Raw genomic sequence first — 72,089 nt, forward strand, 5'->3', positions numbered from 1 at the left:
AGGTGCAATATTTTAACATAAGGATATTTACCCAATATTTCTTGTCGTATTCAACTCATCTATGTCAAAAGCAGTCACTAAATTAGGGAAAAACTATGAAGCTCACAGTTCTTACCTCTAGGTCTAGACCATTTCACTCTAAACACTTTAATTATGTTTCATTGCTTACATGCCTGTTTGGAATGGTTTTTACTGATATAAATGATCCTGGAGAGTGCGGAAAGCATTTGTGTGGATGTATTTAAAGGCATACCACATTAAACTATAGAGTGCCTAATGGAAAATATGCTTTAAAAGACTTGCAATCCATTAATCACTGATCCTGCTAAGGAGTACAGATTCAGGGAAGTGCTAACAAATTTTACCTTGAACATTTCTCATATTATGACTGGAATCAGTTATAGCACATTCAAATAGTGTTACCATGTCTGCTCATTCACCAGGTAGTGCTCTGATTTTTAAGAATTACACAAATAGATTATAATTTTAAAAATCCTCTAAGCTTTCCATGCTCCTCCATTCCTCCAACATCCCACTACCAAGTCTAAATTCAACAGAGGGTGATTGATTGCACTTTACCTAAGAGGGAAAAAAGATTCCCTTTTTCATGCAAAGCAAAGCACTCCAGCTTCCATCTGTTTTAGATGAAACATTTTCTAGCAGCAACCTGGCAGAATCTGAGAGGGCTTAAAAGACATGTGAGGGCATGCTTGTGTGCATTTATGTGAGTGTGGTTTGTATGTGAGAGATCAGCACATGGCTTGACTATAAAGTATGTCCTTTAGCCTCACAGAAGCATTAGCGAGCATATTTAACGAGGCAATCACAGGCAGAGAATTACAAGCATGATTTCAGCATTCAACTGAGTGTTTCCTACGATTTTATTTTTTTTAAAAAAAAGATAAATAGCAGTTGCTTCTGAAATCAAGGTGCACCCAGAATCCAAAGATGAATTCAGTCATCAAAGCATATGAACCTACCCCATCACAGCCTCCAAACATGCTCTCCCTGTTGTAGACACCAGCTGAAAATTGTCAGTGCACAGTTCAGTTGTGGGAACTCAAATAAGAAAGGTCAAATTTTTCAGATGATAACAAGAAGAGAGTAATGCAAACTACATTGTAAATATAAAACCTAGAGGAAAAACAACTCACAGTTTTTATGTTAAGCAATATTGTCACCTGAGAGAATTTCAACTTGTATTCTTTTACAGGAGAAATTTAGACACTGATATTTCTGAATGGAGAAATGCAAGTGAAAGTGGAGAATGGATGGTCCAGGTTTCCATTGCTTCCAGTGAGGTGTCATAGCCCAGTGAGGTCATTTCCTGACTTCAAAGCATTTATCTGAACTGCCTCAGTCAGCCCTAGTGGTTATAACCTGATGTTTCTTGCAAGAGACATTGATCTCTACTTGTTCTACTTTTCAGCTGCACAAGCCCGCAATGAAGAAAAGTCCGGGTCTCTCTGACTACATTTGGGGCTGGACCCTCCTTCTGAGCACATTGACTGGAAGAAGGTGGGGACCCTTTATTTTAAATCTGCATGAGAATTTCTGTAACTTTTCATTTATTCTTTCAGGGGGAAGAAAATTGTCCTTGGATGAATTCATGACTAAGGGAATTCAAAAAACTTAACTGCAATAAAATTCCAGCTAATAAAGAAGAACAATATGAAAAAATAATCAACTTATTTGCATGTTGGTTAGAATACGCTTAACACGCTTCTGTTAAGGAACGTATTAATTCAACATTTAATTCTTAAATTGAACTTTTCACTGCTCAGTTGTAACTGAACAAAACATGTGGTTTCCTAATTCACAGAAAAAGTTACCCCAATTAATGTCAGCATACTATGTGAGTTGATTTTCCAACAAGAAAATTTCTAACCAGTTGCAAAGATCATAGAGTAACTTCTAACTATGTGGAAGTGGAAAGGGTTAGAATAACATTTGTAATTTGAAAGTCATAAGTTTTTATAAATGCATGTGCATTATGTTTTGAAACTGTTATTTATGTAACCAATAGAAGTAGAATATACTACACACATATTTAAGAACGTTAGATAAAACTGAACTTCTCTATTTAACTACTGTGGAGACAAGTTATGAGAAAAAAAATGTAATCATATGATTAACCATATTCAAAATATTTGCTAATGATCCCATCAAATGCATAGACATATTATACTAACAAAGATACAAATGACCAAATATTTCAGATTCTCCTTTATCTGCTTTTATATTTTTTTGTGTAGTCCACTCCTGTGGCCCCAAAGAAAGTCTTAGACATATTACAAAAATCTAAGATTCTCCATAATGTAATGAAAAGTGAACCCTTATGAGTTAAGGCAGAGAGATGGAATAGACTGGAAAGATAAGGACTAAGGAGGATTTTTTAAATTGAGAAGTTGTCTATTTTTATTGTTTGTTATTGTGTATGATAAATAATGACCGCCAGATGAACAGAAAGTGCATTATTGCCAGATACTCTTAATCTGAGGAGTTAAATGTTCTTCACCGCTCTCGAAAAATTGTATGAAGTGTTGCTATTGTAATGACCTGTAGATGGAGTTAGTGCACAATGTTTTATTATATAGTGGTTCATATGGAATCAAAATCACGTACTGTAACTGACATTTCTCTACAAATTATATATTCAGTTTAGGAAACATTACATTGGCATGAGTATTTAATAGCAAATAAATAATCTTGGTCTTTATCCTAGGGTCATTGTCTGACAATTACATAGTAAATTAGAATTAAAAATGAAGCATAACCTGATTAAGAAAAGCACATAAAAGAAAGATTATCATTCCAATTGGCAGAGCAGAACTGGTTCTCTGGGAGGGAGGGAAAAGTCTCTTTTGGCATTTGTACTCCAATGCAAACAATTGGTGAGTACAACATTTATAAAATAAAACCAGGGGGAAAAAAAGCATTTCCTGAATTTGACATAAGCTATGAAAACAAAGAGAATGCAGGTATAGGTAGTAGATCACCCCATATTTTGGGAATCATATTAACAATTTAATTTGCTCTGTCATATCACACCATCTCATCTTTTTCTCCCTTCTTATTTTAGTGATTCTTCCTTAGACTACTTGGTCAGGCTCTCGTCACAACTCAAAGTGTGTTAGCATTTCTTTTCCACCTTTATCAAGATGACCTTCCAGTATCCTTGAAAGATGCATGCATGGCAGTAGGTTTTGTGACAATGAGTTTTTATAAATAATTGTATTCAGAAAACTATTTTTGCTTTACTGCTGTCATCTGCTAGCAAGACATCCTGGAAGACACAGCGCTCGTTGAAAATTTGATTTCAAAAACTAGTAAGATCTTTAATTCTGCCAAAGGAGAGTAAACCCTCAATCTGCACAGTATTAATGTTGAATTTAGGAGAATGGAGAACTGTTTCATAGAGGTACATTTCATATATTTCATATCATGAATAACTTTTAGTTATAATAGCTTATTAAATTAAAATTTTATCAGAAAAGTTTTGCATTTTGCCAGTATAACATTATTACCCAAATAATAGTGTTTGTTTTTGAATTGACACTTTGATTATATTTCTTGCTTCTGTCAAATCAGTGAACCCTGGTTTCAAATGTTATTATTTTTCTTAGATTGATCAGTAATATAAACACACAAGAGAGATGCCAAAAGAATATTAAATTGAAAGTGATACGTTTGTCCGTTTTTTAGTTCACACTCTATATTCTTTTTTTGTTTTTCTTTTTGCTCAAGGTCAGAGCTATCATTGAAATATATCAGTAAGTGTGATCCCTCCTAACATAGAATACTCTTCTCTCAAAGGATTTTGGAGGTGTCATTCTAATCATTACATAAAATATGATTCAAGGAGCATAGATAGTAATGTGATTGATGTAATAAATAAATAATATGTGAACTGCAGTCATTATGTGGTCAAAATTCAAAGACTAGTAACGACTGGTAAGGGATAAAAACTAGACCTTCACATAGAAAGACTTAAATAGGAACAATTACTCTGATATAGAAGAATGAAAATAAAGTTTTAGACTAAAAGTTAAAGAAAGCTGGATTCTAGTTCAAACTCTACAAATGGCTGTGTTTTCCTAAAACGCTAATCCTGCATTAGTTTAGTAAAACCATAAATTAAGAATACTGGACCATATCTTTTCCAAGCTATCTTTTCCTTCTAAGACCAGAAATGACAAAATTCAATTAATTAGAGGTTTGAATAGACAAATTATAAAAATTGGTTCATAAACCTTAAGAAGAATGGAAATTACACACTGATGTGAACATGTAATTATCCTAAGAAACAAGTTTTATCTATTTTTCTCATCTAAATACCAGAAAGAACAACAAAAACACAAAACATAGATATATATGAAGTGGATAAAGGGACGGTTGTTGGTAGGTGAAATCTTAGGATTATGCTACATGTTAAATTAAATGAAAACAAAGCTATTACGTATTTTGGTAGCTCAGAAATACATTTTTTTTAAAATTTGGGAAGAAGTTTCCCAGATCTAGGTTTTTTACTAAAGTGCATTAGTGTTCTTGCTTGCCCAGAGAAAACATTCATTACAACATTGTATACATGCTGAGAATTATAAATGTAAAGACACAACTCATTTCCTGTAATTTTCCTTCCATAGTTAGAAATATTAGAATAAAGAGCATATCATCTATGAGAACAAATATGAGAAAATGGTAAGAATTAAACTATGACATCTTTTTACTTTACCAGAAGAAATTTTCAAATTAAGATTCAATAGAAAGGAAGTTGGAAAATTGCGGAAGGTTTTATTTGGAAAAAGGTTTTAGTAGAAATGTATAATTTAGATATTGCCTCCCTTTACATTTTTTTCAGCTATGGACAACCCTCATTACAAGATGAACTTAAAGACAACACCACTGTCTTCACTAGGATTTTGGACCGACTCCTAGATGGTTATGACAATCGCCTGAGACCAGGATTGGGAGGTGGGTAGCATTATCGTGTTTTTATTTTACAGAACAATATTAAACATTTACTATTAAATTATTGCTTCCCTCTACATGTTAAAGTAATAAGAATGGAAGCACGTAGTGCAATGACATCCTATTTTTAGTATATTGCTCAATATTAATTCAATTTTCCACGGTCATCCCATGCACATACCCGTACGTAGTAGAAGGCAGATTCAAACTTCTCATAATGTCATGAAATAAATGTTACATTTACTTGACAATCAATCTTTTCCATGTATGATTTGATTTTACAAGGGAAAAAGGGGGGTAATATCATCTCTTCCAGCTCAAATACTGCATCTCTGTTTCATTAGGCATAGCTATGTTTGCATTGAATTCAAGTAGAGTATCTCTGAATCTATTGCTCTAAACATTTATTTGGGAATATTACATATTGATCCACTATTTTGTGTTAGAGTACCCCCACCTCTAGGATAAAAGGTGAATGAGATAGATGATAGTGTGTGTTTTGTTTTGACTGTGAATTTAAACTTAAACCCTAATTTTCTATAGTTAAAATGTTTTGGTTTTTTTTTTTTTTTTGTATACCAGTTCATTGGTTTTACTAATGAATTTCTACTCAGGAAGAAGTTAGCACTTAATAATACAGTATTTATAACAATAAGAGTAAATAGTGCAAGGCATTACATACTTATTTAAATAGTCCTTGAGTAAGATAATCAACCTATCTTATTTAGTTAAACAAAGACTAATGAAGCCAAAACAAAATATTGATCTCAGAGTAAAACAAGTGAAGCGAGGAAATAAATTATTGTTCAAAGTCACATAGGAAACCAAGGATAGAATCTATGACTCCCAACTATAACTTATGCTGCACTCTCTCCAGAGCATTTGTTGAAACTATTTAATAGCAATATTTAAATTACAATGAAATGACAATATTAAGAAATTCATCTCCTCTTCATCTAGACAGCAAAGTTATGCAAAGAATAAGAAGGTTAAGAATTCAATTTTTGATTTTAAAACAGAATGGTAACATGGATTTAGTCCTCCTGTTAATACTCTGGGCAGTGTAATGACACAGATATGGATCACAGGTCTGTTTTGAGGCTGCCAAATGTCATTAGTGTCTCAGAGGTTTAAGGAAAACTCCTTTATCGAAGACATGACTCGGATATATGTCAAAGGTCTTACCAGGTGTCCTTTCCTATCAATCTCAAGCATTCATTCTAGGACACACTATACAAATTCCTCCAGGTTTGTACTCCACTTGGTTTCCTTTTACTAAGTTCTTTGAAAAAATATTAAGGAACAAAATGCATTGGTCACAAAATGGAGTGCATAAATGTGTATGTAATGTATTAATATAAGGTCCGTGTATATCTAAACCTCTGGAGTGGTTTCAGGAAAATTGTTCTTGGTTCATAAAATTTGAAATAAATTACAAAGACTGCAGGTGGGGGAGGAATGTACAAAAAGAAGAAATTCAGGACAGTGATAATAACTTTTAAAAAGAAGACTTTTAAAGTACTAATGGGCATGCATCTGATTTCTTTACTTCTTATTCTTCCTTCTCCATGATATCTCCTTAGAAAATCAGCAGAATTTTATAACACATCTAGAAAATCTTATCTTCATTCTAGTTTAGGAAATCCCATTTAATACTTTACCTTGTGAATGTGAGTATCCTCTATAAGTTCTGTGCATAGTTTTCAGTTTGTTAAACAATTTTACACATACACACACACACCCCCCTTCTTTAATAATCAGCTGTTTGGTCGTATTGTTATTTGGAGTACAAATAACAAGCCCATGACTGCTCATTTACATTTAATTATGTGTAATAACTCTTTAATCAAGTATAGTATAAGCAGGAAGCATTTCACCTACTCCTCATATGTATACCTGAGTCTTGGAGAGCCACAGACCTTGAGGATGTATAATATAGACTAAGAATGGGTCAAAAAGCTAATTTTCAAGACTCAAGATAATGGTGGATTTATTAACAGAAACAACTACATTAATTCAGGCTGCAGTTTTGGTGGAATCTACTTTATTACCTACTTAATCCCCTCAAAATAACAAAAATAGATATTTAAAGAAAAGAAATAGTAGTTGGCTAAATAGAGACAAGATATATTCTTTTTAATTGAAATGGATATAATATGTTACAGTAATAGAGAATTCAAGGGCTCAGGAAAATCAAAAAGAATGGATATGCTTTAATTTTTGCTAAAGATGATTTTTCTGATATTTATGATTTCTGGAAACAGTGATTTTGAGATTATGATAGACATGAAAACAAATTAAAAAGTAGCCCAAATAGTTTCCTCTATTTCTATTTTATCTATCATCCTGGAGCATACTGCAATTAAATCTGATGGATTTGAGATTTATGAAAAAACTTTAATACTAACTAAATTTTTGTCATTTTTTTGTCATGCTTTTTCAGTCTTAAGGGATATAATGGCATGTGTTTATTACATATATAGCATGTGTTTACTACATATATCTGCAGAATCATTAACACGTTTAAATACATTTTGAGAATGTTTATCTGTCTTTAGAAAACATCTTAACATGTTTAAGTACATTTTGAGAATCTTTATCTGTCTTCAGAAAACATCTTAAATATTAAACACAGATTTTAGATATTTTATAAAACATAATCAGCTACAGAATAGAGAAAAATGTTAACACCATGATTTTTGGATGCTATAAATTGAAATTATCTAATATATATACTTCTGCAAAATTATCTAATTTTATTTCTTTATCATAGATTTCTGGTAAGCTAAGTATGACATGCATTCCAGTAGCTCTCTTGCCATTATAAAAATGGATTTTTTTACATGATCCATTTGCTTTCAGATGTAAAAACTATGTAGAGGCAATACTTGAAAGATTATCATTAGCTTATAAGGCAGTAAAAATTTCCTCTTAGTAGGTTCATGATCACAGCTGGGATAATCTTCTCTCGCAAGAGATAGGAGCCCACCCTCTTCTTTATTATGATAAAAGTCTGGTTTTATAAAAATAACAACATTGTGCAGAAGGCAGGGATATTTTGTTCTGAATGTCTTGAGAAAATATAGAAATGTGATAAGCTAAGACTTGAGACTAATGTAAGAAACTCTTGTACATGCAGATTCATCATGACCTGTTTTTCAGAAACACACACAGAATCCAAAAGTGTAACATTATTCTTTGGAGATGTACACCCTGGATCCAATAACTAAGAAAACAGATATATAACACGGTTCATCCAGATGATAGGAATCAGTTGCAGATTTTGTAACACTATTTCAAAAGGCTATCTTTTCAGGGTCAAGAGCAATCCTGAGAAAGTAGAAAGAAAAGGGCAACCTAGAGATATCCTGGAAGACACGTATCTTTTTAAATAAAATAAAAGAACTAAAAAGGATAGACTGTGTGGAATTCTAATAATATACTCTATTCAAGGATGTAAAGAGAAAAATATGTTGGCAAGTTCATATTTTAAGTATAAAATTAATGAAGAAAGCTTTAAATAGACTTGAATTGAAATAGTCAGTAGTCAGAAAATACAAATCGAAACTGTCAGTGATTGTTGGATTCATTCTCATTTAATATCTCTTTCTTTGAGGACAAGACGCGGAGGGCTGGTTCTTCCTTGCAATCAGGGCCTGAAGAATGTTTTTGAAAAGCTCTTGCCTAAAGCATCGTCACTAGAGAAGAATAAAATGGTTGAGGGAGGGGAGGAGGTAAAATCCAGGAAAAAAAAAAATGGCAAGAGAAGAAAGAAAAGGTTACAGAAGAAAGGAGAGCAAAGGAGGGCACTGAAAACAAGGAGAAAGAACAGAGAAAAGTGAGAGGGTGGGAGAAGGCGAAGGAGAGCAACTTAGAGAAAATGGAAAAGGCATGTGTGGTAGGAGGATGGGTAGGCTCAGGTGTTCCTTGGTTAATCAAGATTCCTCTTTTTGCCTTAAATCAAGACCAAACCAATCACCTTCTGAGAAAATTCATTTCCTCAAGGTTTCTCCTTATTGACTCTGAATCTAATAAACGAAAGAAGCCTGAATTTTCTCCAACGTCCGAAAAAATTAAATGATGCTCCCCCTGAATTACACCTATCTGGGTAAAATTTCAGCCACCATCATTTTGGCTTTCCCTGCACTCTGGGAGAGGGAGTAAGAACAATCCAGAAACATAGATCCAAAACTACATTCTGAAGAAAGTTTTCAGATTTTTAAGAAGGAATGCCCTTCCAGTGATAGCTTTCCCTTCCTTTCTGCCACACCATATATACAGGCTACATCTCTCTTTCTTTTGAAAGAGTACACGTGTGTACTCATCATGTGACAAACCCAGATGGATGGGGGGAGAAGTAAATAAGTAAATAGGTAGGTAGGAATGGAGGTAGAGAATGGGCTTTATTCCTACTATATGCTTAACACATTTAGTTAAGATTTTCTTCTTTTTCCTATAAGTGTTATAGAATTGGGGGGAATTTTTTTGTTTGTTTTAGATTTTACTTAATTGAAGCTATCAGTTAGGTGAGTATTTGTGACTGGAATGTAGCTGGGATTTTTCCCTCAAGGTATTTTAGCACGACATACTATTTAACAAACAATCTATGCTTCAAAGCAGACTTACTCCTTATCTTCTTAATTTTCCCAATTTTTGATTTTTTACGCCTGTATGAGACCTTTTAGACTTCATTTAGCCCTATTATTGCCAGAGATCTTAGCTTTAAGATATAAGCATCTCCAACAAGGCAAGGAGACTGGGTTGGATATGAGTGCTACTGGCAAGGTGGTACGGGCTCCTTGGGGAATTAGCTTGGGATATTGGGTTATGTTTCTTTAGGTCAAAATAAGTAAAGGTGGGAAACTAAGAGTGTTCTGGAGAAAAAAATCAGATTAACTTGTGAAATTTTGTGCAACTCTAAACTTTAGGTGACTAGACTTTGTTCTATCTCAAGATGATATCTGATATTCATGTGATCTTTTATTATGTTTTTGTATCCTGTGTGATGTTGAGATCAGAGGCAACCATTTTATTCATGTTCACCTAACTTAAAACACACATTTTGTATTTATATTAAAAAGCCAGAATTTCTAAAATTTAGAGGGCAAGATATCCATGTCACAATGTGTTCACCTTCAATAAAATAAAAAGATTCTAAATTACTGACAATACCCCCCCCCAAATTTAAAAAGGTTAGATTTATCCAATATTTTTTTATTGCTGTTGTTACATTTTCTTTACCAGATAATGGCTTTTCGTATCAGCTTTTGAAATTCTACTCTGGAATTCTTTTTGAATTTTCTATAGGTGTATCTGGTGCTTTTAATGCAAGGTGTGGAACAGATGCTCAGACTTTGGCATAATGCAATCTATTTACACTGAAATACTATATCTAGACATTCTATAATTCAGTTGAATTTTAGAGAAAAAGCAGTTACCAAAAACCCAAGAGGAATTGTTAAAATGAACAGAGAACACCTTTTAACTTTTACTGGCTGAGAAATCCAGTCAGCTCATGAAGCCAGCTCATCTAATGAATCCAACTGAGATGCCCAGAGGAATGTTCTAGCATATTTAGAAACTTTCTGCTTCCATCTTTTCCTATTGTATATAAATCATCTTGCCAAGCATTTCCTAAGATAAAATGTAGCCACTTGGATTTTGCTAAAGTTATAACGGCCAGATTATTAGTAAACAGCTGCAGTTTATATTTTGTGCAGTTACTTTTGGACTTTTTATATAGTTTTCATTTCCTATCTTGATTCTAGAACCAATGTGAAATATTAAAAAATATACATTTTTTTTTTCTGTATATGACTTTTTTTTTGCAGCCTGAACTTGAGTTCTTTATTTGAAAAATAGTGTTTGTAGTGTTTCTGAGGTAAGAATCCCATATTTGAAAAATAGTGTTTGTAGTGTTTTTGAAGTAAGAATCTTATTGTTAATAGTTATGGACTCTGCCATTTTGAAGAACTTAAAACCAAGTCCTAAGTGGACGCCATATCCCTCCATAATATATATAATATATAATGATATTATATTATTATTCTCATATAATTAAAATTCAATAATAGGAACAGAAAGTAGGATACCTCAAAGCTACTGCAGGTTAGGCAATTTTGATCAAGACTTCTACAGACCAAAAGAAACCTATTCCTCCAACACAGCAATCACATTCTTCTCTACAGCTTTTCTCTCTCCCAATAGAAAATGCCATGATGTAAGGAGGGAAGGAGGCAAATTCTCAGTCGAGAAGAAATAAATGTCTCCTGTAATAAACTTTACCTTTTTTTCCCTGGGAGATTCTTGTATCATCTGAGTTCTTGGAATCTGAAAACACAAAGGACCAGGTATTGGTTAGACACCTCGAAATGTGATTTTGTACCCCATATCCAGGTTTAGTAGCTGAATATCACCAACATTAAGTTGCTCTACATTATCAGGGAGGGGAAAATTGCCAACTATTCTAAAGAATTAAGGGAATGGAAGTGAAGGACAAGGAGCAAAAATGTTGCCCCAGGCAGATTGGCAGGGAGCTGAAACATTGTCCAATCCAGGAGTATAAATTGATGGTTATGTAGGGAGCTCAGGATACTTTCAATTTCCAAACAGGACCATTTCAAAGTGGGGTTTTAAGACATACTTTATTATGATGACTAATGTTAGCCAATTCATTCTCCATATAGTGACTGCCTCTGTGAATTAATAGAAGCAAAGTAGCTTGAAGGAGGCAATAAACGTCCTTCATTAAGTTATGAGTACACAGAACTGGGCCCAGTGAATATTATTCTGAGTTCCTCAATAGACAGCATTTCCAGTGAAAATAGGGCCAATGCCATATTAAATAAATTGTTGTAATAGGGATTCCTAAGGAAACACCACCTACAATTCTTCACTATTGATTCCCTCTTCCATTATTTTTAAAATTACAGTCACTCTTAAAATCCACTCTTCACACATCAGCTGTCTTCTTAAACTGCAAGTAACATTCCTTCACTTCATTACCCAAAGACATTGCATTAGAACAAAGGTCAGCTGCTTCTATAAGAAGCTCTTTAGGTGTGGCCCTCTTTCCTCTAGAGTGTCATCTTGTACCGTGATCATCAGCTTCACCAAGCTCCAGATGTACTGGACTTTCTGTTTCTTAAGTCAAGCGCATCTATTCTCACCTCAGTTCTTCACCTTATTCTTTCCTCTCCCTGAAATGTCTTTCCCTGTCTCTGTTCATCCTTGAATTTTTCTCACCTTTTAGGTTGCAGTTCAAATGTCATCTCTTCAAAGACACTCTTTCAGAACATTTATAATGATGACATTAACTAGTATAATTTGTGCATATGTGTTCATACACAACTACGTATGTAATTCTTCCTATCTATCTATCTACCTACCTATCTATGTTTCTAACCTATTTACCTAAAATATGTTTTACCTACGATTGTGAGATATGCTACAGAAGAAAAGGAGCAATTGCACTTTTGCTCATCAATGTATCGATATTACTATTACCTAGAACGGTGCCTTCCTGGCACATAGAAAATGCTCAGTAAACATTCGTTGTCTAAATTAATGTACCCAGTAAATACATCTCAAAGTGTTTTCGGCATTAAAATCTTATTTGATCCTCACTCTAATGCAATGGAGTTGACTGTGCAGGTATTATTTCTTCATTAAAGAAGTGATAAAACAGTCTCAGGGACATTAAAGGATTGTACCTAAAGTCACACAGCTTGTTCTCTAGGAAAATCAGAGTTAAAATCCAAGTGTTTTGACTCTTAATCCAATGTGCTTATTACTCACTATACTGCACTGCTTTTCTCATTTCTGCCTCAAGCACTAATCATCTTTTTGAATTATCACTTCAAAACATCTGTTACTTCAAAACTTATCAGCAGGATATCAACATTGTAGGAAATCCCCAGTAAAAAACAGATTTACTGCTGTTTAGCTGTTATAGAGGGATATAATATAGTGTGTATATATATGTGTATACATATATGTGTGTGTTTGTGTACATATATGTGTGTGTTCATATATGTTTATAAATTATATATATATGTTGTATGTAAAACATATCTTTGAAGAGTGTGCTTGTTTAAAGACTGATTTTAATTAATTTATCATCATAAACTTCATTTACATTGATGTACTATATTAAGATATTCTTAGTCACTGCAATAACAACCATCATCATCATAATCTCATTTTATATAATTCCATTCTATCTTTATCCTTTGAAAACTTGAACATGTGTATTCAGTTATACTAATTTGAAAGAATCTGTTGATTTTTTTACATTGGACAGAGAAGGATTATTGTGATGAAAATATTTGATTGAAAAAAATTATTTGCTGAATTATCTACTCTCTGAACATTTCTTCCAACTGAGTTATTTTAATTGATTTCCACTTGCATACAATTTCCTCATTACCTAAGAGGTTCATTCATGTTTAACTTTGGCTAGGTGTATAATCTTCCTAGCTGAACTTCATCAGAAGTTCCTGACTCATGCTGTATGCTCTTAAATAGAATATATCAAAGCAAAAAAATATTTTGACTTTTCCTCATGTGACCCGTAGAAAGGCCTTGAGTACTTTATAGGTATTTCTAATAACACTTTAGAGTCTAACGCTAAGTCAATAAAGTCTAGTATTAGAGCACGTGATTTAAATTCTGTTTCAATGTTCCTTAAATAATAAATTTTATATATATATATATATATATATATATATATATATCCCTACAACAGGGATTTCATGTTGGGGGGGAGATGACAAAGTTTTTCTCGAATTGGGAAAAAATAAGCTTCCTCAGCAGTTGCCCTAGCTCTCAGCCAAAGCACATAGGTATGAGCTCATCTTCCATTTAAGCCTGGTACACCTGAAGAGCACTTGATTACAAACCACCATTTCTTTGTCAAAAAAGCAAGTTAACGATGCCTCTATTTACAGTTTGGCTGAAGTTGATTCACAACAACCTTCTGTCTTGAACCTTTGCACTCCAGATTATAAACTTTCTATCTTAAAGCAGAATGACTTCACATGCCACTCACGGACTCCCTGGTGAGCTGGAGTGAAAGACACACTTTGGTCAAAGGATCCTATTCCTTGTCTCTGAGATGGTACTCAACTGATTGAGAATGTGGTTTGAGGATAATCATTAAGTGTATATTTGAATAGAAAAAAATATGTAAGGGAATACATCAAGATATTAACAGTGGATTTATGTGGAAGGTGGTATTCCAGGGAATTTAAATTTTTTAAAATATTTTTCTGAAGTTTTTAAACTTATACTATGAACTTTAAAAAATTTTTATAAACAACATAATATGTTATATGGGCCTCATGCTTACCCTAAAGCTTTTGTAATGTTTTAGAGTAGCATTCCCAAGTAAGTTTGGGAAACACAGAGGTAGATGATGTTGACCACGTTTTTATTTAAAACATGGTTTCTTAGAGACATTAGCATGCTAATGTGCAAGACAAATCTTTCGGAGGCATACATAATAAGCAGAGTTTTACAGCAATGGAAACTTCTTGCTCCACTGCATACTTACTAACAGCTGATGACAAATCAAAGAAAACTGTTTGGATGTGTGACAAGGGAAATATATTAGAAGGGAAAATATAGAAAGTGAGTGTTCTCTTCTGATTATCTTACACCCCCCAAGTTGAAGATGGAATCATCTGCTAACAATCTAAAATCAGCAGAGGGAAATAGTCCATATATTTGGCAAGTGGATAGCTCACTTCTTCAGACCATTTTATCATGCTAGATAAAACAGATTTGTGGTGTGTATGTGTCAATCACAATCTCCCAATTTATCCCTCCCCCACCTTACCCCCTGGTAACCATAAGTTTGTTTTCTACATCTGTAACTCTATTTCTGTTTTGTAAATAAGTTTGTTTGAATCCTATTTTTTAGATTCTACATATAAGTGATATATGGTATTTGTCTTTTTCTGTCTGACTTACTTCACTCAGTATGACAATCTGTAGGTCCATCCATGTTGCTGCAAATGGCATTATTTCATTCTTTTCATGGCTGAGTAATATTCCATTGTATATATGTACCACATCTTCTTTATCCATTCCTCTACTAATGGACATTTATGTTGCTTCCATGTCCTGGCTATTGTAAATAGTGCTGCTATGAACATTGGGGTGCATGTATATTTTTGAATTATGGATTTCTTTGCTGGATCATATGCTAGCTCTATTTTTAGTTTTTTTAAGGAATCTCCATACTGTTCTCATTGTGGCTGTACCAATTTACATTCCCACCGACAGTGTAGGAGGGTTCCCTTTTCTTCACACCCTCTCCAGCATTTAAAAAAAAAAAAAAGAAAAGATTGGTTGCCCCTAAAATATCTGGTAAGCCAAGTTGTGTAAAGCTAGCTACCTTGGGGAGTTACCTTAAAGTGTAGAAATTATACCCTCCTCACACCCCCGAAATGGATAATAGTGATAAAGGAGTCCAAGAGAACCATCCCACACCACCAAGCACTTGCAAGTGTGCAAACTGAGATTCGTATATATTTCCCAAATGATTATGCATTTAATGACAGATCTCTGCTGTAAAAATAAAAATGAAAGAAAGGACATAATTTTAATTCCATAAGTGTCACTCAAATCTGTAAGATTTTCACCATAAATCTTATAGTTTATAATCTGGAGAGAACCAAAACTCAAACTTGGGAACAAAATGAGGTTTTTTGCTTGATCTAGAAGGGGAAATCTTGAAAGAGAAAGATGAAAGTGAGCTCAATTAATAAGACAGATTCTAGCTTTTGTGACTAGATAGCATGTATTTTCTTTTCATTATGGTTTTTAATTGAAGGTCATTCCTGACATTCTAATAAAGTATGAGCTCTTGATGGAGTCATAAGAAATAGCAGATATTTAAACTAAGAAAAGAATCAGGGCTTCCTTGGTGGCGCAGTGGTTGAGAGTCCGCCTGCCAATGCAGGGGACACGGGTTCGTGCCCCGGTCCGGGAAGATCCCACATGCCGCGGAGCAGCTAGGCCCGTGAGCCATGGCTGCGGAGCCTGCGCGTCCGGAGCCTGTGTCCGCAATGGGAGAGGCTGCAACAGTGAGAGGCCCGCGTACCGCAAAAAAAACAAAAACAACAAAAAAAGAAAAGAATCAGTCTAGTAAAAAAAAAAAAATATATATATATATATATATATGGAAAGAGAGTGTGCAATAGAGAGACGTATACATTGCAGAAGTGGCTGCTGGAAGGGGTGAGAAGGGGGACTGGTATGAGAGGCAAGTGGTTAATACAGCTGAGACTTATTGCTGACAGCTGCTCTTCTTAAGCGACGCAGTTGTGGCAGGATGTTGGATGTTAAAGCTGAGGTTGGAAATGAGTTCTAAAAACACATCTCTATTCTCTTTGTCTCAAACTACCTCCTCTATTTTGAAGCGTTAAACAGTGTACCCCACATAACTCTTATGTCAGGGGGCTCATTTAAGCATTTTGGAGCCAGTCAAATTGTTGGGGGGGAAATGGCCTAAAAATATTAGATTGGTTATTGAGGCGACTCTCTCCACCTCAAAATTATTATATCATTTGTTGAGCCAAATTTATACTGAAAGTATTACCTGTTTACAAGTGAATTGCTAAGGGATAAAATTTTTGATTTTCAAAATAATTCTTATTGCATGTATTGGATCACCTTTTTAATGTCCTACACCAAAGATACAAATGTCCTGATAAATGAAATGAATTGCTTAAAATACTGGACTGTTATTTCTCAGAGCTAAAGTTGAAAATAACAGAGTCATCTTTTTTCATTTTCACCTCTTAACAAACTGTTTCCTTTTATACAGGCAATATTTTTCTCTCTTTTTTTTTTTTTTTTTTTTGGTGAGTGACTGTATTTCCTTGAAAATATCTGTGTTGAGTTGTCACCAAACTATAATACATATGTTTTATTGGTTGAAATATATGCCTCAGAGACCAATAACATAAAATCACATTGAGCTTGAAATGGAATCTATTAAATGAACTTTTGCTGTACTGTCATATGTTCTTCTTATCCTCAAAACTGAAGAAACTTATATAGGTTGTCAGATTTTTTTTCCCAGGGGTAATTTGGATAATTAACTTATGATTTAGTGCCAGAAAGCAATCATTTATAAAACATACCCTTGAGTCCTTAGACAGTTAATAAAGCTCACTACAGTACACTATATACTTCCCAAGAGTAGCCTAAGTACCTGGAGCATCTGACGAGCTGTATAAGACTGTTTAAGCTCAAACCATATCCATATGCTAACATATTTTTATTATAATATGAAATGGCTTGGTATCACTCAGGAAAGTGTGTCCATTCTTAAAGAATTCATTAAGCATCATCTGACATCTCCATAAAATCTATCTCCCAAAGTGGCATATTTAGGCTCCGTTTTTCCACTGAAAGATATTCACTGTGAAATTTCATGTGTAAGCAGTAAATTACCAGGACTACACAGTGGACCAATTTTAGAAATTGCTAATCAAAGCCTATAAATTTCCCATTTGGGTGTGAGTTTGTGGTGGTGAGATCTAATAAGGGCTGTTGATAGACATTCACTGTCCCAATTTCTTGCTTCATCAGAGCGTGTAACTGAAGTGAAGACTGACATCTTCGTCACCAGTTTCGGACCTGTTTCAGACCATGATATGGTAAGTGACTGCATTTTTGGTTTTCCTGGGGTATTTTCTAAATTTAACTTTTGAAAGAAAAAATATAGATTAGGTATTTAGGAAGCAGCTCGCGATGCCTTGGCTATATCTTCGTGTCTCTCTGTATGCATAATATGTAATATGTAATACATATAATATTCATGTAGTAGAAAATACCCATTTACTTTCCAGACCAGTCCTATTTATGGTTATCAACCACTGCAGTCTTCTTTTGTTCCACCCCTGAAATTATTCCTTTGCCTTGGTTTATGTTCTGCGAAACAAGTACTGTGAATTACCTTATATTTTAGTTAGGAGGACATACTGATTGAAGAATGCTAGGTTTCTGGATAGCCAGTGCTATTATAAAACAGCCATAAACACTGCAATTGCTGAATTATTTTTGGTTAAAAAGGAGAAATGTGTTTAAAAGCTGAGTGAATACTTGACCAGAATTAGACAGAGAATGAAATAACACCTGTGGGAAAGGTTCAGCTTCATTGCAAAAGGCAATCGTTAAATTATTACCAAGAGTGAGAATAAAATGAATACATACCTGTTCTCTCTTTTCCCAACCCAAATGAACTAACATGAGTTTCTCTTCTATCTGGTGGGAGCTGGTAAATCCGTAGAGCTCTGCAGATATTGTATAATATTTCTGAACTCATAACAGCCAAGCTCCTGTATAAGCAAAAAATCATAAAGAGGCCATGAAGATTCATCGTTATGGATATTTTGAAGATATATTAATTAAATACTATTTTTGAAATGCCTTTTTGTTGATACCACCTTAACATTAAAGTCTTCTGGTTTCATAGTAACTCAGAAGATTCAGAATAAAAGTTACAGAAAATATCCATTTAGACCAGCATTTCCCAAAGTGTGGAAATTCACAGGGCACCCAGCCTGGCAGGGTTAAAGCTCTGACCAGTCCTGAGGTAAGGTAAACTGTTTAACTGCATTTAATCTAGTGTGTTCCAATCATATTTGTCCAAAACCCTTTACTTCAAGTGGTACTTGTTGACATTCTGTGAGGCATACATTGGGAAATGCTGGCTTAGGATAATTAGATACTTTATGCCTAAGAGAGGTTATGAAATGCACCAACTGTACAAATTAGAGTCAGTGGAGCATATGAGAGACAGCAGAGTGCTAGGTAAGAATACAGATCTCTGAACCAGAATGCCTGGGTCTATAATCCCAGCTCCTCCATTTATAAGAGTGTATCCTTGGGGAAGTTGCTTAATATGTCTCTGCCTCAGTTTCTTCATGTGTAAAATGGGAGTAATAATAATAATACTTCATAGGGTTATAACAAGTATTAAACAAATTAATACATGAAAAGCACTTAAAAATCATTGGCGTATCATGAGCACTCAACAAATGTCAGCCATTATTACTATGTAAGAAATAGAAATATAAAAGTTAGCCATAATTGTGGATTTATTCCTCTGGCAATTCATTTTGTCATTGTGGTCAGTCCGTAGACCACTTTATTGAAATACTGTGTGATACAATTATTTTTGCTAAATTGATTGCGGTCTGAGGACCTACTGTGATTCTCCCATATTGGAACTCAGTCTTCCCACCACCCTATTCTCTCATGCTACTTTTCTAATCAGGAACATTTAATAGATCCTAGTCAAGTTTAAGGTCAAATTTAAACTCCTCTGCCTGTATCCCATACAATCCATACACGATTTACCACTAGACCTCACTTGTTCCCAATATTTACTATTTAGTCATTCACGTTAGTACTACTTTCTGTGAGGCATAACACTGGGGGTTAGCAGGACTGGCTCTAGGATTCAGGCTGGCTGAATTCAAATTCCTCACTAACAGCAGCATGACCTTGGGCAAATCAGTTAAGGCTGTAAGGCTCAAAGTCTCTAAAGTGAGTATATTATTATAATTACCTATCCTTGTAAGACTGTTAGGAATTTTAAATGAGATATGTAAATAATGGTCTATTGATGGTGCTCAATAAATGGTAGCTATTATTATTTTGCCTCTGAACCCTTTATCAAGCCATGCACTCTTTGTGGAAATTTCCTCTACTCTCCACCCATCTAAATTCTGTATTTCCACAAAAGCCCTAATCAGGACCCAAATGCTTGATGAAAACTTCTTTTTTTAATTAATCCAATAACAAGTTAACTTTTCCTTTCTGCATTATAATCACATTTATTGACTGTAAGGTACAATTTAGCTTTTGCACACTGCTTTGTAAAGTTATTTATCTTACATAAATATCTTATTTTCCTAAAGTGACGCCAAAAAACATAAAGGCACTCTTGTTTTGCATCCCTCACAGTAACAGTGCATTGCTGTTTTACAGTAACTGTTGAATTTCTACTTATTTGGTGAAAGGCTGAGGAGTCTATATTATCTTTTAAAAATTAAGGTCTTCTGAAACTCAGTAAATAACACCCTCTTTCTTACCTGAATCTTGAGCCTTTTGAGAAATAAGGCTGCAGTGTAAGGGATATGGAAAATGAGAATATCATCTTTATTACTAATAATGATGGTATTGCAAAAGGTGGCTTATATCTGCAGACAAGTGAGTTTCCAGAGAGTAAACAACCAGTCAGATTAACCCACCCCATCAGCAGGCAGAGTTGGTTTCCCTCTGCGAGGGTGTAGACTGTCCGTGTAAAACTTCTAGCATAGAGGAACACAGCTGCATTTGTGAGTCTAATGGACAGCCAGCATCCAAAATGCAGAAGACAAGAGGAAGAGGCTGAGATAGGCAAGATTGATTTCTCCTTGCAAATTCTCCTGTCGAATTAAATTATTCCTCCTCTCTCCCCTCCCCAAATAGAAGAGTGTGAGATAAAGGAGAACTTTCAGAAGTTTTACACTGGTGAAGCTCTCTTCTCATAGATGGAAACACTAAGAGAGGGGATGAAGCATTACAAAGAGCACATACTGATAATGATATTACTCCTAATAATAATAATAAATAACTTTTCTCTCTCTATCTCTGGCACCTAGCATGATGTCTCACAAAGAGTAGATGCTCGATAGAAGTTGTTAGGGACAGTGCCCAAATAAAGCCATATGCAATCAAAAAGTTTTCTCTTAAAAATATTTGGTATACCTTTGAGTTATTGGTTCAGATTAAGTATGATCTTAGGAACCAATGATGTCTTTTGTCTTAGACAAAAGATGCACTCTAGGATTTTGGATACACCATTAACCCTAAGATTATCATGAATCACTTTTTATTTATGGCCTTTGATCAAATATCAGGTAGGAAGAAGGGAACGGAGTCTAAACCAGTGATACCGTTTTGCCTAAAACTCTTGAACAAGACAATATCTGAATTGTTCTATCAAGGGATCAAATTAGCCATAGGCCTGCAACCGGTTTCCTAAGTGACAAGCAGAAACTGTACCTTACCACTTTGAGATTAATCATTTAAACTACATTACTGGGGAATTATCCGTAAGAAAGAGCAGTATGATTTAGAGGCTATCAAAATTAAAAGGCAGAATGACAAAGCTATTTTTCAAGACATGAAATGTAGTTTTTAAACTGAGCGCTGATAAAATATCTAATTAATAATAATAACCATAACAACATTCAACACGATTGAATGCTACAATATGTTAGGCACTGTGCTAAGGGTTTTATAGATCATATTTCTTCTAATCCTCCTGCCCACATTTTAGCTAAGTGTTATTATTATCCACATTTTCCAGAGGAGAAAAGTGACCCAGCTAGGTAGCAACTTGAACTCAGCCTGTCCGTCCTTAGAGACTCCATAGCTCCCAAGGCATTTGACTTCATCTGGAATAGAAAACAAAATTAGGACAACTCCTTAACTTTATTTTAAAAACCATTAATTGGCAATCAAACCTCACATTCCCAGGGCACTAGGTTCTGACAGAAATATCCAGGCAGCACAATCATACAGCCCTGTTTTCCATAGCGCTTAAAATGTATTAAATCAAAGCACACACAGACAGTAATAAACGGTGCAAGCGGGAACGCTACAGTACAATATTTATTTAGGAATATAATGGATGTTTTGTCCCAGTCTTCAGAAAAAGGCTCATATTCTCTAGGGTCCTACTCTATTCAACAGGGTAACTTGGAGAGAATTTTCACTCAAGTGGTGTGGGCTAGAACACTGAACCCTGAACAAAGTGTTCACCAGAGCTTCTTATTTGTTCAGGCACTTTTCTGTGGAGTCTTCTGTTTTGCCTCCTTTTTTTGTTTTGCTTAGTTATGACCACTTTCTCACTTTCTTCAGGTTTTCTGTCCTACCACCCTTCCAAAGAAATTGCACTTTTTCCATTCCCAGCTACCTAGAAATCTAATATAAATTTGTGTTGATTAAAAAAAAAGAGAGAGAGAGACAATAACTTTTAATGTTTACTGAGAACTTCTGTGTTCTAGACTAGGGGTCCCCAACCCCCGGGCCATGGACCACTACCAGTCCGTGGCCTGTTAGAAACCAAGCGGCATAGGTGAGCAGCGGGCAAGCGAGCGGAGCTTCATCTGCCGCTCCGCATCGCTCCCATTCTCGCCTGAACCATCACTCGCATTACCTCCTGAACCAACCCCTCTGCCCACCGCCCCGGTCCATGGAAACATCGTCTTCCACGAAACCGGCCCCTGGGTGCCAAAAAGGTTGGAGACCGCTGCTCTAGACATTCTTGTAAGCTGTTCACTTGTGTTGACACTTCTCACAACAGCAAAGTGAAATAAGTATTTCCATGATCCCCACTTTATAAATTGGCAACTAGGGCATTAGAGAAAATAAGAAAATGACCTAAGGCCGTTCATCTGGCAGAGGGACGATTCAGTTCTAGTTAGCAGACTTAGAATTTACATGTGTAACCATTATGCTCTGGCTCTACCCTCTCCTTCTTGTTCCAACTTCCTAAAGAAGGGGCTCTGGCCCAGCTTGGTCTAATGAATTTCAACCATGGGGAGAGGTCACACTATACAAGTAGCTGCTGGGAGCTGCATGCTGCTACCATGGCAATATTGCAGGGGCCATTCTCAGGATATGGGAGACCAAATACACTCTTTTTTAGGCAAGAGGTGATCATGATCAACTGCTTTATATCAGTTTTCATTTCCACTTCTAACAGAGGAAATCATGGAAATGAAAGCTAATCCAGTTAATTTTGCCCCTTGTACTTGCGTGTGTGTGTGTGTGTGTGTCTGTGTGTGTGTGTGTGCACACGCATGCTTGTGTAACTAGGTATTCGAAAAGAGAGTATCTTAAATGAATTTGGGGATTTCATTGTCCACCATTATCACAGGTAAATAAAGCTAGCTGTAAATATGATAAACTTGTAAACCTTAGGACCTTGGCAAGTTTTGACATAATTTTTTGGAATCTTTGCCTTTGGGATATATCTTGTCAAACGCTTGATGATAAATATAGTTTAAGTTTATTTTATATGTAACATTTATTTTAGATTCAAAAATCTCCTTGGAGCAAGCAACAAGTGAACAAATGTTTCAGATTCATGGGGATATGGTCAGTTTAGACATCCTTGGAACCTTGGTTTACGAGAGACTGTTGCCTCCACTGCTGACCAGGCTAAAGTTGTTCAGTTGCATAAACTATAGAGCGCTGATTCCTGAGTAATAGAAATAGCATCATTATCATAGCCCTATCTCAGAAGCTTGTCTATTGTCCAGAGAAGAGAACATGCACAGCCCAGAGTAAACCCATACGCTCTGCTTCCCTAGCAAGCACTGCTACTCTGGATCTTTTCCTGATATAATCCACAGGCACCCCCCTCATTTCTCTCCTCAAGAAAAATACTATTCTAAACCAGTTTACTCCTCCACAAGTTTTTCCTATAGCTTCCAAGTCCAAACAGTTTCTCCCTCTGTCGAATTTAACAGATGCTTAATAAATGTGTCTAAGTAAATTCCTATGCCAGGTATCCCAGTGCCTCTCATCTGACACTTCCAGACAGAGAAAACAAACAAAGTAACTTCTCCTGCCTGCAAAGATAGACTGGTGTCCTGTTACACATTTTTTTTTTTTTCTATCTCAATCGCACTTACCACTATGGCTCGTACATTATAGACTAACCAATAATAATTCTTAGTTACCTGATCAGTAAGGGCTCAGCAATGTCAAATGTGTGCTTTGAAAATCTTCATTCAGTCTTTACCCAAACTTGCATTAACCCCGGGAAAGAGACAGGTCGTAAAATTCATGCACAAAAAGCCTGAACACAGACACTATTGTGCATGTGCTAAAGACGATACGTATAAAAGATTTTAAAAAACAGCTTTCTGATGCATCAGGGTTTAGGGGATTAAGAAAACAGAGCATGATGTTTTCAAGTTAGTCTTCCTTCCAGTTTGGAGCATTCTAAGATTAATGGAGAATGTGGTAATCTTTATTTCAAACCATTGACTTCCAATTTTAGTGTCAGTGTAGCAAGTCCTGCAAAGAAGATGGATATTATTACCCCTTTCAATTTTAGGAGCTGGTAAATCACATTGCTTGTTTTCAGATTAGCAGATGTTTGTCTCTGGGTATTGCCATGAGGAATGCTGTGCTTATTCAAATAAATAGATTCCCTGGCTGTGAATGATGATGAGCTTCACACATTTCTCCTGTGTCTCATACACACACATATATATACTCACAAGCACACACTCACACACACCCGCATATTCTGCATTCTTTTCTTTTTTTCTTGGAAAGTATGCAAATTACCTGAAACAATTTCTTATTTTCATAATCTTCTTCACTGTGTAGAACTGAAAATCTATATACATTATTTGTGGAAAAAAAATGTTCACTTAGCCAAAAAGAAGATGGGATTATCACATTCACATTAGCACCAAGGATGTCTTGGGACTGGGTGTGGGGTTTTCAGAAACCATAAGAGGGCCCCCCAAATGCTTTATTTTTATAACTAGGATTGCCTAACTTAAACATTTTCCTGTATGTAATAATCTGTAACATGAGTTTTGTTTTCACTTGCAATATATTCTATCTCTTCGAGTACTGCTGTGGTGCAGGTGGTGGTGGGAATAGGGTGCTAGTTTCCTTTCACATGTCTGAGGAGATACTCAGCAGAAGTTTTCTCACCAAAAAGTAATTCAGGCATTTAGATATTTTTCAAGTGATTATGTCAACCAACGATTCACCTGATACCAATATGTACAGGCCACCACAAGTTTACTTCTAGGAATATCATCTAGGTCATATTTTGCTTCTAAAGTTGCAAAAATTATGCATCGTCTGTGTAGACCATTTGCATTGCAAAATACAGCACAGTGAACTCTTTGCCATTTTCCAAAATTACCTAGGAATATACAATAGATGTATTCTTCCGTCAAAGCTGGAAGGATGAAAGGTTAAAATTTAAAGGACCCATGACGGTACTCCGGTTAAATAACCTAATGGCAAGTAAAATCTGGACTCCGGATACCTTTTTCCACAATGGAAAGAAATCAGTGGCGCACAACATGACCATGCCCAACAAGCTCCTACGGATCACAGAGGATGGGACCTTGTTGTACACCATGAGGTAAGGATGACTGTGTTTCCGTTCGTGAGTTTTTCTAGACCTTCTCTTTCATGTGTAGGCAGTCAACACGCTGATGGGCCATTGTAGAGCATCTGGTTTCCTGTTTTCCCTGTTTTTCAACTTTAATAATTATTCTACTATGAAAACTAAACTGGCTGAAATATTATGCAAGTATTAAAGCGTTAAGTAAAATGATTAGACAAAATGAAAAAAAAATTACAATGTATAAGTAATGCAATATATATATGTTCTAATTCAATAGAGGACTTCTCCCTACTATTAACCTCGTGGATTCCTGCATTCCAGTAAGGTCTAGATTAAATTTCTAGAAGTTATCTCATGGTATATATCTGAAAATATTTCTATTTAAAAAGGAGAAAAAAACCAGAAAATAGAAAAAGTTCAAAATTTTTATATATAAATTCATGTGGAAGTATACATTTTGAAGAAGTATATTAATTCACAATGATGTTAATTAGACTGAGAATATAAATATTCTTAATTTTGCTTAAACTGAAGACTACATATATATTTTTGCTCCATAAACATTTTCCCCATTTTGAGATTACTGTAAGCCCAGAATCTGGATACCAATCATTCATTTATGGATGAATGAAAGAAACATGAATTGAATAAAGGTTTGAATATTTTTAGAAAAAAAGTTGTTTAAAAACATTCCTATTTTATGAGAAATTAAGAATTATCCAGGACTTGCGACTTCCCTGGTGGTCCAGTGGTAGAGAATCCACCTTCCAATGCAGGGGACATGGGTTCAATCCCTGGTCGGAGAACTAACATTGCACATGCTGCGGGACCACTAAACCAGTGCGCCACAACTACTGAGCTCGCACACCTCAGCTAGAGAGCCTGTGTGTCGCAAACTACAAAGCCCGCACGCCACAACTAGAGAGAAGCCCACGAACTGCAGCGAAAGATCCCACATGCCGCAATGAAGATGCTGTGTACCACAACTAAGACCTGACACAGCCAAAATATAAAATAAATACATAAATAAATAAAATATTAAAAAAATTATCTAGGACTCATTCTGAAGAGATGCAGTTTTTTCATATCCAGATGACTTGTTGGAATGTTGTTTTTATAGATCTGGCCAGCACTTGGTAATTTAGACCATCCAATTATTCCTTTGGTATGAAAAGGTAATAAAGGCAACCCCTAGACTTGGCGGATTGTGTTTCGAGTGGGAGTAGAGTGATATTTTGACTTTGGAGAAAGCTGCCAGAATTCCTAGCTTTTTATACCCAAATGAAAGAAAAACTGCTTTAAGAGCCACTTTAGATAGATGTTGGACTCAACTAGTAAAAGTGTAATAGGACTGAAAGAATGAAAATTCCAGAAAAGAGAGAAAGTAGAGGATCAGTGGACAGATGTGTTGAGAACTTTCCAGATCATCTAAGCAGGATCTATTTATATTTGAAATTTGAAATATTCTCCCCTTGTAAAATACCTTACACTTGTTTTTGAGCCTAAATCTAGTATCCTTTCCTGCCAGCTGCTAATTATCTAAGGAGGGATTTGTGTATACTGAACAGTTTATCAGTTAATAGTTCCTGATTTGTGTAATATTCTTTCTCAGTAACTAACCTATATCCCCCTTCTCCTAAATTTCTCATCACCTTTGCTAATGTGTTACCACTTCCCTGAATAGTTTGACTTAAGTATAAGAGTGTAATCATTAATTTACACATTTCATATTTACTTTAATTAATATTGTAATCACTTCATGATTTTACTTGTTATAAAGCCATCTTGCCACATTAGAGTTACTTAATAATATGGGTAAATATATCTCCTGAAAATTATGTGAGGAATTTGGGTGTAAATTTTCCATAGTTCCACCAAATGACTTCAAATATATTTCAGTGAATTCCTTTCTTGACTACCCTTTTTAAAACATAAATAGAATTCACATTCACATTCCCATAACATAGGGACTAAAAAGAAGCTCAGCAGAGTACTGGCTTCAATTAGGCAGTAGATTTGTAGGTAAAACTAAATGGTTGGAATATAGTGAAATCACTTATAAAGGAGACTTTAAGTGAATGTCAGCTTCACAGAACCTGAGGACAGTTCCTCCCTCACCTATTCCTTTGTTGTCTTATGCATTTGGTGCTATATTAGGGAAGGGGGTGGGGAGAGATGCACTTAGGAATGGAGAAATTTGCCTCTCTTCCTTGTTATCCATGTCTTCTCAACCAAGGATGAATTAGTATTATTGCAAGTATTTATTTGCTTACATCCCATTTTATTCTCAAAGGATTTGCTCTGGTAGGTGGATTAGTTGATGATGCCTATTTTGGAAAACTTTGGTAATCTTTGGTAATTATCTTTTGGTAATCTTTGGTAATCTTTGGCCCATCATACAAAATCAGGTGTCACCTATTTTCTCAAAACAGACAAAAAAATGGATAGAATCCAGTCATTGTTGTAAATAATTCTTTATATTTTTTATTTTATTTTTTAAATTTTATTTATTTATTTTTGGCTGCATTGGGTCTTCGTTGCTGCGCACAGCCTTTCTCTAGTCGCGGTGAGCAGGGGCTACTCTTCGTTGTGGTGCTCAGGCTTCTCATTGTGGTGGCTTGTCTTTGTTGTGGAGCATGGGCTCTAGGCGCGTGGGCTTCAGTAGTTGTGGCTCATGGGCTCCATAGTTGTGGCTCGTGGGCTCTAGAGCGCAGGCTCAGTAGTTGTGGTGCACAGGCTTAGTTGCTCCGCGGCATGTGGGATCTTCCCAGACCAGGGCTCGAACCTATGTCCCCTGCACTGGCAGGTGGATTCTTAACCACTGAGCCACCAGGGAAGTCCAATAATTCTTTTTAGATCGTTTGATTATTAACAGTTCGGTATAGCATTGCCATTTGTGTTTGTCTCTCCTGCTTTCTTAATATATTTGCTATAGTTAATAACATCCCACTTGTATTTATCAGAAAGTATCTAATCTATAGGACTTTTGTTTGTATCCCATATTTCCCTTAATCGATAAGGCTGACGGTGAGAGCTGAATGTCCAATGCATTTGGAGGATTTCCCTATGGATGCCCATGCCTGCCCACTAAAATTTGGGAGCTGTGAGTAAATTTATTTTATTTTTATTTTTATGAGAGGCATGTCTTTAAGCAAGAAACCTCCAGTTAGTTATGAATGTTCAAGAGACAGATAAAGAACATCAAGAATATTTAAACAGTGATTTACTGCAAGTGCTTTCTATAAGTAATAATCTTTGACTTCACTTTTTAATATTTTTTCAGGAAGGGGTTATTCCCTATCTGTTGAACTAGAAGGAAGGGATTTAACTATTTAGTGGAAAAATTCTATTTTTGTTCAAGTAGTATTCATAAAAAACCAAATGGAGTTTGGATGCTTATACCTCATAGATAATATCTTCTTTCCAATAAATGGAGGTCACTGTGTTTATTTTATATCATTACTGACATTGGTTTGTTCTTAAGAATAATTTGACTTGTTTATCAAATGGAAATATTGGTAGGTGGCAAAGGACAATAATTAGGTCCTCTTAATAATGAAGCCTACACCCAAAGATGATGCTAGAAAAGAATTTACTCTAATTATAGTCTTAAAACAGTTCTAGATATGTTTGGATATCTCATGAAGTTCATGTATATATGAATGCTTTTGAAGCTATCTTAGATAAATCACCTTTATGATAACTTTCAGGGTTTCTGCTACTTGAAAATATGCAGGCGCACACGTTACAGGAGCCCAGAGAACGGTGGTCAGCAGAGTTAGGTTCTCTTGTCTTCCTCTGCTTTTCTGCTTTTGATTATAGTGTGCATGCATAAAGTGAGGAGGAATAATGTATTCCTGGTTTCCTGCAGGGGAGTTACGTATAAGGACTGAGTCAACCTCTTGACTAACCTAACCAGCTTTCTGTTCTCACTAGACAGGCAATCTGAGCAACTATTTTGGTGAAGGTATGATTCACAGAAGAAAAATAGTGGTAGTGTAGGAAGACAGCAAGCAAAGAAAATAGCAAAGGGCCTTCGGGTTCCTAGCAGCGCTAGTCATGGAAAGACAACTTTCTGTATTTATAAATCTCATTCTATACTGAAACCCAAGGGTAGACTACTTCAAAAACTGTCAGCTAAACAGGCCTTTGATGATAACTCCCTCCTATCCATTTTCTTCCCCAATTTAATGTATGTTCTATACCATGAACTATTATTTTTTTCTGATTACCGGTTCCATTTTTAACGATAATATTATGTATTATGTGTTACTTGTATGCCAGGCAGTGTACTAAATATTTGTATATGCATCAGCTCATCTAATCCACAAAATAATCTTATAGTTAGGGATATCATACATCATAGTTTGCCTGAAACAGTACTGATTCATGACTAAATCCTGGTATAATTAATAGTACCTCCTTTTGGCTTCAAAAATATATTGTTTTAGACAATTAATTTTATGTTTAGTATATTAGTTAGCTCACTCACTTTTAAGCAGTGAGTATAGCTTAAAAAAGAGGAGTTTATATTTTTATACAAGATATATGAAGGTAAGTGACTGTTGGTTAATTGCTGGTTAGTTCAGCATCTTTACAAGGATGCTGTCTTAAGACGTCCTTAGAAATTCTTCCTGATGACAGAATGGTTGTTGCAACTCCAGCCATTGCCTCTGCTTTCAAGATGAAGAGGAATAGTGGGAAAAGAAGAAAAGAGTAGTGCCTGTGTCAAAAAAGTAAAATCTTTCTCTAAAGACCTAACAGGTATCTTCTCACATCTTATTAATTAAAGCTGTGTCACATGACCAATGCTAACTGCAAAGGAGGCTGGGGAAAAATATTTTTAACTAGGCACATTGTCATCCTGAAGAAAATCAACAGTGAGGAGAAAACAAATAATGTCTCATATAAGAAAACTGAAATTTAAAGAAAAACAAGTAAGCTGTTTTCCACCTCAGAGCCTTTGCACATGCTCTTTTTTCTGCCTGGGTTACTCTCCCCTTGGTTTTTAGCATAGCTGGTTTTATTTTTTAAATATAGGATTTTTATTTATTTATTTTTTTGGCCATGCCTCACAGCTTGTGGGATCTTAGTTCCCCAACCAGGGATCGAACCCTGGTCCTCGGCACTGAAAGTGCCGAGTCCTAACCACTGGACCGCCAGGGAATTCCCCGTGGCTGGTTTTATTTATCCCCTACATCTCAGCATAAATATCGGTTCCTAGGGCCTTTCTTGAAGCCCTTATCAAAACTTGTAGGTGCTCCCATCAGTCTTCTTGATCACAATACACATTTATTTTATACTATTTATCACAGAAATAATTATTAGTTCTGTTAACATTGTTATTGTCTGGAGACTGCAAACTCCATGACAGCAGAATCTATTTTGTGCTACATTTCCTAGCACAGAGCCTAATACAATGTAGGCACTCAATAAATATTTATTGAATGGATAAAGATGATAATAATCAGGTTTTAAATGCCCCTTCAGTGTTTAAGCCTCAGAAATGGTGGCCTCAGAAAAGAGGGTTTAAGGACTGTGGGGAATGAAACCTCAACATCAAAGACTTAATATTGAAGAATAGGCTCAGAAGGCACATGCTCAGTGGAAGGGAACACCATGGAGAATTACTGTTGCCTGCCAGTAGCATGGGAAGATGCAGCAGTGGTCCATTTATTGTATAGTCATTTCTCCAATGTGGCCTAACTAGTGTATTTCAGAGATAAAGAAACTGAGGCAAAAGTGAGATAAAAATGCTTTGACCCAACTTTTGAAGCAAACACCTTGCCAAAGTATCAGAGAAAATAAGGAAAACATAAGCAAGATGATTTCACAATAATTTAGTAAAGCAGTATGTAATAAGCGTTCATGAGGTGCAGAAGCAACTTCATCCATATGGTGATAAGAACCAAACCTGGAAAAGCAGATGTTTTCCTTACCACTCGCCATTAGATTCTGATTGTCAGTGCTACATTATACTTTCTGCTTGTTAGGGATAACACCCTCTGTATAAGGCCAGATAACTCAAACACAGTATATATACATAAGGCAGCTGACATCTTTTAACTGCTTTCTGAGGAATTTACAAAATAAGGCTTTGATTCTAGAAGAAGAGATTCAGATTATATTCTGACAATAAGGTCTAGGCAAGTGCTAGACGTAGTCAGGACATAATAAATGATCATTTCCTGACTGATTATCAAGCAGTGTCTTATAAACAAGGAGAAAGGGATAAATAGAAATTCAAAAGAATTCTGAACAATAAATAATTCTAGAAATTATTTGGTGTACCTGCCTCATACAAATGGAAAAACAAAGGCCCATAAAACCGAAGTGACAGATGCTCTCCTGATACTGTCTATGCCGTCGTTTAAAAAATTTTTTTCTTAAGTAATCTACTGATTTATTTGAAATCTGAGCTTAACATTTTTGACTACATAGCTGAACACTCTTTCTAACCTTCTTTTCTTTATGCTAAATACTGTCAAATCAAAAAAGTTTTCATAGGACCTACTTTCCAGATATGGAAACAAAGAAATAATAAGATATATCGCCTATTGTGGAATTTTAGGTTGAGCTTTTAGGTGTATCTGTCTTCTATATTTAAAACAGCAAATTTCATCATGTGAATTTACTCTTCATTTTGGAAGATTTCTATTGAGAGATGTAAACAATGAGTAATCTCTACCTTCACAACAATAGCATATTTATAGTAGATTTCATACACAATGGAGTTTCTAAAAATTGCAAGAAATGAGACCCTGAATTATATGAAATGAGAAGTCGATGGTAACACATTTTTCTTTTCCCTCTACAAGTAAATTAGCAGCCCATTGGCAACACATAACAAGGTATAAAAAGATAGGGTCCAGGCCTTCCCCGGTGGCGCAGTGGTTGAGAGTCCGCCTGCCGATGCAGGGGACACGGGTTCGTGCCCCGGTCTGGGAAGATCCCACATGCCGCAGAGCGGCTAGGCCCGTGAGCCATGGCTGCTGAGCCTGCGCGTCCGGAGCCTGTGCTCCGCAACGGGAGAGGCCACAATAGTTAGAGGCCCGCGTATCGCAAAAAAAAAAAAAAAAAAAAAAGATAGGGTCCAGCCACTGTTGCTAATGACAGTGTGATAAAGTAGCAAGAACTCTAATTTTTACGAAATGACACAAGGTTTAGAATTGGTTTCATCAATAGTTACATGACCACCAGTTACCTTTGCTTGGCTTTTGAGCATATATTAGAGAGTCTTTGCCTAGAAAATTCTTACTAACAGCAGTGGAGTAGAATGAATGCCATTCTATGTTCTTATCTTGGTTTTCCCAGTAAGTAACTATGCACCCTTAAACAAGTCATTTAATGTACCTGTGCCCCAGCTTGCCATTTGTAAAATGAAATAAACTATGTGACTCTAAAAGTTCTTCCCCATTAACATTCAGTGATTCCAGGTCACCATAAACCCAGTATGTCCTCTTTGGTAAGACCCTTCCACTTGACAAACAAGAGTTTATCATGACCAGAAAAACATTTTATTGAATATAGGTACCTACAAATTTTAAGTGATATGGTTCCTTTCAAATGTGTGCTCTGGCCTCTCCAAAGGGATTTTTTTTTTTAATAAATAAAGTTTTAGACCCTCCTATCAAATGCAATCATGCCACTATATACAATTCTGAAATGCTTAATTTTTTTTTTGTTTTTTTTTAAGTCAATGAGATGTGTTAAGTCAATGGGAGAAATCCTTTCACAATGTATAATAAATCCTCACGTTGTACACTTCAAATATCTTACAGTTTTATTTGTTAATTATACCTCAATAAAGCTAAAAATAAATTAATAAATAAAAGACTACTGCAGTTAAAAAAATTTCAGTGAGGACCACCACAATTAATAAAATAAAAAAGGCAATGACGATAAACTCCAAAATTATCTACTGTCACTCTTACATGTTTCTGAAAGAAGCCATAACCACTAAATTAATTCCTGTATATTCTCTCAAACTTCTGAAAAAATTTGTTTAAAAAGCTATCTGATTGCAAGTTGGTTCAGGAATGATGCTGGAGCAGATAGGATACCCACATAAAATCTGGGGAATACTAGCTACATTTTTCTGCATCAATCACCCAGAAACAAGTGGTCACTCTAAAGAGAATGTGGTTCAGAGAATGAGGGGCACGGGCTCACATCTGGTTTTAGGCAGCCTCATGTTTGTGTGAAAAGGCCACCATTATTTTACATCTCATAGTATTGTAGTTTGGACAAATACAAATTTGGACAAAGTATCCAAGCCAGGTTACCATGGGGTGAGGGTTGTGTCGAGCAGGGACTCATTAAGACTTCTGAGCCAAAGGCATGTTTGCCTTTGAGGGCCATTCCTCCAAACATATATATTAAAAATGTATTTTCATTTTTATTTTCTCTTTTAAATTTTTATATTTTATACGATGTTAATAAAAAGTTTGATTATATTCATTTTTTTCTTCTGATTTTAAAAGAAAGTGAAACATGTCTGTGCCTCCTAGGTATGGAGCCTACTGTCCCTAATGGAGAAGTTGGCCAAGGGGTAAAGCTTTCACCATAAGGCTAACTTTTGCTATCATATCTCACACTCAGAAGCCCTGGAAACTGTTTTTGCTACTGCGATATCCCTTCAATGTTTATCTCTCTACATCTAAACAGAGGAGAATAGGTACCACCATTACAACCTAAATGACGTGGGTGTTCTGTGACTAGAAATCAGAAAAGCTATGGAATTCCTTCTCTTTCTCCTTCTCTGTCTCTCTCACTCTGTACATCTCCCGTCTAACCTTCCTGAATTAAAGATAAGGATTATGACCTAACTTCTCCTATAGGAGGATGACTAGGTTAAAGTGTTACATGACAAATAAGAATGACTGAGAAGTAGAAAGAGCTGTACGGTCCTCCTCCTCCTCTTCCTCAACATCATGAGAGTAAATATCTATGAGAAGGATAATTAATTAAAAAGAAAGTAAAATCACACACTTTAAAAATGGAGATATCACCTCACACCAGTCAGCATGGCCATTATCAAAAAATCTACAAACAATAAATGCTGGAGAGGGTGTGGAGGAAAGGGAACCCTCTTGCACTGTTGGTGGGAATGTAAATTGATACAGCCACTATGGAGAACAGTATGGAGGTTCCTTAAAAAACTAAAAATAGAACTACCATATGACCCAGCAATCCCACTACTGGGCATATACCCTGAGAAAACCATAATTCAAAAAGAGTCATGTACCAAAACGTTCATTGCAGCTCTATTTACAATAGCCCGGAGATGGAAACAACCTAAGTGTCCATCAACAGATGAATGGATAAAAATGATGTGGCACATATATACAATGGAATATTACTCCGCCATAGAAAGAAATGAAATTGAGTTATTTGTAGTGAGGTGGATAGACATGGAGTCTGTCATACAGAGTGAAGTAAGTCAGAAAGAGAACCAACAAATACCATATGCTAACACATATGTATGGAATCAAAAATAAAAAAAGGTTCTGAAGAACCTAGGGGCAGGACAGGAATAAAGACACAGATGTAGAGAGTGGACTTGAGGACATGGGGAGGGGGAAGGGTAAGCTGGGACAAAGTGAGAGAGTGGCATGGACATATATACACTACCAAATGTAAAATCGAGAGCTAGTGGGAAGCAGCCGCATAGCACAGGGAGATCAGCTCAGTGCTTTGTGACCACTTAGAGGGGTGGGATAGGGAGGGTGGGAGGGAGACGCAAGAGGGAGGAGATATGGGGATATATGTATATGTATATCTGATTTACTTTGTTATAAAGCAGAAACTAACACACCATTGTAAAGCAATTATATTCCAATAAGGATGTCAAAATAAAAAAAGGATGCTTAGTAAAATTTCCAGTGTTATCACATTTATCATGACCTTCCCCTGGCCTGATATAATCTGGACCCAGGCTATTGCCTCTAACCTCATTTCAACTCTTCATTCTGGCCACATTAGTCTTCTTGTTCTTCGTTAAATATGTCAAGCTTTTACCTGCCCTGGAGGAAGAAACTTGTTAGCTCATCTATCCAGAGTACCCTTCCCCAAGACATTGCTCCCTCTCACATTTCTGTCATGTATTTGTATAAATGTCATTTCCTCAGTGAACCTCTTTGAGTCCCTTACCTAGAATAGGCCCCATCCCCTCCATTCTCTATCCTCATATCTGTTGTATATGGCTTTACTGCATTTAACACTACTTGAATTATGTATTCATTAGCTTCTCTGCTTTTGTCCCCACTACTGCAATGCATGTTCCACAAGATCAGGTGTTTGTTATGTTCACTGCTGTATCCTCAGCAAGGTACTCAGTCCTTTGTAGATGCTTAAATACCATTTGTTATGAGTGAACTGATAACTGAATGAATCAGGAAAATGTGTCAGTTTTCCTAAACTAAGGGATATGGGCTCTCCTTTCCTAGGCTGACCTCTGGAACCATGTGTTAGAAAATATGAAACTGATAGAACACACCAACTAACTAGGAGAAGCAAAGCGGCAAAACACATGGACCATCTTCCATTCTTTCCTTTTAGATGCTTACACGAGAGCGGAAGTTGTTTATGAGTGGACCAGAGAGCCGGCACGCTCAGTGGTTGTAGCAGAAGATGGGTCTCGCCTAAACCAATACGATCTTCTTGGACAAACAGTAGACTCTGGAATTGTTCAGTCTAGCACAGGTGAGTGCCATTTAGTTACTTTAGATAGGGGAGAAGGACCAGAAAAAGTTTTTGTAAGAATGTGCAAATTCAGTTAAGTCCCTCAATGACACAAGTAGACAGAGTGAAAATTGCACTAAACTGGGGAACAGTTGGACTGGGAACTAGTGTAAACTCTATAGACCTGTGACCTTGAATTTGACATTTAATGCCTTTTGGTCTCTGGGAGGTTTTGTTGTTGTTTGTTTACAAAATGAAGAAGTAGTTCCATGTGATCAGGGTAGCATTGTATTTAGACATGTGAACTTTTGGAGATGAATATACGGGTTAAATCCTTATTCCTCCAGCTTGCCAGTTAATTGTGGTCACCTCACAGGGTTGTTGGAAGGAATGAATTAAATCCATGAAGAGTAATCATCACACTTCCTGGCACATAAAAAACTCTTAATAAATGTTAGCTATTAATATCATCTAGGCCCCATTTATTGTCATGATTCAATAAATCTTGGTAAATTTCTAGCGGCAATCATTACGCATAGGATACCAAAAAGCCTTTTTTTCCCCACAAATCCATTTGTAACTCTAGCCAGGGATCTTCTACAGCTAAAATCTACACTGATCACTCCATTCTGGAATTAAAAGTAGATGCACCACCATCCTTCTTGGTACTGTAACTGTTTTACCAATGAAATACTCAGAATTAGATCAGACACTATGAAGCAGCTGTATCTAAAATTTTAAACTTTTGAAGTTGCTTCAAGAAATAAGATGAGTTTAGTTATGCATGTATCCCTTTTGTGACTAAGGGATATGTGATCATAGGGTCAGATAATTATAAATAAAATTTGGATTCTAACAATTAGGAAAATGTACTCCCTTAATACCAATATTTTTAATTATGTTCAATTACTGAAAGCTTAGCAAGGATCAACAATTTTATGACTGTATCTAAAATTTGAAATTAGTTCATTCACTTTGATTTGTAATTCCTAAAAAAAAGACAATTAAGTGATATGTAAAGGCAGAATTGCTTTTTCTCAGGAAAATTTCTTCCTTACATTTCAGACTTTATATTAGGACCATGATCATTATAATCTGACCATTCTAAATTCAAGTAATAGGTCAATATATCTTACTTTGATTATTGGATAATTGCTGCTTAACAGGATCTGTCTTTTGCTTACTTTATAGCATCCATGGCTACTATAGAAGTTGAAATATTTATGTTTCTTGCTTTGAAAAATGGAGATTTTCCCTCAGCTTTGCCTACCTGAGAAATGCACATGGCATAGTGGGAATGTCTTAGGCTTTGCAGTGAGAAAGATGTGGGCTCAAGTCCTAGTCCTGCCTCTTAGAAGCCTGGTGACTTTGGGAAGGTCATTTATCCAATTAGAAACTCTGTTCTAATATTGGCGAGTCTGTAATTTTGCATTAAAGATGAGATAGTATAAAACGCTAAACAGAGTGTTATACAGTAGATGCTCAAAATGGTGTGCAATAGCTGTTGTTATTGTCCTGAAAATATCCCCAAACGTGAAAAATACCGAAAATTTTTCTTCCTCACCAAGTTATGTTGGAAAAGATACTAAAATGAGCAGTGCTTACTTTTTAAAACTTGAATGCTATTATAAACTGGATATTGTGGCAGGTGCTACAGTCAATGATAGACAAGACATATCTCGCTCTCATGAAATCTGAAGTCTAGAGGAAGACAGACAAACACAAACTATAGTTATCAAAAGGGGTGGTAAGTGTTGTGATTAACATTTTTGTGAGGGCAAGTACGTGTCCGTCTTCTGTATCCCTATGATTTACTACAGTAGATGAAACAGGAGGCACTAAATAAATATTTTGAATTAATGAATAAAAAATAAATGAATCCAGCCTGGGTAGTCAAGGAAGGATTGCTGCAGGGGTTGACTTTCATTTTGTCAATCTGTATTTGTTGGGATCCAAGTAATCACTATTCTAGGCCCAGGACATTCAGAATAATAGACAAAGAACTTCCCCTCAAGAAATTCTCTCCCTACTATCATTAGAATGGAGGTTAGAGGATGTCAGGGAAATAGTAATTCAAGTGCAATAGCATGCATGCAATAGGACAAATATATACCACGGTTGCTGGGAGGAAGGAGTGCTTCCATTCTCTTCTAACGCTAGTGAACTTGGTGTGTCACTGTATCCTTCTTTATATTCTAGTTCCCATGTCTGCAAAATGAGTGGCTTAGTCTTATGAACTTGGAGACCTGTTTCACTTTTGGTTTCCTAAATCAGCCTACCTATATTCTTGTTACTCAGAAAAGATATACAGTCCCAAAAGGGCAATAGGAGAGAAAGAGTGGTCCAACCCACCACCACCAAGCTGGCTAGACCTCATAAGTTAGGCTCATTAAAAGTCATCATTTCGTGTTAGAGCTGCAAGTTTATCTGTACAAAATAAGAGCTTTTCCTTTGTCATTTCAATAATGGATATGGGGGGAGGTGGGGAGGAGAATAAAGAGCAAATTCTCAAATGTGGGAGCTCAGTTTGACGTATGTTTTCCCCTCCACACTAAAACCCTGAACTACCCTTCCTCTGGGTCTCCTTTAGCTCATCAAAAATCCACCTTGTTACATTTCTATGAGGAGAAACAAAGATCTTTTGTAAGGTCTTCAATCCCATATTTCACAACTCCTACAGAGCCTTGCAAACATTAAGATAAATGACATTGAGTGCTATTATCTCCCTGTTTCTGCCAGAAGACTAGGAATGGTGGCAGAAAAGTACACACACATTGAGAATGATTAGATAAAAAGCACCTTCTCTTACCTTAAAATTCTCTGTGGGGAGAGAAGCAATTCAGGTCACCTTCTAGAAGGTTAGAAGGTGTTTCCCCGCTTGCGTGCAACCAGCACATGTGTGAATACTCACTCACACACACTACCAGTGACCTCTTTCAGGTCAAATACCTCTAGATCACTTCAGTGCCATAGGAGGGAAGATATGAGGCTCAATCCAATACTTGGATTTTTCTCAGTGCAAACATATTAGAGGGACAGTCCCTTCATTGGAATCTGCCATCAGTTTGGGGGAAAAAATGAGTTGGAGACTTAGTTTGAAGTGCACTTATTCACCTGGCAGAGCAAACTTGTTACAAGGACACAGAAGGATGAGTCTAGTCAGTTTTCACATCCGATGCAATTCTTTGTTATCCATTCATTTATTCGCTTATTCCTTCAACCATTTGCTCATTTACTCTGTTTGACACTGTGATCGGGCCTGGAAAAGAGAGGTGAAGGACCCGTAGTTCCTGCACTCAAGAAGCTCATGGTTGAGTGATGTAAGTAGCTAATATGCATTGCGTTGTTCTAATCCTTACAACAGGCCGAGGTTGTAAGTATTATCATTATCTCCATTTTACAGATGGGACATAATTGAGGCCCAGAGAGGTTTAATAATTATTCCAAGGTCACACAGCTAGGCAGTGGCAGAGCTGGGATTTGAACTTGGGAAGTCTAGCTATAGAGTGTGTGCTCTCACACATGACACACTAGTAATAGGCAAGATAGACATGTGAAAATGCAACAATGTGGTATAGCATGGAGCTTAAGGGGTGGATTCTGGAGTTATACTGTGAGGTTTTGAATGTTGGTTTTACCACTTATTAACTGTGTGACCTTTCTCTGTTCATCTTTTCTCTTGTACTACTTGGAGATGATCAGAGGATCTACTTCATGAGTTACTGTGAAATTGAAATGAGAAAAATGCATGTAAACTGCTTACCAGAGTATCTGACATGTAAAAATTATATAATAAATATTAGATATTACTATTAATAGTAATGATGAAGTTAGTACAAGAAAGCTACATGATGACACCTAAGAAGACGTCATTTCTTCTTGAAGTATAAGGGAAGGCAGTTTGAAACTAGACCCCAGCCATGGCCCCCTGACTCATTCTAATATACCACAATATGCTTCCTAAGGAATTCTTTAAGGAAAGCCCACACAAAAATTATAATTGTAATTAAGGGACATGACAATGTGACTTATACAGAAATGCAAAGTTGTTAAATTTGGCATTAGGTATAAGAATAATATCACGGCTATAAAATAAGAAGAATGTAATATAAAATGCTTTTTTTAAAACACAGTGATGACTGGAAAGTCGTCATATTTGCCTAAGTCAATAGACAGGTGTGATCAAAGGAAACGTAGGTGAGTTTTGTCTAATAAGAATGTCTCTTCTTGGGCTTCCCTGGTGGCATAGTGGTTGAGAGTCCGCCTGCCGATGCAGGGGACACGGGTTCATGCCCCGGTCCGGGAAGATCCCACATGCCGCGGAGCGGCTGGGCCCGTGAGCCATGGCCGTTGAGCCTGCGCGTCCGAAGCCTGTGCTCCGCAACGGGAGAGGCCACAGCAGTGAGAGGCCTGCGTACTGCAAAAAAAAAAAAAAAAAAAAAAGAATGTCTCTTCTTTGTGAATGACTTTTGTTTATCCTTAGAACAGATGACCAGGGAAAATTATAGGATCCTCTTTCCTAGAAACAGTCTTCTCTGGATGAGTTAAGGATGACTCTGCAGGGTTGAAATGAATGAGGAAAGCAACAGTTTTCACTGACCAGGGAGCAATAGTGGTGATCGACATTCACCAAAGGAGCCTCAGGACTTCTATTTTTGCAGCCTAATACATGATCTCCAGAGAAATAATAAAACTGTAAGATGTGAAAACAGGTTTGTAGGAGGGAGGATGGAGAGGGAAACTTACATAGTCATCTGGTCAACCTAATCATATTTCAGATGAGGAGATAGGTCCAGAGGGGTTAAGTGGCCTAGAACTATAACCATTGTTTCCTTATTTCTATTTCAGTATTCTCTGAAGCAGATATTAAAATACCAGCCCCTCCCTCAATGACATTTTTTATTCCTCATTCCTTTGAAAAAGGTAGCATCTTAGAAAACATAAAATTTAGAATACTTGAAAGGAAAGTGATAGCTTTACATGGAATAAGTATCCACTACAATTTTGTTAAAGAAATGAATGGAGCTAGAGAATCCATTTCTATCCTTTCTACCTTTACACTGTAAATCTGCATGTGACTCAGACTTTTTAAGAAGAACTTTCACATCTGTTATTTCATATTATCCTCACAGCATCCCAGGAAACAGTTAAGTAGCACATTATCATTTTTACTGAATAAATGAGAAAACTGAAGTCAAATAAAGTTAAGCAAGGAATTTACTCTAAGTAACCAACATTTAAGAAAGTAAAGGATGGAAGCCAGATCTAAAGAAACCCTCAATGCTGCTTTACAAAATTATATTCCTGCTTCTTTTCTTCTCTCTTTAATTTTGTATTGTGATGTATAAGAAATATTGTCACATCTAATTTACAAGCTTCCCTCAGGGTTACATGATGTGAAAGGATATTTGAATTACAATTCTTCTAGACTGTTAAATCAGAGGGAAATAATTTGACATGCTTAGTACATAAGCACTTGATGTCTAGAGATACTCTTTCAATCCAATTTACATGACTTTTTTGGTTTTTTTTCTTTCATTTTTAAATGATTACAATGTGATTCTGATTTTGCCGCCTTTTGCTCTCCTTATTTAAATGTTATTGATGGAAATAATAAATAATATAGAATAAGAATAGATAAAAGCTTTATTTGCGCCAATCTGCGGATTATTTATTTTACTGCGCCAATAAGAATAGATAAAAGCTTTATTTGCGCCAATCTGTGGATTATACACAGATTCAAGAAGTGCTCAAATTGTGCTCTACCAGACTACAACAACGGGGGAGGCTTACAAAGGCAAAAACTGCAAAATTACATAAGCTGTTTGTCAGAAATTATAGATGGAGCTGGCAAGAAGTAAGGATGTTTATTAAGCAAGGGTTGGTTGGGGTCCGAAATGGATGCATAGTTACATGGGGAGAAATTGAGACCATAAGGTTGCAGCTGGCAGCTGCTAGCAGATATTATTTTGAGAATGGCTGGTGGTGTCCTTGAGTCTGGTAGAGTTCGGAAAATTGAAATTCTCAGTGATACAGGAATATATCTGAAACCACATCCACAGTGGCCACCCAGATCCATTTTGGATGCCTGAACCTCAGTTATTCCATTTAGATTTTTAAATGAATTCTTTTCTTTAATGGTTAAAGTCGATGTACAATACATGCTTGACAGGCCACAAGACAGGCTGTTCTGGTTAGCAAAAAGTATCAAGCAATTCATGTATAAGCCAGAATGACTTCCCCATGCCTCAACATGTGAAAATTTCTTCCATCAACATTTTGTACCAAAACTTCTTAGATTTTGTTTAATTGAGGAAGGTGACGTCAAAAGATTTGAAGTTTTCCTCTACATTTTCTAATTTGTTAGTGAGGAAGTGGTTTATAAAACAAATATAATGTCACATGATAGCTCTTCCAAAAAAATAATCTTTGCAGAATCTTCCCAAAATGTCACATTGTGAACAACAAAAGATGATAATGGAATATATATAGACATTCACCTTTCTGACATTATGTGACAGATGGAATTTTTTCTTTGAGCTGATGACATTTTGCAGGCTACAATTGAATGAATGGTTAGGAATGATAATGCGTACTCCTGGGAGGTGAGATGTAACCTGACTATATCTACCCAAGGCTACATTTTAGCAGAGTCCCAGGAAAAAAATGTGTTTTTTTGCATTTTTCTCAAATTTGAATCACTTGTTTATTTCAGATGACCTTGGAGACATTATCCAAGTTATCTACAGAAAATAGAAAAAAATTAGATAACATTTTATTCACCTTTCAAAAAAGAGATGCTAGTGGATGTTAATTGCAACGAGTATTCTTAAGCCTCACTCATCCCTTTTCACCATAGGTAGGTGCTGAATATTGAGGATATGTAAAGCCATGCTATACTCAAAGAACTCTCTCTCTTCTTAATTAGCTTTCGGTTTGGTGGAGGTGTATAAGTACATAAATAACTAAAATTAAAAGTATATAATATATTGATAAGTGTAAACAGAAGCTGTAAATAAATTTGAAGTTACTTAATATTGATCAGTAAATGGCAGGTGTTATCATTAATAACAATCATGAAAACATAACTGAATGTATCGATGATTTCCTACTATAGAGAGTACAGGGAGCATTTCTTCTACCAATAATTCTACCAATTCTGACTGGAGAAACAAGAAAAGAAATGGAGAAAGCAACTAAAATTTATTTTAAAACTCTTATGTAGAATGATCTTCACTAGAGCCCTTATTCTGTATCCTCCCCACAATATACGTATCACTGTTTTATAATGAGGAAACTGAGGATCAGAGAGTTTAAGGCTACACAGCAAGAAAATAGCATATCTGGGTTTTGAACCCAAATTCATTTGCTTCTAAAGCTAATAAAGTGTCCCCATACAGTACATTTCTTCCTCTTCTACTACGGACTGAGCCCAACCCATAGATGAACAAAATATTCGGCTATAGAAGAGGTCAAGTAGGGAATTTTGTTGATCAGATTACTGAGATATGAAAATGTGTGGTGAGACATGAGATGTGATACTGAAACACGTGTCAGAGCTAGGATGTGGAGAGTGTTGGGGATTGGTTAGGGAGTTTGCTTTTTAGTATGTAACACTGGAGACACTTGATTATCACATTGTGGGAAGGGAGAGTGGCTACAAGTGGCATCTAGCGGGCAAGAGGCAAGGTATGTGGCTAAATATCCTACATTACACAAGACAGCTCCCACAATAAACAATTATCCGTTCTGAAATGTCAGTAGTACTGAGGTTGACAAACCCTGATGTGGATAATGGGAATCCATTAAGGTGTTTTAAGGTATGTACGTATGCTTTAAAACAATCACTCTGACCTCAAATTTAGGGAAAAGTGTAGTTTAGGACATGACTGGAGACCAACAAGACAGTTCATAGATTATGGTAGATTTACATTGTAAATCTGCAAAGGAGATAAGAGCAATGACCATGAGATAAGAGATAGACTGAAAGATACTGCACAGGTGAAATTAAAATTGTGATGATCAACTGATTCCTTTCTCTCTCTTTTGGAAGTCCTACTAACAACCAAGGATTAATTCCAGGTTTTTATCAATAGCCTGAGTGAACAGACAGATGAGAGTGCCATGAATTTAGAAATGGATGCTAAGTGGAAAAGAAGCCCTGCTATATGCTAGTCATTATTTTTTATGGAAAAGTTTAAGTAATATCACTTTTGAACATATTTAGTTGGTGATATCAATGAAAAATCAGTATCTATGAGATGTCTAGTAGATATTTGGAAATACAGTGGTTTTTGAGAGCAATGTCACTTAGAGATGTAGATTCCCGCAGCCATCTGGATAAAAATGACATTAAGAGCAGGGGTGAGAAGGAAAATTCCTTATTAGAGTCAAGAAAAAAAATAGAGATGATGACAGCTAAAGACAGAACTATACCAGGAACCTCTGCATTTGCTTTGCAGAAAGATGAAGATTAGTGCCCAAGAGACAGGAAGAACTCATAACTCTCTGACTGAAATATCCAGTGAGTTAGCAAAAGAAACTGAAAATGAGAGCTAAAAGGAGAATGTGAGTCTAGAGAGTGCTATCAAGATGGTAGGGGCAGTCAGCATTGCTTAATTTTTAGTGCTACAAAGAAGACGATCAGTGGGTTTGAAGATTGAGATCTTTAAGACTGAGATGTTCAGTTATGGATATTAAGAGATCGTGAGCAGTTTTAATCACATTATAGGGGCTGAAGCTGGATGGCCATGAGCTGAGACATAAATCACAGGTTGAGGAGGGAAAAGTTTGAAGTTGAAGGGAAGGAGGAAGATAGAGAAATGTGAATACCGAAGACAGCAATATTTTCTTAGTAAGGATACACCTATTTTTCTCCTACCCACACACAGATAACTAAGTATATATTCAGAGTGAGTAAAGCTAAAAACTTCTAAGACTTGCAATTAAGAAATAACATCAACTAAAAACAGAAAACACCTCCTACAATTTGGGCTGTGTGTTTATTTCTTTGGGCCTCTAATCAAATCAGACTTTGACATATATAAAGACCATGGAGAGTGCCTAGCTACTCCATTATTTCCCAGACTGGTCTAGGAATTGAGACAAGTTCAAAAGCTAGTGACAAATAGGATTTTTCTGCCCTCACCTTAAAGAATGGTTTGTGTGAATAGGTGGGATCTGAAGAGTTGCATGTTTCGAAACCTTCCCAGGTGATGGTGATGAAGGTGTTCCTCAAAACAAATTTTGAGAGTTCTATCACACTCTTCTCACCTTGATAATCAGGGTAAGCCAAATCCAAGGTCAGAGAGCTACTGAAAGAAAGTGCAAGAGCTGGAATTCAGCTCCCCTGACTTGGACACCAAAGCTCCTCGATTAGACAGCCTGATTCTTTTCTGCAGAGGACAAACTGGTGTCTTCTAATCCACTGGTGTACACCATCAGGATCTAGCACATTGCCTTCAGGGTTATTAAAGCCAATCTGTAAACACATGCTCAGATTTGTCTCTTAAATGTATCAGGTACCGGGATTAGGACATAAGAAAATCGATGAGATCTCTGGCACATCAATCTCAACCTCAGTGCCATTCTGGTGTTTGTTTGTTTTTTTTAATTTTTATTGGAGTATAGTTGATATACAATGTTGTGTTAGTTTCAGGTGTACAGCAAAGTGAATCAGTTATACATATACATATATCCACTCTTTTTTTTTTTTTTAGATTCTTTTCTCATACAGGCCATTACAGAGTATTGAGTAGAGTTCCCTGTGCTGTACAGCAGGTTCTTATTAGTTATCTATTTTACATACAGTAATGTGTTATGGTGTGTTTTTTAAATGTCTCTTTTCTTTCCTGGATAAAAGTTTTTCTCTCCAGGAACCAGATGTCACATGGATAAAGGCTATGTCTAACCTCCAGGTTCTTGCTGCTGATGGAAAAACTCACAGATAATTTATTTTCAAGGTCAAATTGCTCACCTTACTGTCTGTTTTACCCTCCAGGAGAATATGTTGTTATGACCACTCATTTCCACCTGAAAAGAAAGATTGGCTATTTTGTTATTCAAACATACCTGCCATGCATAATGACGGTTATTCTCTCCCAAGTCTCGTTCTGGCTCAACAGAGAGTCTGTACCAGCAAGGACTGTCTTTGGTAAGTGCCAATCAAGATGCACATGCAAGGGTCTGGAGGGCAAGTTGTATCATATCTGTGACATTGCAGATAGAATGAAAAAAGTAATAATACGTTAAAATCTGAAGTTAATACAATAGGAATGTTCAAGGAATTACCATTCTCATTATGACATGATTGTAAAAAAAATCTTTTTTTAAAATAGCAAGCTGTTTTAGTGCATGTTAATTGATGGGATTAATGAACACGTGATTTGCTATTTTAGGAGAAAAATGGAATGAAGCAGGTATGAAATGCCTGTGATAGATTAAAATACACACATAGAAACATTAATACTTAAATCATACATTTAGAATCTAATGATTCTGAAACATTAATACTTAAATCGTACATTTAGAATCATGTGTCAGTGTATTTTTTGAGAATCTGAGAAAATATAGTATCAGCAGAACTACTTCCTTACATATATGAAAGCAAGGCGTCCTTATGTAGAAAGAACTCATTGATGACCATGACACCAGTACAGGAATATCTCATTTTACCCAATGTGTGCACTTCTGAAGAGTTACAAATATTTTTTTCTATGAAAATATTTTAAATGCCTTAGATGCTTTAAGTCAGTCTAATGGAAAAATGTTTAAAGGGTAATAACGTTTTACTAATAGGAAAACTCACTCCCTAATTTATAATTTTAGAAGTTTGTATTTCATATAAAGAGGTATTTCCTGCCTGTGTCATAGTACACTGTCTTAAGTGTACTTTTCAGGCTGATGAAAACAAGATTTCATCACCAAAAACTTACTGATTCATTCATTCATTCACTCATTCAATAACTGACTTTTTCTTTGAAATCTACTATGAGGTCCTACTATGTTCTATGCATGGAATGTAGCTGTTACCTTAACATAAACCATTCTTTTCATGAATGTTAAATTCTGAGCTTAAAATTTAAATAACAATAAAATCATGCAGAATACTTATTGAATGCTTTTATATCAGGCTTTGTTCTATGAAACAACCCTATATTATCTTATTTAACACTAAAAGAATCCTCTGTAATATTATCCCTGTGGTATAGACAAGAAAGCTAAGGAGCGAGATATTAAGTAACTTGCCCAAGTTCAGAAGCTATGAGGTGAAGAAGTCTGGAGTAAGACCCAGACTCTTAGCTCTAGAGTCTGTGCACTTAATGATGATGAGGTACAACTACCCATGTACTTCCTGCTGCAATGACAAGGCATGGAACGGGGTTGTCATGGGCAACATAATTTATCTGGAAATTATAACCACATATTTAATTGGTGAAAGGTACAATTATCAAGGCTCATTCCAAAAATATCAACTAGGCACATGCTATGTTTAAAATCCTTTACCACAAAACAGAAGCCTTCAGGTGCTTACATTCTAAACTGAGGATTATTCTTGTGCAGAGACCCCTGTGGCATCAGTCATCTCAGGAAAAAAAGCAAGACTCTGTTACAAGGGCACAGAAAAACATCTTTTCTTCTGAACTTAGCAAGGTGCTTCTGGGTTGGAAACCACGAAATCTTTGCTGTGACATTAGCCTAAGAACAGCTAAATCAAGACCCAGAATGATTTCACCTGCAGAGCAAAAGAGTAGTTCATTTAAAACTCTTTTTTTCCCTTAACACAATTTGTAAATATTAACTAGTGTTTACACCACTTATTAGAACTGAAGATTGAATTCTTGTCAGATGCTCACTTCTATATGTGTATGTAGTTTGAGCCCTTTATTCACTTGAATTTTTTTTAAATGAGAACAAAAGACATGTACTTTATGTTTACTTTTGTAGAATGAGCCCAGCACTGTAGTGAAAATGATTTTTTAAAATGCTCACTTCCCCCGCCTTGGTCCCCAACAAATCCTACCCTTCCTTTCTGGAAACCCTCTAAAGCACTTTGGAGTGTTTTATAAGTCAAAAACCTTGTTCTTAACATTTTCAACAGTCTGCTATCTCAGCTGACTCATGCCCTTTTGGTAAACATAACTGCATATCTGTAAACTCAACCCTGGCAAGTGTTTCTGTGTATCAAGTTATATTTCTAATGTTTTAAGTTCAATAAAATCACAAATACAATTTTCTGAGACCTTCAGCCTTCTAACATTTATTTAGTACACGTCTCTATTCTTTCTAGTCTGTGCTCAGCACATTCCTCTGAGCTGTGGGGAAGGCCTGAGAGGGTCATGGGTATTTAAAGAAAAAATACCAGCGGGAAAAAATAAAGCAAAAGTTGTACCTTATAACAGTTTAGTAAATGGCATCCAAAAGGCAACAAAGCTGGAGCCATTTCATGTCTTAAAACATCATCTTCTTAACCTTCCATGCTCTTTCTCATTTGGAGGCTGTGGTCATGTAAATTTGCTGCCAGACAGACCCAAGTTTTAGGTTCAATCTTCAGTCTTCTAAGTGTCAGTTGCCTATAAAATGAGAGTACAATTAAAATAAAATAGTGCCATTTAAAAGATTAAGTGAGAAAAATAAAATAAAATTTGTAAATTGTCGGGCTCAATACTGGAAACTTAATAGATACTCAGCATATTTTTGGTTTTTTCCCTTTCCCTATAGCAGGAATTGTAAGACAACACACACACACACACACACACACACACACACACACACACCTCTCTTTATGTTATTGTTAACTGTTTTTAATTTATGGATACATTTTTTTTAAGAACACCCATTCCCCAATTACTTTTAACAGTTCGTGGCCCACATAAGCCAAAATTCAAATAAAAAATGGAATTCACTTTAGCGGGGATTTATCCAAAAGGACTGAAGTTGATCATAATAAGTTATTAACTTTGGGGCTTCCCTGGTGGCACAGTGGTTAAGAATCCGCCTGCCAATGCAGAGGACACGCGTTTGAGCCCTGGTCCGGGAAGATCCCACATGCCACGGAGCAACTAAGCCCGTGTGCCACGACTACTGAGCCTGCGCTCTAGAGCCCGTAATCTGCAACAAGAGAAGCCACCGCAATGAGAAGCCCATGCACCGTAACGAAGAGTAGCCCCTGCTCACCGCAACTAGAGAAAGCCTGCACGCAGCAATGAAGACCCAACACAGCCAAACAATAAAAAAATGTTATTAACTTTGTCCTTAGTAAGTATCAGGCTAAGTGCTAAACATTTTATTACATTATTTTATTTAATACTCACAATAGCCCTCTGAGTTAGACTTAGTAAAATTAATTTATAAGGAAATAATTACAAAACATCCAGAAGCTCAGAACCGTGAGGCAATTTTCCCAACGTCACTCAGCAGTTACAGAGCTGGGATTTGAAACTGGGTTGCTCTGTTTTCCAAATACTGACATTTAATTACCTTGCTCTTTGCTCAAGTTAATATTGATATGTAAATCTGGGGGCTATTTTCCCACCAATATTCCTGAAACCATTTGTTGGTTACATAATATAGTTAATGCCCCAGAACTTTCTGCAACACCTCCAATGTTCATAGTAAGTCTATTTCCTACAACTGTGACCATGTATCAAAAAAATGAGTTAATAAAAATCTCAGTGTTTCTTCTTAGTCCTATCACTTTGTAATAGAGTTAAAGATCATCTATCTTGAAAATCATGGAAACTAGGGAATACTGTATGGTTTAAAGCAGCTTAGAAAAATTAGCCACCGACCAGCTGTGTAACCCTGCTGATTCTCTAAAATTAATCAAAAGGGTGAATCATAGGTATGAGTTTTAGACACACGGGATGACAATATCTTCTGTGGCAATAATTTACTTATCTTTAAAATGCTTTCACATATTATTATATTTAATCCTCAAATAATCTTGTAAATGTGCAGAACTTTTCCTCTCTTAGAATTTCAACAATGATGTAAACAATCGAGAGAATGAAGTTTAAATCATCACTTTTAAAGTTATGGAGACTGAGGGCCCTAGAAGTTAACTCGCTTACTCAAGGCTATAGAGCTAAGTAGTGAGGAACTAGTTACTGGAAGAGGTTAAGATTTTTTCAACATCATGCAACCTAAGCCACCCCCACTGGGTTCCTGTGATTTTTTTCATACATTTTCAAATGGCTTAAAAGGGAACTTACAGTATTCTAACTAGTTTAGTGCATTACATATAGTAGGTTGATAATATTAATTTGTTAAATGAACATTAATGGATGTCATCATTCACATACCAACACTTATAATAATCTAAGTAAACTAAAAGCAACTGATGTGAAAATTGCTTTGAATGTAGGTGATTTTAATCAGTAGGGATAGATTCACAGAATAGGGAAGATAGGGCAGCATTAGCAGAGAGAGTAAGACTGTGGACATTTGAATCTGATGAATGGGTTCAAATTTGGTTTTGCTACTTCTGAGCTATGTGACCTCAAGCAAGTTACATGCAACTTATTTCAGGAACATCTTCAAAAGAGTATCTATTTGAAGAATCAGGAAAATATAGTATAAAAGCCAAAGAGTTAATAATGTAACAAGATATTATCCTAAAATAATTTAATTATCTATCAATGATGAATTATCAAAAAGTTATTGGTCTCTTGGATTGTATATTCAAAGTACACAGGTAGAATATTAAACAGAGCTGAGGATCCAGGACTACTTATGGATCAAGGACAGTGAAGATACCTGCTTTCTTTTTCCTACAGTTGGGGACAGTGAAGGAATATTATTTCCTTTCCTACCCAGGACACCATGTTCAAGACACCTATTTACAGGAGTTCACTATCTTATTAACAGCTTCTCAATAGCAGAGGAGTTTATCCCTCCAAGAGCTCTCCATCAATACTGCCATACCATGAACTGCAAACTACACTGGGGTTAAATTAAAACTCATCCATCCCAAACCAAAATGGGATGAACTTGAAGACACACTCTGTCTGTGTTTCCCTTTACATAAGTAGGCTGACCTCAGTGATGAAAGTTTGTAGTATGAACCTACAAATTCACTTTCTTTCTTTACAGGAGTAACAACTGTGCTCACCATGACAACTTTGAGTATCAGTGCCAGAAATTCCCTCCCTAAGGTGGCTTATGCAACTGCTATGGATTGGTTTATTGCAGTGTGCTATGCCTTTGTATTCTCAGCTCTAATTGAGTTTGCCACAGTAAACTATTTCACCAAAAGAGGTTATGCATGGGATGGCAAAAGTGTGGTTCCAGAAAAGGTAAATGCTTTAATATTTCCTGTGATATAGCACTATTATGTCTTTTTAAACATATAGGATGGAATGTTTGGACTTGGGGAAATGGATGAAGAATGCAGAGAAAGGGTCAAGAGGATTCTTTGTTTCTTATGTCACAAATGATTAAGTGCTATGAGAATTTTGTTATTGCTAAGCAAAGGTTGTTTCAGTGGATAGATGTTCAGAGTAGAATGAATGAGATAAAGGAGAAACACAAAGGTAAACATCTCTCCTCAAATATGCTTTCCTATGGTCCCCATTGACGTGAGAACTGTTTTAACAAACCTTACATTAGGAGCAATTATGCCATTATAATTTTTGTAACTTGAAAATTATAGTCTTCTGGTTGTTTTCCAAGCCTAATAACTTTGGTCAGAAATGTTATTACTTTAATGGCTCAATTGAATTGAGCTTGCAAAATGCATTATCTCTAATTTTCACTAAAGGGTAGGAAACACATTTTCTTTTTCCAAAATAGAGGTTTGCTTTAAGAATCATAACACACAGAATTCACAGAAAAATTCTTCACTGTAGAAAATTATCAAGTCAAGAATATCACTGTTCTTCTCAATTAGAACCTACTTTAGAGTGAATTTTAAAGCATAGTTGGGAGGGACTTCCCCCATGGTCCGGTGGTTAAGACTCTTCCTTCCAATTCATGTGGTGAGGGTTCCATCCCTGGTCAGGGAACTAAGGTCTTGCATGCTGCAGGATGCAGCCAAAATAAATAAGTAAATAAATAAAGCACAGTTGGGGAGGATATTTCTACTTCTGGGGTTTGAAGGAAAAATATGTCAAAATGCAAGGGAGCCTTGGGATGGTGGAAAGAAGGGCAAAGTCACAGACACAGAGATTCTAAGACATCTAGAAGTAATCTGGGAGGAATCACTCTACAGCAAATATAGAATTCTAGTGTCTTGAGTCAGTCCCTAAAAATACAGTTCTGTGGTCAAATACACTTGAATAATTCTGCATACTGTCACCAAGTCACAGTATAGTAAAGAGTCTGAGAGGGTGTATAGTAAAGAAATCCATTTAACGATGTTTTTCCCATAGCTCCACAAATATACTTGAAAAGAGGATCCTTTGTGTTGGAAACATCTACCACATTTAATAGAATCTAAAGCGTTACTGCTTATACGATGTACCACTAATACATGTATACATAAGAAAGAAAATATGCTGCCAAGCAAAAGCTCTTTGAGCTTTACCTTTCAGCCACAGGTGAATCAGTTGAACACCTCAATGATGTTGTACACAAGCAACAGCATAGAAGGTTCTGCATCAGATGCACTATCACAACCAAAATGGGCCAGAACCAGTCCTCAAAATTCACCTTGCCTTGAAACATCCTTGCCCAGTATAAAAAAAATCTCTGAATTTTCAAATCAAGGACCTAGGCTCAGGTTCAGTAAAGAGGAGACAAGACAAAAGGGACTGCATTTACCAGTTGGAGAAAGGGGTGAGAGAGTGGAGACAGAGTTTGTGTCCAATACTTACCTTAGCCATTGATGGCCTCCGTTTGTCCTAGAACAAAAGGGCAGTCCCAAAGGAAAGAGCACCAAAACTGAAGATGAGTGATCATAAGACACTACCAATTGTAAGACATAGCCCAAAGTCATAGACGTGGACATTTTAAAAATGCACATCTTAGAATCACTGGCATATTCTATTAAAGTTCTTCAAAATTAATTATATGCAAACATCGGTGATATGCAACTGAAAAATGAAATGCAAGCACTGGGAAAAGTTGCTTTTCTATCTTAATCCTTTCTTTGCATGCTGCAAGAGGCCAATGTCTTTCTGATTGTGGCTCATCAGTATCAGTGGTTAATGACTTGTTAGATGAATTGAACTGGATCTGGAAAGCACAGAATTTGGGTTGAGGCATTGGTGAGCTCATAGTTGAGTTTATATTTCTCTCTTTCTGACCGTATGTTAGTCTTTCAAGTGCTGTGTCTCAAATAAAATATTTCAATCTCTATCAATCTACAGTCCGTGTTATTCAGTGTACACATATAGCTATAGGTATGGTCATATCTATATATTTTATGTATATATAGATAGATACATATACATAATGCCTATATCTGTCATCCTAATGAGAAAGAGAATATTTTTTATAATTTATCTATGTCTCTGTAAAAATCTTCCCCAGGGCTTTGCCAGTTTGATTAGCTTATAATAAGGAGCATGATCACAGTGTGATTCAGGTCTCATTTTGACATTCAGAGAGAATAAATAACATATTTTTCCTGTGACCAGGTGAGTGTTTTCAGGAGAGGTAAAATTTCAATCTCTGACATGGTATAACTTCAAAAAAAAAAGAAAATCCACATAGGGCATCATGTTTTCAAGCAAGCATATAGTAGCCTTCTCAAGATCCATCCTCATATGTTTAATTGTTGAAAGAAATACCAACTTCTTTTTTTTTTTTTTTTGCGGTACGCGGGCCTCTCACTGTTGTGGCCTCTCCCGTTGCGGAGCACAGGCTCCGGACGTGCAGGCTCAGTGGCCATGGCTCATGGGCCCAGCCGCTCCGTGGCATGTGGGATCCTCCCGGACCGGGGCACGAACCCGCGTCCCCTGCATCGGCAGGCGGACTCCCAACCACTGCGCCACCAGGGAAGCCCCCAACTTCTTAATGAATATGGGGGAGCTCAATATTTTCAGAAATGAAAAAAACTATATTATTTCCTGAGAAACCAACCAGATATTTCTAAATATCCTTTTCAACATGATGCTGCAAAAAGAAAGAAAGAAATAAAACACTTAAGTTGAGAAAATTTAGTATTAGGGTATTATGATAAATTGGCAGTAGGAGAGACGAAATCTACCAATAATACAAACTCTTCTCCAAGAATTCTTCCTGTGGCAGATTATTCATTTCAGTTTATCTAATAAGGTATCTGTCACTCAACAAATTTTGTTTAGATTAGAACCCATTGCCTCTCTTCAACATCAGAGTGCATATACATTTTATCTAAAGGACATACATGCTTTTCAATGTATCCTTTAATATTAGATCTGCTATTTTCTAAGCAGTGGACTCAATACAAGTTCAGTCTGGCTGTTTGTGTTGAAATAATTCATATCACTTTTTGACTTGTAGTCATTTGGACCACATTCAGAGAGAATCAATTTTACTCATTTTATTTTTGTACAAATAATTATAGAAATTTCTGTCACTCCTCCTAAAGCTTAAGCAAATCTGCCTTCACTATGAAATGGGTGTATACTTGGACTAAGTGGCCTTACTTTTAATGGTGTAATACTAGGAGAAAAAAAAATCTGGGCTTTTTTTTGGTTTTAAGTCCCAGTGAATGTATGCTTAAGGACTTGGAGAGGAGAAAAGGTAGCAGATAGGTCATGGAGTCGGATAATAAAGAAATTAACCTGTTAAAATTGCACCTTGTGAGTGAGAAATAACAGCTCTTCTAGAAGTAATAGTTTATTCTGATTTGATATTAAAAATACAGATTGTCCAGAGTATATCGAGTCTGGTTGGTCAAGTTTAGCTGCTCATGAACATTCTCTGTGTAGTTTATTCACAATGTCAATAATCAGGCTTCACTCCCTAGGAGTTCTGATTCAAAATGCAAGATTGTGCCCAAGACATTTACACTTAAAAAAATTTTAACTGGTGATTTAGTGTGCACATAAAAACAAGGTTCACTCTTCTAGACTAGTGCTATCCAGCAGGAATATAAGTGAGCCATAAATGTGAGCCGTATATATAATTAACATATTTCTGGTAGCCTTATTTAAAAAGTACCAACCAGTGAAATTAAGTTTAATAACATACTTTAGCCAAATGTCAAAAATATCCTCTTTACGTATAAGTAATTCTAAACATTATTTAGGAGAAATATTGTACTTTTTTTTTTTTTTTTTTTTTGCGGTACACGGGCCTCTCACCGCGGCAGCCTCTCCCGCCGCGGAGCACAGGCTCCAGACGCGCAGGCCCAGCGGCCATGGCTCACGGGCCCAGCCGCTCCGCGGCATGTGGGATCCTCCCGGACCGGGGCACGAACCCATGTCCCCTGCATCGGCAGGCGGACTCCCAACAACTGCGCCACCAGGGAAGCCCTGTACTTTTTTTATTTTTCATACTAAGCCTTCGAAATCCTATGTGTACTTTATACTTCCAGAACATCTCAAATTAGACTAGCCACATTACAAGTGCTCAATAGTCACAAGTTACTGATGGCAACTCTATCAGAGCACATAGCTCTAAACAATGATACACTTTATTTCTGAGAAACAGAAACTCTAAGAAATACCGCACTTGTCAATTACTGCACAGATAACGTTGATAAGCAGCCAACACTGAGCAAGAATTGAATTCAGGGTATCCTGACTACGTAGCCCTGCTTTGCCATTTGCCCATTGGAAACATGGGGAGAAGGAACAAATAATTAGTTCAGCAGTTTTTCACTGCAAAACAAACTACCCCAAAACTTAGTGACCTAAAACAACGACCAAGCATTTTGGGCTGGGAAAAACCTGATGGTATTTCTATTAGTCTGACCTAGGCTCATGCCCAAAAGTCCCTGATACGTGGTCATAGTTGGTCCTGCCCAAAACATCCATAAGATGTTTGGTCCACACCAAAGGACTTTGTTATTTCATCCTGTCCAAAACCATTTGGCATGGACCCGATATGCTCATGGACATTTTGGATAGGACCACATTTCAAGGACTTGGCGTAAACCAAATGTCTTACGGACCAACTCTCTTATGGACATTTTGGACAGGAACAAATGTCCTGCAAGGTCACTTGTCAATCTGCGTTTTTCATTTCTCCCCAAAATGCAGTTGTAAATTACGTTCCTTAGATTTTAAATAAAGCACATGTTTGAGTTCTAAAGGTCCCTTTGCTCAGCAACTTATAAACATGCTTCCCACAGTTTACTAAACAAAATACTTTTACTATTTCCTTCTACAGCCAAAGAAAATGAAGGATCCTCTCATTAAGAAAAACAACACTTATGCTCCAACAGCAACAAGCTACACACCTAATTTGGCCAGGGGTGACCCCGGCTTAGCCACCATTGCTAAAAGTGCAACCATAGAACCAAAAGAAGTCAAGACGGAAACAAAACCACCAGAACCGAAGAAAACCTTTAACAGTGTAAGCAAAATTGACCGACTGTCAAGAATAGCCTTCCCGCTGTTATTCGGAATCTTTAACTTGGTCTATTGGGCTACATATTTAAACAGAGAGCCTCAGCTAAAAGCCCCTACCCCACATCAGTAGGTCCTGTCATTCACATTCTGTTGTTCAGTCCTCTGCGCTGGGAATTGCTTTCTGTTCTCAACGCAGTAATTCCCATCTGCTTTATTGCCTCTATCTTAAAGAATTTGAAGATTTCCTTATTTCCATAATTCATATAAGAACAACAGACCCCTGTCTGGCAGTCCAGAGCAGAGCATACAGCTGAGACAGGATTCTGAAAGAGAGAGCAAGACAGAAAAATCACGACAGAAGGAGACAGAAGGGAAGAGAGAGGAAAGGTGGGGGAAGTAGGTCCAAAGACATGAGGAAAAGTAGAAGAAAAATCAAACTTAATTCTATAACTCTGGGTCATTTGTAGATATATATTTCCAAATATTCTAGAGAAAAAGATACTGTATATGTCAAAAATATTTTTATGTGAAGGTGTTTAAAAGAATAAATTATAAATGTTTAAAGAAGAAGCATTTTAAAAAATCTATGTCTTTATTGCACAAACTACAATGTGCTTCTTACATTTCTGTTTTGTTTTTTAAACCGATGTATAGCTTTAACATTCTGTTTCCAAAGCTAAAGATCCCCACTCTTTCTCCTTTTAAGAAATGCCTAATGCATTATTTTGTTGTTAAATGCTATTTTAAAATTTATGGAAATTGCATTGGCAAATGTGCAGTTCCTCACTGTAGAGCACATTTAATCCAATGGAGACAAATGCTTTAAATAGGCTGCTTTACTATCATCTGAGCTTTTACCACTAGACTCAATGAGGAGTCATTTTAACAGATACACACTCAATAAAACTAAAAAAAGAAATAATAAATTTAAAAAGAACAATTTTAAAAGATTTATTTTCCATCCTGTCTATATCCAGATAGCACATGCATCCAATAATCACTGGATTTTCATTCTGAAGATGTTTTTAGAGGGGCAAAAATATTTTGCAAGCTCTAGAATTGTTGAATGTATTATTTTATATAACAGTACATTAAAAGCTTTAGATTGAAATTTATGACTAGTAAACAAATATAGAATATATAAATTATATATGTAAATATACGGCATGAGATTGTAAATTTTTTCACTTTTTTAAAGGTTGTGTTCTTAAAATACTGTGTAGGACTCACCGCTCTTAGCTGTTAGAATGTTGTTAAATGCTATGGAAATACTTTTAGAGCCTGCATTTAAGACCAGAACAGCCTGAAGGAATCAGATGGAAGTTCCAATATATGGGTATAAAATCTACTTATGGAGAGAAAGCTTGTAATTGTCCAGTGTACAGCAGTAAATCAGTTGCTATCTGCTCAAGTCATCCCACATTTCCCTATTTTAAGCTCTTGTAATATAGAAAGAAAATGGAAAAGCACTAGTGGGAGCTAGAAAATCAACTGTATATTATTGCTATCTTTGCTGATACCAACTATTTCAATAAGTGTTGTACCATATGTAGCATTAAATATAAAAATACATGAAAGAATGTACAGGAAATAGCTTTTATTGAGTAATATTACATTTCATTTATACTGTAGCAATATATTTGTAGGCATACTACGTAAGGGCTTTAATGACAAGAGGTCCATTAATACTCCCTATGAAAATTCTAGTCTGTTTCATTACTTCCCAGATGTTTTAGAAATAAATATTTATGCAGAAGGTATTTTTGAAGCCTCCTTTTGTCTGACAGAATTTCAGAGATATTTAAAATTAGTGTCCAGAATCCACAGGTTATGGTCTAACCACATTTAGAATACTATGACATAAACCTGTCATCATAATTACCAAATAAGACAGTTGGGATCCATACCCAAGTTTTGAGCAATGTTTGTCTCAAAAAGCTGCTATCCAATGATGCAGGAAAATACAGTTTGTGTTTTCCTAAACAAACTCTGGTTTTGTTTTTAAATGTGCTTTATTGTTTGATATGGTCCTGCCTAAATTCAATGAGCTAGCCCAATAAAGTGTGAACCAGGATATTTCATCCTTCGGTATCATGTGTAGATATCATGTATAGAAATAAAGTAAAATATGGCTCTAACTTCTGTGTTGCTGTTAATCTTGTTATTTTGGGGCGTTAATCTAATGTGTTTATTAAGAGCATTTTATCTTCCAGACTCCTCATAGCTAACATTTGGTCTGTATTTTGCTCATTAGATGTGAATATTTCTTATTAGTCTGCTTTCTGCTATGCAATGACTGCATTTCTATCATTTCTTAGTTTGTTAGTATATGTGGACAGTATTCTATTGTATAAATTGATTGCACAACTTATCAAAGACAAATGATTCTATGTAGCTTTTCTACAGTGCTTTGCTAAACCATGTAATACTAGTTAAGTCTTCCTTGAAAATAAAGATACACTCTTATAGAGGACAGTTCCTGTAAACTCCCAGGAAAATTTTTTTAAAGATGACACTGAATGTTTATTGCACCTTAGTGCAGTGAAGTGGCAATAAAACCTAACATGAATCGAGATTGTTTATGGCAGATGCATGTATTGCTTTACAGAGTTTAGCAAAAGCTCTTAACTTTATGTCATACTGTATTCTATTATAATAATAAAGCTAACATTATTCAGTAAAAAATGGAATGCTTGACTTTCTTTTCATGTTATCAATATGACCTACCATTGCCTTGTTTTAAAATATTTTCAAGTAGGAGCACCTAAAAGTGCCGAGTGCTAATAAGAATCTAGGCTACTCAGAAGATTTTTGAAGATGTATCAATAGTATGATCCTATACTATGATTTTAAATGAATCACTTTCAAAAAGAGGAATTGTTAAACACCTGGTATCTGGTGCTGCCAGTAGCACCTCAACGCAAAATTTGTAAAGCATAAATACAAAAGAGTCAACATACTGAAACAATAGTAGTTTGTTCATATCTATTGTTAATACAGTAGATTTGTTTTCTGATCTACTCCCGGGAGACTGGTTTAATTGTTTTAGAGGAAGAGTCTCAGCATTATAGTTTTTAAACCTCCCACAGATCTATTACATTCCTTAATGTTTCTATAAGCACGAAGTTAAAGTACAAAACACTGAGAGGGACCTTCAAGATGGTGGAAGAGTAAGACATGGAGATCACCTTCCTCTCCACAAATACATCAAAAATACATCTACATGTGGAACAACTCCTACAGAACACCTACTGAACGCTGGCAGAAGACCTCAGCCTTCCTAAAAGGCAAGAAACTCCCACATATCTGGATAGGGCAAAAGAAAAAAGGAAAAACAGAGAAAAAAGAATAGGGATGGAACCTGCACCTCTGGGAGGGAGCTGTGAAGGAGGAAAGGTTTCCACACACTAGGAAGCCCCTTCACTGGTGGAGACAGTGGGTGGCAGGGGGGGAAGCTTTGAAGCCACGGAGGAGAGCGCAGCAACAGGGGTGCAGAGGGCAAAGCAGAGAGATTCCGGCACAGAAGATCGCTGCCGACCAGCACTCACCAGCCCAAGAGGCTTCTCTGCTCAACCGCCGGGGTGGGTGGGGGATGGGAGCTGAGGCTCAGGATTGGGAGGTCAGATGCCAGGGAGAGGACTGGAGTTGGCTGCGTGAATACAGCACAACAGCTAGCTGGGAGGGAGTCCGGGAAAAAGTCTGGAACTCCCTAAGAGGCAACAGACCATTGTTTTGGGGTGCGCGAGGAGAGGGGATTCAGAGCACCACCTAAACGAGCTCCAGAGACAGGCATGAGCCGCGGCTATCAGCGTGGATGCCAGAGACGGGCATGAAACACTAAGGCTGCAGCTGCAGCCACCAAGAAGCCCGTGTGCGAGCACAGGTCACTATCCACACCCCCCTTCCAGGGAGCCTGTGCAGCCCGCCACTGCCAGGGTCCCAGGATCCAGGGACAACTTCCCCGGGAGAATGCACGACGCGCCTCAGGCTGGTGCAACGTCATGCCAGCCTCTGCCGCTGCAGGCTCGCCCCACATTCCGTACCCCTCCCTCTCCCCGGCCTGAGTGAGCCGGAGCCCCCTAATCAGCTGCTCCTTGTCTAAGTGACGAACAGACGCCCTCAGGCAACCTAAACGCAGAGGTGGGGCCAAAACCAAAGCTGAACCGCAGGAGCTGTGCAAACAAAGAAGAGAAAGGGAACTCTCTCCCAGCAGTCTCAGGAGCAGCGGATTAAATCTCCACAATCAACTTGATGTACCCTGCACCTGTAGAATACCTGAATAGACTACGAATCATCCCAAATCTGAGGTGGTGGACTTTGGGAGCAACTGTAGACTTGGGGTTTGCTTTCTGCATCTAATTTGTTTCTGGTTTTACGTTTATCTGAGTTGAGAATTTAGAGCTTATTATCATTGGTAGATTCGTTTATTGATTTGGTTGTTCTCTTCCTTTTTAAAATGATTATATATATATATATATATATATTTTTTTTTTCCTTTTTCTCTTTCTGTGAGTATGCACATGTAGGCTTCCTTGTTTGATTTTGTCTGTATGGCTTTGCTTTTACCATTTGTCCTAGGGTTCTGTCTGTCCATTTCTGTTTTTCGGGGTTTTTTTAAAAATAGTTTTTAGCACTTGTTATCATTCGTGGATTTGGTTTTTGGTTTGGTTGCTCTCTTCTTTCATTCTTTGCTTCTTTTCTTTTTATTACTTTTCTATTTTTAACAATTTTTTTATTTTAATAACTTTATTTTATTTTATTTATTTATTTTCTTTCTTTTTTTTCTCCCTTTTGTTCTGAGCCATGAGGCTGACAGGGTCTTGGTGCTCTGGCCAGGTGTCAGGCCTGAGCCTCTGAGGTGGGAGAGCCGAGTTCAGGACATTGGTCCACCAGAGAACTCCCAGCGACATGTAATAACAAATGACAAAAGCTCTCCCAGAGATCTCCATATCAACGCTAAAACCCAGTTCCACTCAACAACCAGCAAGCTACAGTGCTGGACACCCTATGCCAAAGAAACTAGCAAGACAGGAATACAACCTCACCCATTAGCAGAGAGTTTGCCTAAAATCAAAATAAGACCACAGTCACCCCACAACACATTACCAGATGCGATCCTGCCAACAAAAAGACAAGATTCAGCCTTATTCACCAGAACACAGGCCCCAGTCCCCTCCACCATGAAGCCTACACAACCCACTAAACCAAACTTAGCCACTGGAGGCAGAGAGCAAAAACAACAGGAATTATGAACCTGCAGCCTGTGAAAATGAGACACTAAAACACAGTAAGTTAAGGAAAATGAGAAGACAGAAATACACAGCAGATGAAGGAGCAAGGGAAAAACCCACAAGGCCAAACAAATGAAGAGGAAATAGGCAGTCTACCTGAAAAAGAATTCAGAGTAATGATAGTAAAGGTGATCCAAAATCTTGAAAATACAATGGAGAAAATACAAGAAAAGTTTAACAAGGACCTAGAAGAATTAAAGAGCAAACAAACAATGATGAGCAACACAATAAATAAAATTAAAAGTCCTCTAGAAGGAATCAATAGCAGAAAACTGAGGCAAAAGAACAGATAAGTGACCTGGAAGATAAAATAGTGGAAATAACTACTGCAAGCAGAATAAAGCAAAAAGGATGAAAAGAATTGAGGACAGCCTCAGAGACCTCTAGGGCAACATTAAACACACCAACATTCGAATTCACAGGCTCAGCGGCCATGGCTCACAGGCCTAGCCACTCCACGGCATGTGGGATCTTCCCAGACTGGGGCATGAACCCGTGTACCCTGCATCGGCAGGCGGACTTTCAACCACTGCGCCACCAGGGAAGCCCCAGCATCATTCTCAATGGTGAAAAACTGAAACCATTTCCACTAAGATCAGGAACAAGACAATGTTGCCCACTCCCACCACTATTATTCAACATAGTTTTGGAAGTTTTAGCCACAACAATCAGAGAAGAAAAAGAAATAAAAGGAATCCAAATTGGCAAAGAAAAAGTAAAACTGTCCCTGTTTGCGGATGAAATGATACTATACATAGAGAATCCTAAAGATGCTACCAGAAAGCTACTAGAGCAAATCAATGAATTTGGTAAAGTAGCAGGATACAAAATTATTGCACAGAAATCTCTTGCATTCTTAAACATTAATGATGAAAAATCTGACAGAGAAATTAAGGAAATACTCCCATTTACCATTGCAACGAAAGAATAAAATACCTAGGAATAGATCTACCTAAGGAGACAAAAGACCTGTATGCAGAAAAATATAAGACACTGATGAAAGAAATTAAAGATTATACAAACAGATGGAGAGATATACCATGTCCTTGGATTGGAAGAATCAACATTGTGAAAATGACTATACTACCCAAGGCAATCTACAGATTCAATACAATCCGTATCAAACTACCAATGGCATTTTTCACAGAACTAGAACAAAACATTTCACAATTTGTATGGAAACACAAAAGACCCCGAATAGCCAAAGCAATCTTGAGAAAGAAAAACGGAGCTGGAGGTATCAGGCCTGGCTTTAGACTATACTACAAAGCTACAGCAATCAAGACAGTATGGTACTGGCACAAAAACAGAAATATAGATCAATGGAACAGGATAGAAAGCCCAGAGATAAACTCACACACATATGGTCACCTTATCTTTGATAAAGGATGCAAGAATATACAATGGAGAGAAGACAGTCACTTCAATATGTGGTGCTGGGAAAACTGGACAGCTACATGTAAAAGAATGAAATTAGAACACTTTCTAACAGCATACACAAAAATACACTCAAAATGGATTAGAAACCTAAGGCCAGACACTATAATACTCTTAGAGGAAAATATAGGCAGAACACTCTATGACATAAATCACCGCAAGATCCTTTTTGACCCACCTCCTAGAGAAATGGAAATGAAAACAAAAATAAACAAATGGGACCTAATGAGACTTAAAAGCATTTGCATAGCGAAGGAGACATTAAACAAGAAGAAAAGAAAACCCTCAGAATGGGAGAAAATATTTGCAAACGAAGCAACAGACAAAGGATTAATCTCCAAAATATACAAGTAGCTCATACAGCTCAATATCGAAGAAACAAACATCCCAATCCAAAAATGGGCAGAAGACCTAAACAGACATTTCTCCAAAGAAGACACACAGATTACCAACAAGCACATGAAAGGATGCTCAACATCACTAATCATTAGAGAAATGAAAATCAAAACTACAATGAGGTATCACGTCACACAAGTCACAATAGTCATCATCAAAAAATCTACAAACAATAAATGCTGGAGAGGGTGTGGAGAAATGGGAACCCTCTTGCACTGTTGGTGGGAATGTAAATTGATATAGCCACATGGAGAACAATATGGAGGTTCCCTAAAAAACTAAAAATAGTACTACCATAAAACCCATCCATCCCACTACTGGGCATATACCCTGAGAAAACCATAACTCAAAAAGAGTCATGTACCACAATGTTCATTGCAGCTCTATTTACAATAGCCAGGACATGGAAGCAACCTAAGTGTCCATCGACAGATGAATGGATAAAGAAGATGTGGCACATATATACAATGGAATATTACTCAGTCATAAGAAGAAACGAGTTTGAGTTATTTGTAGTGAGGTGGATGGACCTAGGCACTGTCATACAAAGTAAGTCAGAAAGAGAAAAACAAATACTGTATGCTAACACATATATATGGAATGTAAAAAAAAAAAACAAAACGAATGATTCTGAAGAACCTAGGGGCAGGAGAGGAATAAAGACGCAGATGTAGAGAATGGTCTTCAGCACACAGGGACGGGGAAGGGGAAGCTGAGATGAAGTGAGAGAGTGGCATGGACATATATACACTACCAAACGTAAGGTAGATAGCTATTGGAAAGCAGCTGCATAGCACATGGAGATCAGCTCGGCGCTTTGTGTTCACCTACAGGGGTGGGATAGTGAGGGTGGGAGGGAGATGCAAGAGGGAGGAAATATGGGGATATATGTATCTGTATAGCTGATTCACTTTGTTATAAAGCAGCAACTAACACACCACTCTAAAGCAATTATACTCCAATAAAGATGTTAAAAAAATAAAAATTACCTTTGTAAAAAATAAAAGTTCAAAATACTTGTAATTGCTTGAAAGACAACGGAGAAATTTCAACAATAGGCACAAAACTGTACCTGCTTCCTACAGACAAGACCATGGGAGGCCAAATCTTTCTATGTCAATGGATGCCAGGTGAAAACAAAGTAAATTATATTTCTACAATACAACATGTATCTTCTTAAAAAAATGATTCAGGACTTAGGAAAATTAATACTTTTAAAATCCTCCAGTGAAATGACTTATTCAAGCCAAATAAAACTACCCATGAAAACTAGGTGAACCATAACATTCATTGATTTGTTGGCTTTCATAAAAATGAACGTAGTGAATGATTATTTTGGCTATCAAACTATATCCATGTCAAGGCTAACCATAACAATTATCAAAGGAATCAGAATAAGAATGGACCTGGCATTATGACCGACCATCTGTTTGAATTTAATTATACCTGTTCGTTAATCTCTTCTGTTGGAGTTTTCTAACATCCATCCAGCTCTTGTGACCAAAAAGAGCAGTCATCTGAGTTGATTATGTTATAGCCATGATTCAGTCAAATAAATTAACTCCAAATGTTAATTTAATTAAACTAAATTCTACTAACATTTGCTGAGTCTCTACCCTGTGTTAAGTACTGTGCTAGTCAATAGGGATGTAGAGATAAATATTTCATGGCCTTTTTCCATTTGGAAATCAATGCTATCATTGGGGAGGAAAACAAAGAATTAGGCAAAAATAATGATAAAAATATTGTAAGAAAAGTAGAGGATGCTATGAAACACATAACAGGGGTTCCTTGCCACTCTTCATAAGGTTAGGTTATTGAATCTGTAGAAACTAATAATGTCTAAGATGAAACTTGAAATATAAGAGGAAATGAAGTAGTCCTGCACCACGGGACAGTGGCCTTGGGATTTAAGGCCAACCTATGAGGTGTTAACCATTTAACCACTGACTAAACAGTTGGGACATCTTAGAACCCTTCCGGTATTATAGTAGTTACTGAGATTACAGAGATGAAGATAACAGTATGCTCTTGGAAAGATCATAATTTCATAGACAATCCAAGTGAACCTAAAGTTATAACAGTAAAAAAGATGTAAAGGGACAAAGTACAGGGCATTTATACTTGGGAAGTGGTAGGAGGGAGGTCTTCAGATGAAAGTGTTGGCTGAGCTACGTTTTGAAAGATGATTCAACATTTATCAGGCACTTTAGTGTTGGGGAGGCTGCTGATGATAAGGGACATATTTTTTATTCAAAGATAATAACACGTTAAAACTTAACTCAGTCACAAAGTCTACTGCCAGGGAACTAACATGTATATGTAAAGCAGACAATATCACATCAAGTGAAGCTTTGGGGACTGTGAAAAACAGTACATGCCCCCAGGCTCTTTAGCCTCAGCTCCAGCTATTTGGTGCCATGTGGGGAAAGGGTCCTCATATTGCTATGTATTACAGTGTTAGGATAAAAAAAACCAAACACTTGATTCTGAATTTCTTTTTAACTCCAATTTTGAAACTATTGTTTGTCACATGTAATGTATCAGCCAGTTGAATTTGGCTAATTCAGCTGATTAGTGATCTCTGTTTTTCAGAATATCTATACAAATCCACACATTCATTGGGTAATCATTAATTGAATAGCTATACTATGTTTGGCGTTAAGATTATTTCACAGAGAAAGGGAAGGTTGTCCTCTGTATTAGTTAGCAAACGTCAAAACTCTATTTGAAAGAATGCTGATTTACTACATTTGCAAAAGTCACATAATTTTTCAATAAAACATTTATAGTCTAATAAGAGATCAAAGTTTCCATAGGATTGTGAAATACTAAGATTCTTTTTGGTTTTGGTCGATAATTCACCTGTCTTTCTCTGTAACATGTTATTATAGAAAAGATCATGTCCTAATTAATAGTCCATCAAAGTATAATTTATGCATATTACCTTCTCTGATCTTACCATAGTTATAAAAGAAGAAATTCATATAGGTTTATTGATTCGTTTACAACACTGTGTAAGTGATTTTGCCAGATTAAAAAAATAATTTGTACTTAATTATAAAGATACTTTCAAAACTTATCTTTAAAAATCTTACACTGGATCTCCTTGGTCTATATTTTATTTGAAAACTTAATCATCATATAAAGTATGAGAACATGAAAAAAATTGGCATTTCAGGTCAAAAGGAAAAGTCATCCTAAACAAACTAGAGATGATGGGGATGGCCAGCACAAACACTCTGGTATCCATTGAAGCAGAAAGAGCATGGCCACTGGAGTCAGAGACCCCACTTTAAATACTGACTTGACCCATTGCACAGTTCCTTCTGAGCCTCATTTACGCAGAAAACAAGAATAATAGTAGTTAGTGTAGACATTTCTAGAGTGGCGCAGTGAGGACCTGAACAATTCCTCTCCCCAAAAGCAATAATAAAACTTGACAGGTTTTCTAAAAGCAAAACTTTCCAGATTCTAGAAATCAACAACAATGTAAGGGGTATTTATTTAAAAAAAAAAAAGCACTACTGAAACTTTTGTAAGAATGTTCATATGTAACATTTTAATTTGCAATTGCACTCATGGCCCCTTCAGCTCCATTTTTGCAATAATGCTACCAGTGAAGCACAAGCTGTATAAATATGCATCTTCACCACTGGGGGGATGGGGGCTCTTACTTAAATTGGACCAAAGTATGCAAAAATTCTATACCCATGGAAATAGTAGTAATCTTGTAGGCAAATGAATAGGAAAGCCAATACTTAAGGTAACCAGAAGTTACAATCCTTATTAAAGCAAACAAAAGACTGGCAAAAGAGGCAGAAATGGAAATTTAACAGGAGGATAAGGAAAAAAAGTCATCTGTAGTGGGCTGATTTCAAATCAGTATAATATGCATGTTCAAAGGATGAAAAAAGTTATGTTCAAATAATAAAGAAAAGTATTATAGCAATGATATACATTAAATACAGAATCTCAATAAAGAGAAGAAATCATTAAAAAAGTAAATCTAAAGGGAGAATCTGGACTTGGAAATAAGGATAATTTAAGTGATTAAGTTACTAGAGGAGCTCAGAAGCAGATTTGAGATTTTATTTTATTATTTGCATATTGTATCAACATTACCCACAGCCTATGTTTACGGATTCATTGGTTTTATTTCAGAAACTAAAGTAACACTACTTGGGGGGTGAGGAAGGTGGGATGACTGGGGATTTAAGCAATAAAGTGTGGCATTACTAAGGAAAATCTATACAGTTTGCTGTCAATGACAAGGAATTCAAAGTTTCATTAAAATAAATCTTGGAGATTTTGTCTCATTCAGTATAAAACCAGTAACTATAATAAATTCCCTCCATAAATGGAAGAGTGAGTATAAATTCAATGGAAAAATAAAATTCGACGGAACTGTTAAATAAGAGGGTTTTTTCTTTCATAATAAAACACAAATATTTTTTGAAAATTAAATTGTTTTGTCCTTTAAAGAGGAAATTCAATTTCAGACATCATAAATAAGACTATACTCTCCCCTCTACATTATAGCACAGCTATTTGTAGGTCAAGCAGAAACATTTGTTCCTGCTGTTTGTAGCTATCTTTATTTTGCCCACTAGCTCTAATTTTCAACTAATATAAGAGCAGGGAGAAGTCTGTAGATACTATTACAAATTTTTATAATCTTGAAAGATGAAGTATAGTTTATGCTCAGAATGATCTAGTTTTAGAGCTTGGCATGAAATAATGAAACACTGCCTAGATGTTTATAACACTCATGGTTACAAAACGACATTGTTGAATATAATTTGGATTTCTGGCATCACAATTATCTCAAGGTGAAGGGTGCAATAAGGTCTCTTCAAAATGTTGTTGAGTATTTTTCTTTAACAAAGTTATTCAACTATTAAAAGGTAAACATTTAAAATTGTTTTTATTAATCTTGGTGAGCCTCTGTTCCTCAGCAGCCCTATTTCTGCACAGACCACCACTTGGAGTTGGTGAATTAACATGTGGAAACTGAATACACACATAGGTAGGTCAGTTGTCCACATAAATTCAGCTTTTTTCCTTCATGGCCACTGCAAAAAATAGAAAGAAACAGAAATATCAAAACTTTTTAAATTCAAGCCTTAGGTAGTATTCTCAGGAACATTTGTGATTCAAAAACTTTTTCTTGAGCAAAGGATTATTCAAAGGTAAGATTAAAGTGCTATGTGGCCCAAAGCAATGGGACTTTTTCTCCCCAACAAAGTTTGGCCAGGCCACCCTTGAAAAGTGTCTGTGTATTCTACGGATCCTAAACAAAACTTTCCGTAGGAAAATAAACCACTGTATGATATAACAGGGATAATCATCACTAATCTATAGCTCCCAATAATGTACTGCTTTCTTAGTGACAGGGATTACACTGTATCATTTTCATATATTATTTAATTCTCATATCCCTGTGATGTTGTGATGACAATCCCATTTTACAGATGAGAAAACTGAAGTTTAAAAAGATAAATGAACTAACCCACTGCTGTGTAGCTATAAAATGCCAAACCACAATTTGAAACAGGATTGGAATGAGGTCACTTTTTATGAGTTTAAATGGGCTTAAATTTTCTCTAAATTAATTCCTTTACTTTATAAATAAAAAATAATGAAAGCCATCATGGATAAACTCCCTGTTAAAGGTAGATTCAAGATTATAGTGCACATTTTTTGAATGCCAATAAAAAAATATGAGAAAAAAACCTATTTTTCCAAGTGGAAAAATAGTTGAAAAAACCCAACAATGAGATTATTGGGTCTGCCAATGAAATCTAATTTTCCTGGAACAATAATTTAAACAGTGTGTCTTCTGCTTAGGTATGTTTTAACATGTGAATTTTATTCATTTCCTATTCATTGTCTAATGCCAGGGGGTGGTATAAGTGGTGGGGAGGGGAATGGAAATATGGAAAATTGTAAGTACAGATTGGAATTTGTTATAAGCTTTGTCTTTTTTAGTAAAGAAGACTGCCACCAGTAAATTAGGAAGGGCCAGTTGTGGAGGTGAGATCAAGATATTGGACTAGAAAGATGCTGCGCTCACCTCGCCCCACAAACACATCAAAACTATTAGAAATATTGCCATCAAACAAAGGTAATTCCTAACATTTTCCTATCTACTTTTCATTGTTGTAAGGAGCAAATAAAGCTCATTTCCCCCTAAAAAAAAACCCAAAAAACAACTACCACCATGTATGGAGCCACTTTCTCTGAGAACTACGACAGCTCTTCTATAACCAAGGTTATAAAGAAACAACCACAGAGAGTCTGGTAGGAGGGAAGGAGACACAGTCTAGTCTAGACCCACACCCCTGGTGGGTGACCCAAAAGAGGAGGCGGGATATCACAGGCTAAAGAATCCTGCCTAAGGGGTGAGGAGTGGCTGGTGTGAAAACCAGTGGGGCTTATCAGAGGGTTGTAGGAAATTGAGACTCAGCTTCATTCATTTACATTATCTTTTTTCAGTTTTGTAGGCATTTGGAGGCCCCTACCTAGTCTACAACACTGCACATCTCAGTGGAAACAGAGCTGTTAGACTTTTTGATGCAGTGCCTTCTCCATATATTTTAGTTTATAACTTTCTCTCTCTTTCTTATATTTGGGAAAATAATAACTATGTATGTGTACATATATTTGTCATGCCGTATGTGTCTATTTATATCTTTCCCTCTCTTTCTCTCTCTCTTTCCATACGTAGAGAGAAAAATACAGAAGTAGACAGATAAAAACATAGGCACACGCAGATACATACACACACATACATATGTAGTTATTATCTCCCCACATATTTCCTCCTATTTGCAGAATCTGGTGAAGAGAGGGTAAAAAGTATAACAAAGATGGTAACCAAATGTGGGGATTTTTTTGGTCTAGAAATATAACAAGCACATAGGTGATCTAGATTCTAAATGAAATTTCTGAAGAGCTAATGCCTTCTTGTGGGGTCAATGACACCTGCACTTTTTAAAATAAAGAAAGGGCAAATTCTCTGTATTGGCATCCTTGGCTTTCAGGTACCTGTTTGCTTTTGTTTTGCCAAAGGTTATTGGGACAAAGCAGAAATGACAGATTGTCTGGAGACCATAAGGCTGCTACCAGCCCACAGCAGTCCAGGCAGTGCCAGGTAGCAGCCTTCACAGACTGCCAGGCCCTGTTCTCTTTAATGAGGACTGCTAAACAAGGCAGGTGGCATGGAGATTGGGGCATCCTAGTATGACGTGGGAGAAATAAGTGAATACTCCCTTTCCACCTGTTCCATTTGGCTTCTCTTCGTTCAGTACAAATGTCCTTGGGAGCAAAAGGGACCTGCTTTTAAGGACAGGTCCAATATCATTTTTTTTTATTTGTAAGAATAAAAAAAATAAATAAAAACCTAAGGGGAAAAATTAAAAAAAAAAGAAAGATCCTGTTTGTCAGAAGCAGACAAGGGCAGAGAGCCACAAAGCCAAAGATTTCTACAGATATTACAGATAGAATGTGTGGTTTTCACCTCTACCTCCCCTGGAGAGGATTGCCTCCTGCATGGGCTTGGTTAGGTCCCTGGGCTAAACCTAACTTCCCTGTAAATATGTGCATTATGGGTTACACCTCCACCACCCCAAAGTCTTCTCTAACCTCTATGGCAGGAATTTTGTTTCAGATCAATTTCTAATTCTTATTTCCTCCCATTTAATTGCAGGTCTGCCTTTTGTTATTCTCCTTATTCTCTTCACCAGCAATGCAACCTTCATTTGCCTTGCCAGGCATCCACAGCCTCACTAGCCGCTCACTCCTCCACTTGTTCCTGGATCCTGAGACTCTTACTGGCCCAGAGACCGACCATGGAGGGATCCGACATGTAAAATCAGTATTAACCCAACGGCAAAGCTAGTCTGCTTTGAGTCACCTACAAACTCAGCTTCGATTGACTGCAAAGACTCTCCTCTTAACCTCAACAGAATTTCACTAAAACCACAAGAAAAAGAGTAAATAGAAGAGACAAAATGCACTATGAGTTCAGAGGTGAGTATACCCATGCGAGCTCAAAACATCAGGGAAGAATGCTCCTTCTTCCCAAGTGGCTAGATTAGGTGTGAATAAGCAGACCAGAAGTTGTGAGCATCACGAAGAGGACTGCACAAGGACAAAGGTGCAAAGTTAGAAACAGCCTGGGCATACTGTGAGAACGATGAGAAAAATGGGAAAGCAAGAGTGGAAGCCTACATTGTAAGACCATGTTCTAAAGTCATGTGTCTTGATGCTTGCGTTATTTCCATTCATGAAGGGATCTAATAAAGTGCAGTGCTTATGAGTATGGATTCTACTTTAGAGAAAACAAAATCCAAATTTCCTCTGTCTGTGTGAACAAAGGTAAACCCCATATCCTACCTAGGCTTACGTTTTCTGATTTAGGGTGGAAATATTATTTAGCTTCCAGATTGACTGAAAAAATTGAATGAGTTAATGCATGCAAGAACTTAGTACATTGCTTAGCACACCGAATTATTCAGGAATTATATGATTATTATTAATTTTTCAATCATGCGATACTTTTTTTTGAGAATCTATTAGGTTCTCTTTGTTGTGTTGGGCACTAGGGATAGAATGAAAAGACAACCTACAGAATGGAAAAAAAAAATGTTTGCAAATGATGTGACCGACAAGGGATTAATCTCC

General features: G+C 36.5%; 1 protein-coding gene across 1 annotated transcript; it reads left to right on the plus strand.

Annotated features, from left to right (window-relative positions):
• Window positions 1-1,444: 1,444 nt before the first annotated feature.
• On the plus strand, window positions 1,445-56,407 carry GABRA1 (gamma-aminobutyric acid type A receptor subunit alpha1; the record flags this gene model as incomplete). Its single annotated transcript, XM_082651232.1, has 9 exons — window positions 1,445-1,518; window positions 4,862-4,974; window positions 17,575-17,642; window positions 24,945-25,165; window positions 28,171-28,253; window positions 35,711-35,854; window positions 45,834-45,986; window positions 50,927-51,129; window positions 56,096-56,407. 9 exons carry the CDS (start codon window positions 1,445-1,447, stop codon window positions 56,405-56,407), a joined length of 1,371 nt encoding a protein of 456 aa, XP_082507358.1.
• Window positions 56,408-72,089: the final 15,682 nt, after the last annotated feature.

This window comes from Grampus griseus, assembly GCF_964374135.1.
Source record: "Grampus griseus genome assembly, chromosome: 3".
NCBI classification, from domain to species: domain Eukaryota; kingdom Metazoa; phylum Chordata; class Mammalia; order Artiodactyla; family Delphinidae; genus Grampus; species Grampus griseus.